The sequence below is a fragment of the Octodon degus genome, unplaced genomic scaffold (genome assembly GCF_000260255.1).
Source record: "Octodon degus isolate 3935 unplaced genomic scaffold, OctDeg1.0 scaffold00028, whole genome shotgun sequence".
NCBI lineage: Eukaryota > Metazoa > Chordata > Mammalia > Rodentia > Octodontidae > Octodon > Octodon degus.
The window spans coordinates 564,061-620,590 of record NW_004524604.1 but is presented as its reverse complement, the minus strand read 5'-3'; the positions used below and the strand labels follow the sequence as shown (position 1 = coordinate 620,590).

General features: G+C 38.9%; 1 protein-coding gene and 1 pseudogene across 1 annotated transcript; both read right to left on the bottom strand.

The window, feature by feature from the left end:
• Positions 1 to 6,948: 6,948 nt before the first annotated feature.
• LOC101576189 lies at positions 6,949 to 8,460 on the bottom strand (annotated as a pseudogene).
• A 13,548-nt stretch (positions 8,461 to 22,008) lies between these two features.
• Positions 22,009 to 24,961, bottom strand: Cxcl8 (C-X-C motif chemokine ligand 8). Its single transcript, XM_004629241.2, has 4 exons — positions 24,822 to 24,961; positions 23,788 to 23,923; positions 23,441 to 23,524; positions 22,009 to 23,028 (listed from the first exon to the last, which is right to left on the bottom strand). The coding sequence occupies exons 1-4, from the start codon at positions 24,883 to 24,885 to the stop codon at positions 23,007 to 23,009; spliced, it is 306 nt and encodes a 101-aa protein (XP_004629298.1). The 5' UTR covers positions 24,886 to 24,961; the 3' UTR covers positions 22,009 to 23,006.
• Positions 24,962 to 56,530: the final 31,569 nt, after the last annotated feature.

Genomic DNA, 56,530 nt, shown 5'->3' with positions numbered 1-56,530 from the left:
TAGCCTCTTTGTAGGGAGTTCTGCTGAAGGGTTCTGTGCTGGGCCTGCGCTCTGGGTCTATTCAGGATCCCGCGGCCTGGGTTGTCTCACTCACTGGCCGGGCCTGCGCTCTGGGTCTGTTCAGGATCCCGCGGCCTGGGTCATCTCACTCACTCTTGAATATATTGTTGCTTAATAGTTCTGGACACCTCACACTCCTGCCAGCTCCCAGGGACTGTTCTCCCTCAGTGGCTCCAAGGTAACCTTTCTTTCATTTGATTTTGAATTACTTGTTCACTTGAGGTGTTGTTTCTCTTTTCATTTTTTTAGTAAGTTCATTTATTAAACTTTTAGCAAGTCCAATATTTCTATGATATTAGCAATTGTCATCAAAATTAAGGAATATATGCTGAACTCATAAAATTCTAAAATTAATATTTCACCCTCTTTCTAAACAAAGTGAGGACTGTAGATTCCATTGACCCACTTTCTGATTTGTAAACTTACTCTTATTTTGTAGACCCAGACACATTGTTATAATGTCCCCACATGGATGGCTTACCACCACCTGAATATTTGTCCTTATACCCCAAATTCATGTTTCTCCATCAAAAATTCATTTTCTCTGTTGAGTGATATTTTAGGAAGAATTTCTTTGAAATACCACTATCAAGTAAGATGAGTTAGATTTCATTTTCCCATGTGCAAAGTTATATACATTGTTTAAAAATAAAGTTGCTGTGATAAACACTGATGAACTTTTACTTAACACCAGTAAAGGTGTGAACCATCATTCAGAACACAGGATTCACTACCTTTATGTATGGAGAAAAGCCTTTGCTTCTCTACCCAAAAGTGGTACATTTATATCTTAAAGAAAATATTTACTTTATGAAATATAAATTTATTATGTAGGCAAATGACTTAACATGCATAAACTAGAGGTTGCATGTGGCTCTCTTCCTTTGGCTTATAAAAAGAAACAAGCTAGGCACTAGGAGGGAAGATTCTGAATGCTTTCCCCACATTAAGTATTACTATGAGTTCAAGGACAACAACATGACTGTCCTCAGAATAGATCTAGTCTGTTCTATCGCTCCTGCCCTGAGGAGTAGGTGGGTGGGGGCCCATTCTGAGCACACATTGCAGGTGTGATGCTGGATCACAGAGTCGAGGAGCGCTCCTGTATTTCACCAGAAGTTGTGTCAACATCAGATTGTTTTGACTTTTCCCCTCAGCTCTGCCAGAAGAAACAATAACTTCCTTCTAGAATTTCTAGGTCAGAATCTAGGTTAATGCTGAACTTTAAGTAAGCCAGCCAAAAATTTCTTTTGCAGAATGAAACCACAAAAGTAAATATGGTTTGGAGTTACTAACATCCACAACAAGGAAGAAGGAAGCTTGACGAATAAAATGTCAAAGGAATTTTTGATGGAGAAAATAGTCAAATTCCCTTCTCTTCCCCCACTGCAAGAATTTTTTTTATTTAATCCTTTTAACATTCAATTATAAAACTTTTTAAGCTGAACATATATAATATATATACATATATATATATATATATATCAACTATGTATTTACCTTTGAGACTAAAATATACTTATATTTCATTACATTTGCTTCAAGCAATTTTTAATTTTGAAAAACTGTAAGATTACTAAAGTCTGATTCACCAATCCTGTTCCGATTTTTCTTTTTTAAATAATTTTCTTTTATTTTGAAGAGTAAAAATAAGACCAAGAAAAACAAAAGCAAAGACAGAAACAGGGTAACATCAATAATACATACGTTACAGATTTTCAAAACAAGAATATCTGATGAACAGTGATTGATACATTATCTATTTTTATCATCAAATCTCTTACTCAGATTAACAGATACAGTTATGCAAGATGGGACATATGATTGAATATTACCACATGCTTTCAAGAAATCTGAAATTTTTGTTCTTGTTTCTCATTTTCTTTTACCATCTTTGTTTAAAACATTTACTCTAAAGAGAGGGTAGTAATAATTGATATGACATTAGAAACAGCACACATTTAGAAGACCAAGATGACAGGTATTTCAAGCATGGTGTTAGTATTACTCAATGTAGTTGCTTAGTTCACAGATATCAACAAATAGAGTTAGTCAGGGGGAGAATTCTACCCATAAACCGCTATTTCCAAAAACCTGATAGAAATTTTAGGACTATCGCCTTATTCATCTTGTATATATACATGTATTGTTTTGCCCTTACCTTATTTCCTAACTTTTCTTCTTTCTCTCTCTTTATTGTTAAATCTTTAAGTTCTATTTCTTTCTATTTAACTGTTCATTCTCACTTTTTTGTTCAAAGCACTGAAAGATAGAGCCATCCTTGTTAGTCCTTGAATCTTTATTTTACATGCATGTTCCTATAGTAGCATTTGGTGCTTTACCACCCACATAAATGGAACTGTACTGAAGGTAGCCTTTTGTGTCTGTTTTCACTGGAAAGAATGCTTTAAAGACTTACTCATGTTAATGCCACTAGACCCGATTGCGCCGTTTTAACTCAGCATTATTATAGGTCACTCAGCATAGGAACCAGACAGGCCAGATTGGAATTTGAATATAGAGCCTTTTATTTACTGAGCTCAGGTCCACCAGCCAGTTCCCATGCAGGAGACTGAACAGCTGCAAACTCAGGTAGCAAGGGGTATTTGTAACAAAAATCACACCCTGTTTGGTAAGCAAATTTGTTATCTAGCACAGAACAACAAAAAACTACATTCATTTGACATGCTGCAAACTGTTTGTAATTAAGGGGTCTTTTATACTTTAGCAATAAGTGCATATTTTTATAAGACACATCTTAAGCTGACTATGTTTACAGGAGATGGTTAGGTAGGGAGTTTGTTTCAGCTAGCTGCCTTAACAAGAAGCAGTTATTCACTGCTAAACAGCCTTGAGCAGAGATCAAGAACACATTCCTTAGGGCAGATAACAGGAAGCACAAGGTTTCTCCTAGTAATTTCCCACAGTTATAGCACAGAATTCAGTTAACCCATTACAAGTATCATTGCATTAGTCATTGGTTGGACTCCTGAGAGACAATCATTGTTTTTACATCTCTGCTCTTATCAGTAGAGCTTCAGGACCATCATTCCAAGGGACTTCCTGTGTACTTAGCTGAGAATTTCTCTAGGTGGATACTTAGAAGCCACAATGCTGGCACAAGATGTGCCCATCTCCAACTTCAAGTACATATTGCCACAGTTTTCTAAGGTGATTATTCACCCTTTTATTTTCTCTGGCTGAGTCCAAGTTATCCCCCCACCAGCAATGTTCACCAAACATGGCTAGCTCATAACATGATAGACAGAAACTGAGGGAGCCAGCAGAGTCATGCCAATTTAATGAAATATGGTGTCCTGGATTGGACCCTAGAAAGAAAAGGGGCCAAAGTGGAGAAAAGGACTGTGGTTTGGTTCATAGTACCAATGGTAATTTCTCAGTTCTGATCAATGGGGCACGGTACAGAAGATGTTACCATCAGAGGAAGCGGAGTGAGACATGGAGAGGAATACTCCATGCCATCTTTTGTGTTCTTCTGTAAGATAGCTCTGAACTAAAAAATAAAATTGAAGCTCATAATAAATGAGCTATTGTTTTGATGAACCAAGACAATTTATAATTAGAAAAAATATGTACGTCACATATGCCTGGGGAGGCCATGGATCTTTGTTGGCAGTGTTTTAAGAACTTATCATGAGGAAACAGGGCAGTCACTAGAGGACTGTGGTGATGCAACTCTACAGAGACCTGCATCTCAAGTGAACGCCACGGGGAGCACAACGTCTCAGAAAATTCACAAAGAATGATTGTCCTTCCTATTAATTCTGCCACTCCATCAGAGGAACAGCCCCTCTTTGGTAGCTCTCAGACAGCCAATTATCTTCTTTTTCTTTTCTTTTCTTTTCTTTTCTTTTCTTTTCTTTTCTTTGCTTTCTTTCTTTCTTTCTTTCTTTCTTTCTTTCTTTTTGAAAACATGAGAATGTGCAATACTTTCTGCTTTGGAAATTATTTAAAGCTCTTGCTCTTATGAAATTTATTTGTTTATTGCATTTTAAAAGAGATCTTTTTTGTGTATCTAGTACAGGGTCTACAGGGTCTCACTGCACAGATCCTCCTGTCTTCAGCCTCCCAAGCGCTGGGATTATAGGTGCACGCCACCATTCCCAGTCTCATTTGCAGTCTCAGAATGCCCAAGGACAGAGCCAGCACTGCATGAAGTTGCTTTTGTTTCTTTATTGTTTTTCTTTTCTAATTTTTTAATTTAATTTTATTTTGAAAATTAAAAACAAAGCAAGAACTAAAATCACAAAGAAAGAAAGAAAGAAAGAAAGAAAGAAAGAAAGAAAGAAAGAAGAAAGAAAGAAAGAAAGAAAGAAAGAAAGAAAGAAAGAAAGAGGATAACATACAACAGTATATGTGTTACAGATTTTCAAACCAAGAATAGTTTCAAACCAAGAACAGCGGTTGATATATTATGTGTTTTATTGTCACATCTGTTGCTCAGTTTAGAGGATATCATTATGTAAGAGTGGACATATGGTTGGATATTACCACTTGCTTTCAAGAAACCTTAATTTTTTGATCTTGTCACTTTTTTATCTTTTTAAAAGTTTGTTTTAAAGAGAGTATAGTAATAATTGATATGACATTAGAAACAGTACACATTTAAGAAACCAAGATGTCAGGTATTCAAGCCTGGTTTTGTATTACACATCACTGTCCTTGGTGCAGTTGCTTATATTGCAGCTATGAGCATACAGTTAGGTGAAAATTTTACACATTAACTGTTATTTTCAGAAGACTGATGGAGATTTTCAGTGCAATCACCTCAGTCATCCTGCATATATATATATGTGCTTTTCCCTTACCTTTTTTCTTATCTTTTCTCTTTTGTCTCCTATGATGTTGCTTTTGTACAGTGAATACACTGACTCATCCAGCCAATCCTGGCTTATGAGAGCAGGTTAGCAGATAGCAGAAATTTTACCAACAGTTGTAAAACCATTGATACTTGAAAAAGAGCATGGTGAAAGCATTTGAATCTTAGAAACTGAAAATTCTATCAGCCAACAGAGCTTCTTACCAGCAGTCCACCATCACAACTTTGTTTCCCCAAGGTGGTACGTATGGAAAGGTACATCTTGATCAAGTTTGAGAAGCATAAATGACTGACAGCCCCATATGTTATGTTGTGATATCCATCAGTGCTTTTGTCTCAAGTCCAAGCATCCTGAGCAGTGCTCCTAGCTGGCAAACTAGAATGGCAGGAAGCTTAAGCTGCTGTTCACCTGGGACATATACGCTTCCCCTACAAGCGGCTTTGGGATGTACAATCCCCCACGCTGAGCTCGCCCTTGAACTGCACTGAGCAGGATGCTTCTGTGCTTTACTCTTCCTTAAGGGAAGCCAGATCTGCAGCTTGTATGATGCTCAGACCCCCCCCCTCCCTATATTCTATCCTGCACATTTTATTTTAACATAATTCTTGTGTAGATAACACTATCTTAATGTTTGCCTTTCGGAGATTTTAGAATAACTCATGCAAATCCAAGTCCACCCAGAGTGACATCCTAGTTAAGTATCTTTGATATACAGCACTGCCCTGAATTTCATCCTCCCCATCTGTTCTTGTCTACCACTTGTCCTCAGTCTCCTCTACGTCCATATTGCATGAAGAACAAACTCTCTTCCCCAGTCTACACATTCTGTCCTTCTCTTCTTCAGAGCACGATTACTCATTATTCTTCAAAGGTTTTTTAATTGAATATCACATACATACAGGGCCGGGGAGATGGGTCAGTGGAATAAGTGCTTCCCTGGCAAGCACAAGGGCCTGAGTTCAATCCCCGATTCAAAAAAAAAAAAAAAAAAAAAAAAAAAAAAAAAAATCACATACGTACAAAAAGCACACATATTTCAAATTCAGTAAATTTTTACAAACTGACCTAGCTCCCAGCTCAAACACACCAGTAATCCAGAATCCTTTCATGGTCCTTTTCAATCAAACTCTGTGCCCCAGAGTTTACTAGAATTCTTTTTTTTTTTTTTTCAAAACTGGGGATTTAACTCAGGCCCTTGTGCTTGCTGGGCAAACACTTACTCTACGAGTCATCTGTCCAGCACCTAGAATTCTTTTAGAATTTAGTATTGTTTGCTTTTATTTTTTTTTAAAAGAAATTTGTGCCTTTATTAGAATGGTATTAGGCTTTACATACCAATTTTGATAATCAAATCTTTTTTTTTTATAATAAGAAATGATACTACACAACTGCAATACTGGTCCAACAGTCTTGTCTTTGCTTTCCATTTAAAGCAAGAAACATAAGTGAGCACTAGCAGTCATCACTTGATCCAAGACGCTAGCTTCTTAGTTCCAAAAGCACTTGCAAAGAAAGCCAGTGGTGGGGATAAGGAGGAGACGGAAATGGAAGTGATTCAGACCACAATAACTGGAATCCTGTAAGTGTGGACGCCAGGTCTCACGAGGCTGTTGTTTAAATTTGTCCTTTACTTGGTCACTTTTGTTTCATCAAATACTTTTCTTGACCTTTTATCCTCAAAGTATAAAAAGTATGAAATATAAACAAACTCTTGCACTGCACACTTAGAAGTGTACAATTCAAGCATTATAGAGCTATCTACAGACTGATATATCCTATGATGCCTTGGATAATTCAATAATATACAACATATCAGGGCACAGAAAGTACTAAAACACACTTCTTTTTGTAACACATAAGATTCAAATATTCAATCCAAAAAAAGATCATTTTGGCTCTCTTTTACATCTCCATCTTGATACGCTTATTAAAATACTCCTATATGATCATGTCTGCTCTTACTATTTCATGTCAGGTTTAAAACCTCAAAAGGCCACCCATCCACACAAAACAGGATATCAAAAAGAGTATCTTTTCTCTACCTCCCTAACCCCAACAGCCTGATTTTACGACATGACTCCAAACACTGGATTGTGACGACAAATGTTAGGTCCAGTTTCTTCACAGTCCTTTTTGGTGTGGCATACTTGGCAGAACTCAGGCATGGGAGCCAGCATTGACCCCCCAAATCAAACTGCATATTGCTGCATATGGTGTGTGATAACTTGTACCTCAACTGGTTTTGGCTTCAGTCTAGCGCCACTCAATTTCTTCCTTAATTTCAGCCTGGCATCTACACTTCTTTTCAGATCTCTTTGCAAGCAGCATCCAAAGTCCCTGAACATGGTTGAACCTCCAGAGAGGACAATATTCTTGTAGAGAGGACGTCTGACATCAATAGGACAATTCTGAATTACTTCATCTACAACTTCTGAAACAGGTTGTATAAAGTCTGGATTAGCGAACTCTGGATGAAAAAAAAATTTCAGGTCCCAAGAATCTCTCATAATCAACATCAATGGAAAATTCTTTCTTTGAGATGGCATTGATTCCAGTATACTGTTAAATACACTTTGATCCATCTGTGTCATACTTGTTAAACTCTTTTACTAAATCTGGACATACGTAACTATAGTGCTCCTTTACTTCCTTAGCAGTTTCCAGAGATTGTTCTGGAGGGATTCCTACTTCTTGGTCTCTCAACAGCTGCTGAATAAAATATGTTATATCTCGTCCCACAATTGGAATTTGCTAAATACAGCTTCCAGTCACATACCCTTCAGCCACAGGAATAACACGAGTAACACCATCTCCGTTGTGTATTACCACACCAGTTAATGTCCGTTCTCCTACTTGTCTTGAAGTCCAGGATGCAGCTAAGGCAAAAGCAGCCTGCACAGCAATGTACAAGCCTGAACACTGAAGGACTCAAACATTATTTCAGTAGTATATTCCCTGTTTTCTGGAGTATTCAGTCGAGGTTCAGTCAAAAGGAAATAATGGTCTTCAGGTTCTGCTCTTACATATTTAAAGATCACTTGCTCCATAAACCTTTCCACTAAATCCCAATCTTCAACTATACCATGGCGAATTGGCCACTTTGTTGCATATGTAGGTTTTTCTATTGCTTCATCACCAATGAAGAAGTCTAGATCATCAACACCTTCCATCACCCTCCTCTGAGCTTGGTCACCTACTTTTTTTTTTTGATTCTTCATGTACTTTTTAATTTGAATAATTGCTCACTTAATCAAAGCTTAGTGGAGGTTGGTTGGATTGCCATTATGTAGCTTATAGTCATGAAAACCACAAGTTCTCTGCTTTTCCACTGATTTTTCTATAAAGAAGAAATTAGATTAACAAGTGTGTAAGAGGAGAAAGAGATTGATTCATATTGTTCAATTTCGTATTTCTTTCTTTTTTTTTTTTTTTGGCCACCTACTTTTGCTGACTCCTTAATCGCAACACAAGAAGGAATGATAAACTGTGGTTCTGTATTTCCAGCATATCCTAGTTTTGTGTATCCCGTTCCACAGGCCACCGCACAGGCCGGCAGCCATCCCGCCTTTTTCGCCTTCACCCGGCGCTGCCGCTGCCTCCGCCATCTGCTCTGTGCTGCTTGGGGTCAGGAACCGGCGGCGGGAGATAGGAGCTATCTGACCATCCACAGCTGGGCTGTGCTCTGTCCTGGGGAGGATGGGGGGTGGGGGGGAGGGTTGGGAAGCCAAAGTGGTAGGCAGAAAGCAGCAGGCTGGGTCAGCGGCTACCAATTCCGCAACCGGGCGGGCAGGCAGTCCCCGCCCTGCCCCGCGACGACCTCCTTCCCCTCTCTCTGCTTTTATTTTTTGTTAGTAGAATCTCATGAGTTTACTGTCTGGATCTATAAACTGGAAAATATGTTTGCAACACTCATCCATAATTTCTGTGTACAATTGCCATTTTTCTCAATGTGGCTGCAATGCATACAGCACTCCACTATGTGAATCTGTCATAACCAATGCGTTGATGACAGATTTTTGAGATAATTAAGAATTCATGGTGATCACAAATAGTATGTTACAAGCATTTGACTACATGGCACTTTAAGAATATATGCACATATTTCTATTGGGTTTACCCAAAAAGGCACTTCATCGATCATAAATAATATGTATGTATGGCAGTATATACTGCCATGCATACATATAAAATATGTATGAATGATGTATGCATGGCTATATATATATATTTTTCCCCCTTTCCTTCTTTTCTCAATTCCTCTAGCCTATTTTCTCTCTCCTTTGGAAGTTTCTTCCCATTCACAATATCTATTGTACACTTTTAATCTTATTTACTCTTTCAGTTTCTTAAACTAGGGCCACCATATGATATTAACACAGGTACCTCTGTTTTATTTCACTTATGAGTATGGTCTCAAGTTGCACCCATTTACCTATAAAAACACATTTTTATTCATCTTTATGAATGAATAGTACTCCATTGCATAAAATTACCACATCTTTCTTAACCATTGCTCAGTTGATAGGCATTTGCATTGTTTTCAACATCTAGCTATTGTGAATTCTGCTGCTGCAGACATGAGTGTGCATATATTGCTGTGGTTTGATGCTTGTTTTCTGAGTTCTTGTCACATGAGTATTGTTTTCCATCCCTTGACTTTCAGACCTGAATTTTTTTAAGTAAATGTGATTCTTACATGCAGCATAGTTTTGGCTCTTTCTTCGTAATACATTCTTCTAGTTTTGTCTCTTGATTGGTGAATTTATACCATTAACTTTGATGGTTATAACTAATAGGTAGGTCTGGGGATATAGCTCAGCAGCATAGGTGCTGCCTGGCAAGTACAAGGTCCTGAGTTTCATCTCCAGTACCAAAAAATATATAACTGATATGAATTAACTTACTTTTGTCAAGTTGTTTTCCTCTTGTTGGTATTACCTCTTTTTTCCTCTCTTTGTTTGTTCACCATGCCTAGTGACTTCTTTCTGTTGGGGCTCATGGAATTGCAGTACTTATTATCTTTTTATAAAATGCACTTCAATGTACTTTGGAGTGCTGATCTGGTGGTCATAAATTTCCTCACATGTTCTTTATCATGGAAATATCTTACATTGCCGTAAGTTTTGAAAGACAGTTTTTAAGGGTATATCAATCTTGGTTGAAGCTTGTTTTCCTTTAGAACTTGAAATACTTCACTCCAAGCTCTCCTTAACTTGAGGGTTTGTTCTGAGAAGTTACCTGTGATTCTGATGGGTTTTCCCATAAAGTCTGATTTGTTTGTTTTGCCTAACAGCTTTTAAGATTCTATTCTTGTGTTGAATTTCTGAAATATTGACTATGGTATGTCTGGCTGTAGATTATTTTTTTTTGATCAAAGGTAACTGGAGTTCTATATGCCTAATTTTTCTGTATGTAAAATTATTTTCTCTACCAGAGAAGTTTTCTTCTATGACATCAGTGAACAGTTTTTAAAATTTATCATTTGTGCTATCTCTTGCTTTTTCATTGACTCCAATCAATCTTATGTAATTCTTCTTTGCCTCATCTCGCAGCTACTATATTGGTTTCTCATGGCCTCGTGCTTGTGGGGTTTTTTTTTTCTTTTTCTTCTTTTCTTTTTTGTGCATAACCAGGGACTAAACTCAGGCACTTGCACTTGCCAGGGAAGCTTTTATTCCACTGAGCCATCTCCCTGACTGTCCTCTTGCTATTTTTAAGAAATCCTTCTTTTCATGATCACTGACTGAAAGCCTGTCTTCTATATCTGAGAATCTGAAATCCTGTCTTGGCATTGGCTTAATCTGCTGAAAATACTTCTGATGGAATTTTTATTCTCCTGAATATTGTCTTGAATCTGCCTTAGGATTCCATTTTTTTCTATGTTGAGCACTCATGGCTTCCATAATTTTCTTAAGTTCCTCTTTTTTCATCTATATGTGTCCTCACATCACTAAGCATGATTTTCACTAGGGACATCAACTGTACAGTTATCTGAGAATTTATTTCTCATTTTATTTTTTCTAGAACCTGATTCAATTTACAAGCACAAATAAACAACTTTGTTCTTACCACTTCAAGAGACCACATGGGTGGCTTTGGGATGATTCCTACATCACAGCTCCCTAGGTTTGCCTTTGGTGAACTGTGTATCTGGGTTTGCACTTTGTTTAAGAATCTTCTCATTTTCTTTTCTTTTTTTCGTTCAATTCTTGGAGTAATGTTTGTAAATTGCCTATGATGTGTTGCTTTATTGCTAATATTTGAAAGCCTTATCAAATGACTATTTCTCTGCATCATCTTCCAGATACAGCTGGTTTTTGGGATTTGAGACTATTTCAAGTGCCAACCTCTTCAGTTTGTTGGTGATGAGAAGTTGCTGCCTATTTAGCACAGCCTCTAGTTTTTTTTTTTTACCTTTTGCCACAATATTTTTCTGTGATCCTTAGTCAAAATTAAGCCTTGGCATACAAGGAAGAACTGTTTAGAACAGTTAAGTCATTTTTGGATATAATGGTGCCGATCACTGTAGTATCAAACACAGCCTAGAAAAAGACAAACTGAGCTAACTGTTAATTTGCAGCTTTAACCATATGAACTAAATTTGTGGTTATATAAAAAGTCTAAAACAAACCAGAAAATTCTATGCAATATATAAGTCTTAATATGTGAATTTTTCCCTCATGGTTTAAAATTTAAAATTGGTTTGGGAGCAAATAGAGAAGTAGAAAAAGAGGAAAATGTTAGGAGTAAGGTTAGAGGATAAAGGGGGACCACACTAACTTTGGTAAATGAGTGCAGAGGACTGAAGGGAAAAAGAGAAGGAAGAGATAAAAAAAGAAGCACAGAATAGAACGAAAACCACAAGAGGCAAGAAAACATGATCAAATTCATATAAAATAAAGATCAAACACCGAAGGAGAAAAAAATAAAAAAACAAAAACAAATCCACAGCAACAACAACAAGAGAGAGAAAAAAGTCCACTTCCAAGTTTGTCTTTGTTGTCACTGATAGACATTGTGTAGAGACAGAGCCTTAATCCATGATAATTTGCCCCAGTAATCTAGAAGTAGCTTTCTGTCAGGGAAGTGGACAATCTTAACACACCTTTACCCTCTGGCTGAGACCAGTTTCATTTAGCCTGCACCGTTGGCATACCTTCTGTGGGCCTGTGTCCAGATGGGAGCAAGATGGGTGACAGCCACTTGTGCTGAGTTCTGAACTCAACTGTCCCCTCTCAAAAGGGTTCCTGATCAATCACTGTCTTGTTTGAGATGATTAAGCCCTCCACATTCATTGCTAGCTAATGAAGTCCTTCACACCCAATGCTGCCCTCTATTGCTGAATCTCTCTGTGGAGTCCTCTTTGGTTACCAGCATTCATGTGTGTCCACAAATCTGAATCACTCCTCTCATGCAGTGAGTACCATTTCAGGGAGAAGTGCTACCAGCTACCTGCTTCTCCCTCCTTGAAGTTCCTCTCTTCACTCTCTCTGTGGGACTCAACTTGTACCTCAGATCTTTCCTGGATGCAGGGTACCCAATTCTCTCCTTCTTCTCTTCCCCACATTGTTTATTCCAGCATCTGGACAGTGATTCTCACAGAGGCCCTTCTTCTGCTGCTCACTACTTGGCCATCATGGGCCTCTCCTTTTCCTCTAACTTCTGTATCAACTATGAGTATGGAAACCACATACTAAGGTAACACTTCAGATCTGAATGAATGATGCAAATTTTAGGAAGTACAGTAATCTGGTGTATTCTCTGGAAATGATCTGCTACACAAAGTCCTTATGTCTATAACCACAATTACAGAGTACATAGTGGGTGGCAGCTATGTTAATTTTTCCTCTTCTTTTGCCCTAGGGCTGCCAGAGATAAAAGGCTAGTCCTTCCCTGTGCCTTTGACTAGATAGATAAGCAGTTTTCCTTTCCCCTCCTTCCTACTCAGGTCACACGCTGTCAGACAGTACAGAAATTTGTAACCTATATGGCAAATACGCCCATCTTCATTCCAAATGACCCATATTCATTTCCATTTTTCAAAGAACTTAGAAAGCAGTAGAACCTGGGTAGTGTTTGTCCTTTGCATTGAAATATTATTCCCTGAAGCAAAATATTCAGAAATAAGCCTCTAAAATCTAGTTAAGAGACGAGGCGTGGTAGTGCATGCATGTAGCCCCAGTTCTGGGAAAGCTGGAAACAGGAGGATCACTACTAGTCTGTTCTAGTAGTGAGACCCTGTAGACTCTGTACTAAATACATAAAAAATTAATAAAACTATAGTAAAATAAAATCTAGTTAAGTGTCCCAATTCTGCATTTCTCAGCATTCCATTGATCCTTAATTGTCTATCACTTGATTTCAGAATGACATATATGAAATATGCATTCAGTCAGGGCTAGCAAAAAAGAATAAAAATTTAAACTGGGGACGTCTTCCTCACAGTAATGCAACTTGCCATCAGGACACAAAGAGATCACACATTCCAGCAGACACATTATCAAGGACAAAGTTCTGCCCAAGTCCCAGGAGGCTTTTACCCATAGTAACCACACTTACTGGGGTAGACATAAGCTACATGCTTGGAGGGTTTTGGGCAATGCTAGAGGAAGAATTACTTCAGCAGGCTGACACAAGCCAAGCTTTGTGAGGCACAGATGACTTGTACGCTTCAGGAATTTAATTTCTTCATATTACTTTCCCAAGAACAAGCAATGTGTGGTTACTAATTACCCTTCCAACTCTAAACTTTCACAATTTAGTGCTGGAAAAAATGTAAAACAGGGGCTGGGGAGATAGCCTAGAGGCATAAGCACCTACCTGGCAAGTGTAAGGTCCTGAGTTTTATCTCTGGCCCAACATGCCATGCTGCCTATAATCCCAGCACGCGGGAGGTTGAGAGAGGAGGATTGCTGTGTGTTCAAGACCAGCCTGGGGGCTACAAAAGTGAGCACAAAGCCAGCTCACCCTGTATAGTGAGACCCTGTTTCAAAATAAATAAATAAATAAATAAGGATAAAAACATATGACTTATCTATTTTATATTTTATGAGCTTCATAACACTTCGTGTATATACTAGCTTTTTAATACATTCAGTTTTAGTGCTTAAAAAGAAAAAAACTGTTAACACAATAATTGAAAAAATAAAGACTGAAAATTCCCTTCAAAATAATGTTTAAAGTTATTTAAAATTTAAATCTGTATAAATCAATGAAGAGCCTAGTGAGAATATTGATAGACAATAGTGACTGTCACCACCAGGGAGCCAGGAACAGCAAAATGTGCCCTGAACTGGCCAGCACCCTGGCATTTCCAGTAGTCAGTGACAACAATTCCTATAAAAAATTCATTAACATCAATTCAGATACTTTCCCATAAATACCAGTTATGTTTTGCTGAGGATAATTATGCCGTAGGCAAACTAAAAATGCATGAACCTTTTCCACGTACATAGTGCAACATTCTCCACAAATGGAAAGAAACAGAGACGGACAGATACACAAGGAGAATAAAAGTTTTCATTTATGAAAACAAAGTAATAAAACTGTTACTTTTGACAAAATGCATTAATGTGCAAATAAAGGATGTGTTTCATAGGAACGCTAAATACAAGGAGAATCATTTTATGTGAGCAAGTATAACTTGGGATGAGGGAAGAAGCCACAGAGAGCAGAGAAGAATCAGCGAGATACACAGAAGGACCTATGGTTTGCGAGGATCCCTTTCCTGTGCTCCCCCCTCCCCAGCAAAGTCAGGGCTATAAACATACAGGCTGCTTGTAGTTAGTGGAGTTTGGGGTGCAATCTGGAGAACACTTGAGGTTTGCACCATGGTGGCCCCAGAAAAATGAGCAAATTACAGAATCTCTCGAGGCTTGTGGGGGCAGATTCTGGCCTCCTACAAAGACCTGGATGCAGTGCTGCGGCCCTGTGTCAGTAGTTTCCGAAGGATAGGAGGATCCAGCCACCTCTAGTTACAAACTCTTACTCAGAAATACAACTTGTCTATGAGGACTCAGGGCAGCGCAGCATTCACCAGTGTCTGTGGGATGCAGCACATTTGTACCTGTGTCAAATAAATAGTGCTGATGAGTATTTTTCCAAATATCATAGTTTATGCATATGTGTTGTGTGACGTTTTCAGCTCAGACATCATAAAGCTGATTTGAATGAGCCTGGCTAAACACTGGGAAGCAATGGAGAGAGGCTTGGTTTTAGGACTAGAAGACCTACTTTCAAGATTTCCTTCAGCCTGTCATAAAGAAACCTGTTGAACTTTCTCAGTTCTAGTCTTAATTGTGCAACATTTCCTTTCTCAAGTGTTTTAGTAAATAAAAGAATATGAGTGGGATTTTCCAGCAAGCACAGAAATGCCGTGTGTGTGTGTGTGTGTGTGTGTGTGTGTGTGTGTGATATACATGTTATTTTTATGTCTTTTACATTAAAATTTAATAAAGGGATACTTCCTTGAAGAAGAACAGTTTTTTGCTTGAACTTGTGCGGCTAAGTATCCTCTATGAAGAAGATTCTGTAAGGATTTTATTTGAGCTTTTAATTATACTTTTCATGTGTATATACAACTTTCAGTGGCAACGTTTCATTTCATTTCAGAATGGTAGAATAACTATGTAAAGTAGAATATAAACATTACTGTGTTTTGGAAGAACAGTTATTTATACTGAAAGCAAAGAAAATTTATATGAAAATTGTTCCTGTCATTAACTGTTAGCAGTAAACCATGTTGACATAAAATATCCAGTGTTTCACTGCTGTTACAGAAATGCAATCATAACTAATTTTAGTCTACTCTGAGCAATGATCACTCTAGTGCCTCCTTAGACTAGAACTATAGCATGACTGGAAACTATTGGCCTTGTGCAATGTTGCCCTGACACACACCTATTGATACAGTTCACAGATCTCTTTGACTAATTCTAAAACTTATTCATTCTCTCCAGGGTGACCTTAGGGTATGAATTTTTAATGTCAGAAACATATGTTAATAGAATCAGTGATAAATTGTACTTGAGAAAGTTTAGAAACAGAAATGAGCTATTCACATAGCATGACTTGCAGGTACTACATGAAAAGCACAGGTGTGGAAAGTTGGCGGTGAGGGCAACACACACACACCAATCTAAGGCTGCTGGAGATCCTTGGAGACCACAGCAGACCAGAATTGTTGCCACTGCCTAAACACATTCTAAATGGGATACTCATAAAAGCCAGGATGGATAATGTCAGAAGCATAAATAATACTTAGATTTAGACAGAGGTCTGCAACTGTAGGGTATTTTTCCATAAATCCATCAACTGTGAGAAATTAAAGGCAGAGTGTAACAGAATGTGTGGCAGAAGATTAACTCAGAGTGCAGACAATGGAACCACATATGATAAAATTAAAACCTGAGCCAAATCCACACTCCATAAAATAGAATTGATATATATGTTCAAAAGTTTATCCTAATCCACTTACCATGGTATTTTGGAAAGCAACCCATTTTTCTTGGTATATGTGAAGCACACTGTGTAGAAGCATTTGTGCATATTTTCTCATCTCACTATTCCATCAAATATGTACTTTTGTCCATCTATCACCTCACAACTAATTTTATAAACTCTTATAACTATTTTTTATTCAGCAGGATATTTGTTTAAGGAAATACAAATAGGACAAAAATCTCCCTTTCTCCACACATAAGAAGGGTTGGATTATATTTATGAAATCTTTTGGAGAAGTCTTAGTTGTGCTTTCTGTTAATCTCAAAGAGTAGAATTAATTTCATGTCTATCCCAGTATCTGGAAAACTTTTTTGTTTTCTCTAACTGCTACAAGTTCAGCCAAACTTGAGGCAATTGCTGCCTGATTGACTTTTAAAGCATGATGGAGAATTTACTGGTTTCTTGAGCTTTCTCTTGTTATTGCAAAATTAGTATCTCTTAAGTAATTTTTATCACCGTATGCAAAAAGTGAATTTTTTTTCATTCTTTCTTCTGAAGTTTTCAACCTAGTGTGGATGGAACAATAGATGTACAGTGGTGCTTCAGTTCAGAAACTTATCCTTACTATGATTGTGGCTGTGGAATTAGTTCCACAATTTTGTTCGCAACAAATTATAAGCAATTTTGTTTGCAACAAATTATAAGCATCGTAGATAGGCACATATTACAACCATTGCTCAGTAATTTAGGGTTAGTGTTAGGGTCAGGGTTAAAGTTAGGGTTAAGGCATGTGTTTGCAATTTGGTTACAACCGGATTGTAGAATGAATTCTGCAACCACAATCATGGGAAGAATTAAGTTCATGAAGGTACCACTGTTTTGTACTAAAACATTTACTTACCAAAATCTTGAGACTATTTTGTTTGGGTAGTGAAAACTAATTGATCTCTTTCTGAATGTATATCTATCTAAAACATAGCAATTTTCACAATTACTTGATTTTCTATGTTGTATGTGCAATACATGTATTATGGTATTTTATATTTAATGAAAATTTAAGATAAACACTTCATTATTATCTCTTCAGATCTTTCAGTCTATGTGTTTATACATTTATGTTAATGCTTCTGCTTAGGAAGATTAGATTTGTAATTTGAAGGTCATACAAGTGGATCAAAGGTCTGTGGTAATAGCATTCATGTTTACATTTGTGTTTAAGTCTGTGTCTACATAAATATAATCCATTTACACTCAACTTTAGTAGTACCATTGAAGCCAAGTTTTTCAATTCAACAAATTGCCTTTTCTCTGTCTCATGGTCTACTAATCTCTTTTCCTTTTTCATTTTTCCTTCTTGGATTATTTACAATTATATAATGATGAAATTCTACTTTCATCTGTGTACTTGTCTTTTTGATGAAATATTTTGTTATTTACAGTCAGTGAAAATATAGACATGTGAATGAAGAAAATCACTTGGCATTTTTAAAGGTGATAAAAGGAAATTGGGAAGTGAATTTTTAAAACTATTCTTTACTAAAATTCAAATTGGAGTCTTTTATGTCTGTTTGTCTAAGACAAAGTCAAACAATATAGTTCATGTTGGCCTTGAGCTCACTATGTAACCCAGGTTGGCCTCAGACTCACAGTAATTATCTTGCCTCAGCCTCCCAAGTTCTGAGGCTACTGCTGTGCACTACCATGCCTGGCTGTGGTGATTTAAAAAACAACAACAAAAAAAAGGCCAGGGAGATGGTGCAGTGCAATAAGTGCTTCCCTGGCAAGCTCAAGGGCCTGAGTTCAATCCCTGGTTCCACCAAAAAAATAAAATAAAAAATAAAAAACAAAAAAAAAAAAAAAAACCAACTTACTTTCAGGATGTGATATTGATTAGATTGAAGAGGCAATAGTTTGTTTTTGGTTTGCTTGTTTGTTTGCTTTGGTATTCTGAGACAGGATCTCACTATATAATTTAGGCTGGTCTTGAATTCACTATGTAGCACTTCCTGACCCTGAGTTTAGTGTTTTTCCCACCTCAGCCTCCAAGTGTTGGATTATAGATGTGCAACGCTATGCCTGAACATAAGGTTGTGAATTAATTCATTGATTCAATTTTCAGTTGACACTAACATTTTTCTAAGATTAGACATTTAGGTTGTTTTTGTGGCTTTCCACTTCCTTTTGGAAAGAGTTTCAGAACAAAAGTAACATAAAGTGCTCATAATTTGAAATGAAACTGGTTGGAATACACTAAAAGTTTTCAGTTCTAATTCTAAACCCTTAAAAAAAGGTTCTGTTTCATACCAAATTCCAGACATATTGCTGAAATTCTCTCACTTCTCCAATCACATCATCGTCTTATCTATAGATGATGTCCCTCTTACTGTCTAGACTACTCCTCCCTACACACTTGCATATGCCTCTTCCCTTTGTGTGGTTGACTCCAACTTATCATTTCCAATCTAGCTTTGATTGTCTTATAGGACTCTATGCTGGTTATGTTAGATAACCCTTAGTGATATGCTTTCAAATAGCCCTGAAGCTTTTCTATTATTTTATTGATACTATTCATTTGTCATCACCTTTACCCATTTGTCTGTGAGATTCACAGGATGAGAAACTGCAGAGGAGGCTGGAACAAGATCTCTTAAATTGAAAGAGGAAAATAATAAAATGAAATTTAGACAAAACTCTGAAGAAAAATAAGAGCTCCATAACTGGGTCCAAGATCATGAAGTGATTAACATGTTTCTGAATAATCAATACAAGAGTTGAGTTCCAGTTGATTCCTGCTAGTGCACCATTTGTAGATCTTTTGTTAATTCTGTTGCAGTGAACACTGATGAGTTAATATGCATTTGAAATTGGAAAAGAAAGTGGGCTTTGCTCCATATCATAGGTGGTAGCAACCTACAAGGAGAGTAGCAACTACAATACCCAGATGACTATGAAGAGCTAAATGTATAGGAACAGTAGGTTGCAATTGGGACCAACTGGTTAGAAAACAAGAGAGGGCTCTCTTCTCAATCAAAAGGTCTTACAGCATGTTCTCTAAGATGAAAGGAATGGGTAACCCTTTGGGACTTTAGGTCAACAGACTACATAAAGCTGATTAATGAAATACCTGATCCTATGTCTTCCTGCAAGTCTTTCAAAACCCTACCAGTACAAGATCAATTGATTAGGTATCAGTACAATGAGCCACTTCATCCAATTCTTTGTATCCAGTACAATAACTGCTACTATCGCAAACACAACTGAGGCTCCAGGGCCTTAATGGCCTCAGTATCTACTAGAGTATTTTGTACTTTTTTCAAATATGTCTCAGATATCCTTGGGTCTCTTACTTTAAAACATTTTAAAAATCATCTTGACAACTTGTACATATAAATGTTAGGGATTTATTAAAAATTACATTAGAATCATAGATTAATTGGGGAAGAAGTAGCACCTCTTTTACAATATTATCTCTTGATGTATTTCAATAAAGCATAAGTTTTTTCATAAAGTCTTTACATGGAATTGTTAAATTTCTTCCATACTGATTTAGATGGTGATGCAAATTTATACAGGATATTTTTAACTGCTTGCTCCTAGTATACAGATAATTATGCTCAGTTTGATTATTTAAATCCAAGCACTTATCTTTAAGTTTTATCTTGACAATCATACTAGTAATAAATGACTTATCCTGTGTCTTTCTACTCATTAGAATTTAATTAAAATCTTCACTCTCTTCTCCCCTTATTGTGCAGAACTTTAATAAATGTCAAGTAGAAGTAGTGAGAATACAGTCCTTAGCTTGTCCTAATCTTAAATCTTATGATTTTTAACATTTACCATTAAATATTAATCTGCCATCAGTTTTTAATTTAATCAGTTATATGGTTTAAATTTTTCCTCAGTACTAAAGTTTTTCTTTTTAAAATATTAATGGATATTAATTCATATCTCAAGTTATATTAGAATCTGCAATGATCATTAAGTGCTTTCTCCCTGTCTCTTATTGTCATAATTTTGTTAATTTATCTTCAACTATTAAAACAGCATTGCATTTCTCAACTGTGAAAGGTTATGATTTTTAAACATTTTCATCTAATATTGTTTTAAAAATAATTTTCATGTGCTATTGTGAATGACATATGGCAAATTGCCTGGCCTTATCTTCTCTCAATAGAGAATTAATTGATATCTCTTAAATGGTCACAACATTTTACAGCTTATTTAAAAATTTTAAGTTAGATTTGGAAAGATAATAGTGTAAGTATTTGTTCCACTGAGTTAAGTTTCAAAATGTAATATTCATCAGAATTTCTCCTTGAATTTTCAATTTTTATATATTTATAAATTTTGCTAATTTTGAAAGCCACATATTTAAACCCTCTCTATGAATTGCTCCCTGCTTCTCTATTGCTTTTCTTATTATTTAAGAAAGATAGTGAGATTATGAGTATAAAGTATTTATTAGCAGTTTGAATTGACAGCTGTCAATCGTGTTAGCCTCCTAATGCTGCTAGAGCACCACCACATCATTCTCCCTGTGTTTAGGAATCCAGAAGGACTATCTCACAATCCTGTAGGGCAGAAGCCCTAACTTGAAGGGTTAAGTGTGCTTTTTGAGTCCTTCCTGAGGGAATTAGGACAGAGACCCTTGCTTTACCTTGAGGCCTCTGGGATAACCTATCCAGCCTGACTCAGGCTTTCTTTGCAGCACTTCAGCCCTCCCTTCCATCATTCCATCCAGTCTGTTTCTGAGCCTCCAAAAAACACAATTACACTGGGTCAGCAGAGACAACCCAGGATCATCTTCCAATTGCAAAGTCTTTTTACCATGATCACACATGTGAAGTCTAGAAGGAAGGCCTCGTTCATTATGAAATTCATTTGCTGCATTATTTAATTATTATACTTTTAAATTCCAAATTTTTGTTTCAAATATGTTTGGTCTTTGATCATATTTTAAGCCCTTTTCTTCATCTGCTTCACTTTTATTCTCTATGACTGATGAGCACCTTATAAAGTGTACTATCTTCCTTCTTTAACTGAGTGACCAGCTATGCTTAAACATTCAGACATATAAACCAGTTGATTGAAAATCTTAGGTCGTCTTTATTTGTGAAATGAAATACAGTGGAACACTGAGATAATTTCAGCATGCTATGGAAGTAACTACTGTTTTTAAGCCATTGTTGTAAAGAAGATCCGTTTTTCTACAATTTTTTTAGGGTTTTTTTTTGTGTGTGTGCATGTGTGTGTGTGCATGTGTGTGTGTGTGTGTGTGTGTGTGTGTGTGTGTGTGAGTGAGTACAGGGTCTCATTATCAGCTCAAACTTGTAGTGATCCTCCTGTTTTCAGCCTCCCCAGCCCGAGGATTACAAGCATGTGCAACCACGCCCTGACTTGGTCACTGGCTGAGCACACCCAGGGAAAGGGCCCGCAGGGCTTGTGGTGCCAAGGTACAATTAAGTTTTATAATGTCCAACACCACATGTAAAATTTTAAGGGATAAGTATTTATTATTTCTAAAATCAAATTGTGGTTTTAATATAAAATATTCTTAACAGATTTAATCTATAAAAGAAAGACAAAGACCTGATGACTTCGACAGTATATTATATTTTAAACATTTTATATTTACATTATCATTTCCATGGTATCAAAAGCAGTAGAGAATATCTTTATGAAAACATAAAAGTATTTTTAAGTTAAAAAGACAAGTGTGAGGATATCAAAACTGATGGTTGGCACAACTAAAAATTCAGATAAACAATGTACTCACACGACAATATTATTTTTAAATTAAAATAAAAATTTAACTAGTTGTCCTTTTATTTGTATTTTTTAAAAAATTTGGATAGCCTGATCAAAAATCCTTGAGTATATCATTCAATATCTAAAATAAATAATAACTTACTATGACATCACATTACCCTATCAACTATGTTTCTTTTTTTCTCCACTTTTTCAAATTCATGCAGAGATGTTACAGTATTGGATGATTAAATAAATACATAAATAATAAATAGATGAATAGTTACACTTCAGGATAATTTACTTGATCACGAAAAAATTTAAAGTGCTCCCATATGTCCCCATCTCACCCAGTGAGGAAGGACAGTGGAGGACACTTCTTCCTCGGATGAGGAGTGAAGAGAACTCCCTGCAGATGGGCAGGTCACCAGGGTCCTGGCCAGCAGAACTAGGGTGGCAGATTTAACTCATAATAGTCAGGATTTTCTAGCTAAATTTAAATTTACAGAAAACATTGCTGTTCTATCATTTAATGCTTCATGCATCACTTTTCTAATGACCAATTCCTGTAGTGGAAGGCCACCTATTCTCCTAGCCCTTGATCTCAATTTCACCCTTTTTGCAATGTCCCATGCAATATCTAAAAGACCCTTATAGTTAAAATAAGATATACAATTTTTCATAGATTAAAATGCATAACTTCAAATATATGCGTGCCCTAGATATTGCATGGTACAGTGAAAAAACTATTCACTGTCTTCTGAAATTTGAACTCAGTTGGGCATCCAGTGTTTTAGCTGGCAACCTCACAGCAGATCCATGCAATATAGGAAGAAATGAAGTAGATTTGTTTGTTTGTCCATGGTGTCTTCACTGAGAGTTTCTTGATGGTCATGGAGAGTGCATTTTCTTTCAAGAATCTTTGTTCTCAGCCCTGAAAATAGATAAAATAGAATTTAAAATTTGAATATTAACACTGTTCAAATAAGGAGGAAGGCTGAGTTCCTGAAAATCTATTTCTTTTATGAATGAATGTGGTCTTAGACATTCATATGTCAGAAATGCTCTGTCATGCCCATTGTAAATGAGGAGACCAGGTAAGTTGCCATCTAATGCAGGATGTTTTCGGGAATCAAAGGGAATTTAACAATGATACAGGACTCAGGCACAAGCTGAGCTCCGCTAGGCAGAGCACAAGTACAGCGAATTCAGACAAATTCACTATCACTGCCAGTTTTCCTTTGTAATTAAGAGAGATTCCTAGCAGCATCAGAAAATGCATAAGGCGAATTTTAGACTACACATCATAATAAACAAAGGTGTTCAGTTTAAAAGCAACAACTTACCTCTTCAAGAATATGTTCACAATCTGTTGCACCCACTTTTTCTTGGGATCCAGGCAGAGCTGTCTTTTGTCACTGAGTGTCACACTGAAATGAGAGGCACAGTTCCCATCAATATCAGGGATTACTTTTCTTATCACAGTTCCTTAAGTGTGGTGAAAACCTAAGTCCAAAGCACCCGTTAGCTACTAGGTATGGGCGACACCGCACTGAGAGTCACCTAGGCAAGCATAGCTGCCCTGCCCTGCTTGCTGCTCTCCTCTCGTGCTTACAGCTGCCCTGGATGCCTGCAATTTGATCCATCCTAAATTTCCTACAGCAAATATTCTAAGCATTTTGGGAGCACTTACATGATTTCTGTCCTGTCACAGAGTGGCCCACTCTCAATCACTTTCAATTCTCTGATAAATTTGGGGGAGAACGGTGTGGGATGAGTCTTGATGCACTGACATCGAAGCTCCGTAGTAAGCTTTGTCACAACCATAACTGTGGGAAGAAAAGACAAAGTCAAGATTAAGGATTGACTCCACCAACAGGTATAGCTCTGCTAAGGACTCCTTCTTGCATCCCTGATTGTAAGCCCTCTTCTCTGGAGACGGGAGAAAGGCTCACATTTCCAGTGAGCCCATTGCTAACGCTGAAGGGCAGATATTTTCCTATAGTAGTTCAAGTCACTTTTTCTCTTTACTCTAAAAGAAGTATCACTGAGAACATAGAATGGCATTCTATATGGAGTTTGAGTTTTTTTGTGCTATTTAATTTAGATATTCTCATTGTCCTCTGTCTTTCATTCAATATCACATAATCCTCTACAATACCAGAATGTTAATTTTTGTAGGCAAGCAAATATTCACAATATGCAAATTACTTCAAGAAAGAATTAATGGAAAATATAAATTAGATGCACAGAGATGTCATGTGTCTGTAAAACTCTCAGTGCTTAAAGGCAAAAATACAAAAACCACATGCTGTAAGCATAAATCCAATAGTCATTATAACAGGAAAAGAAATCTTATAATCAAAGTATCCTTCAGTGAAACAGGAATTGATAGTTACCTGAAATTTCTCAATAAAGTACTCAGTAAATTGAGTTAAATTCTGAGTTATCTTGCTCAATACAAATAAATAATTTGGGTAATTGTGGCCCTCACTGAGATATCATGCAAATTACACACACACACACACACACACACACAATTATAAGAACTGAATGTTTACATTGATCAAATTTTTTCCTTTTGTAAGAAAATAAAACTTAACACTAAATAGCTGCAGAGATAATTTTCTCCTCCTGATGCTCATTGTCCATGCAAGAAGGACAGCCTTGCTGGGTGAGGGCTGCACTTAGACACAAGAGAGCGCTGTGGCTAGAAGAGCTGCTTACCCTCGCACAGAGCTGTGGAGAGAAGGAAGGCTGCCAGGAAGGCCACTGCAAGCTTAGAAGGCATGTTGGCTCGGAGGAGGAGAGCTTTCTTCTGGCTTCCTGCTGATTCTTGTGTTCGAAGCTCAAAGCTCCTGTTCTCTGCTGCCTCTTAGGATCTGTGCTGGACGGAGAGCCCTTCTGGCTTTTTATAGCATCTCAACACTAGAAAATACATGCACCCTCATCCTCACATTATGTCAGAGGAAATTCCACAACGTGCAACCCCGGCCTGCCCCTGAAGCCAAACCTGAGTCATCTCACTTCCTCGATTGGTTCCTTATCACGTTTTCAGGGTTACTGAAGTGTCTTTTAATCTTTACAGTAGTTCTAATAAATGTGTATTTAAATATTTGAGTTTCTCAATTTGATAAATTATTGTCAGCGGTATCCCTTTTTATCTATGGCTATTGATCATCTGTAGTACCTCATGAGAAGAAAGTAGAGGTATCAGATCAAGAACATTACTGGTTAACCTTTCTTCTTCCTTTTTTTTTTTTTTTTTTTTTGAGGCAGTCTCACTACATTGCCTAAAATGGCCTTTAACTCTCTCTCTTTGGGAATATAGGAGTACACTATCTTGTCTGGTTCCATAATTTCTCTTTTTATAGCATGATATTCTTTTTAAACTTTTTTAGTCAAACTAAATGTATTGTGAAGACAGGAAAGGTAGTTCTGTCAACTACATTTCTGGGTATGCAGTGCATGTGGGCTTTTCTAAGCATTTTATTTTTTTCAAAGTTTTATTGATAAACAGATAGCAATGAGACAGTTTCAAATCAAATCGGAAGTACAGTTTCAACAAATAATACACTGCATATATTCTTCTTAGTGGTTAATTGCTGTACAAGATGCGGACTTGTGATCCTATTTACAAACACCATTAGAGAGCTTCCAGAAATGGTTACTGTTCTCATGGAACATATCACCACTTTTCAAAAATGTTACTTCTTGGGGGACGTTAATAGCACTGATGAGCACATCTGCTACCCGGAGAAATAATTCAGTTCCTCGAGTGTTTGTTGAGTAATATTCTGAGTAATGTGAGTATCTAAAAGTGGAAAACCTAAATAATTTTTCTTATCATTTTGTCTATGAGGAGGAAGCCACAATAGAACTCAGTGTGTTATAGAGGTGTGATGTGGTATTAATTCCAGGTAGGGACAGAAAGGGATACCCTTCAAAAATTGGCTCAAACAGGGTGTTCAGGATGGGAAAACCTTCACAGGAGGAGAAGTAAGCAGGCAGCATAGCCAGGGCAGGTGCTGGGCATGAGGTGTGAGTGGCAACACAGAGATACGTTTATGCCCTGGGCAGTGAGGTCCTGGGCTTCTAGGCGTAATGCCACAGCAGTGTGAACAATGCACTAAGCACACTGAGCATGGAGAGAACCCCTGTGTCCAAACTCAGGTGCAGCCCCGCTTCCTTCATGCCCCTCACCCCAGGAAACCAACACTGACTGATGAAGATCTACGACCTCTAGTCAGAACAAGAGCGAGAATTTTGCTTGAGTCATGAAAAGATGGATTCACTTGGGTTTCACACCATCCGGCTTGGCTCAATATTTCTCTTCCTAGGCTGTGCTCTGAAGATGTTATCTCACTCACAGAAGAATGTGTAGAGAAGGACATTGGCTTCAAATGCTTTTCACACAGGTTAGTTTGTGAACAGTCCTACTTCTTCATTTGCAACCAACTCAAGGCTGAGGACAAGCAGTTCCCGAATTCCATACTCTTCTACAGCAAAGTAAGTATTCTAGCAAAGTAAGTATTCCCATTGTTCTTAACTCTAGTGTTTCAGAAACTTAATAACCCAGTTACTCACTTAAAGCATGTTGATGGTATTTGTAGGAGGCATGAATACAATAAATAAAATACAGTACACGACTGCAAGAAGTTTTCAGCCTAGTCTTGCTTCCAGATGATGAGCAACACAAGCATAACCATCTGGGGATGGGTGTGTTCTGAAAACTAACAAAGGGAACTTTTGGTACAATTTTGATAAATGAAGTTTTCTGAAGGAAAAAATAACTTTAAAACTATGACTTATATTGGTGAGCAAGGAGAGGAACAAATGCCAGGAGGACTGTTTTTGCCACTGAGGACAAAGCAAGAAGGAAGCAAGTGAGATTTCAGAGGACATGGTCTGTCAGGATTTCTTAAAAAGCTTACCAGATGGAATATGTGTGTGTAGTAATGAGAAAAGAATGCTGGGACCCAATGTGCATGCGTGCGTGCACACACACACACACACACACACACACACACACACACTTTTAGAACACTTTTTCATCATTGATATTGACGTGCTTTTAATGACACAGCATGGCATAGCTCATTCAGTTCATCAGAAACTGACTACATCACTGGCACTGTTGATATGCTTAGTGTTTAGAACATGCGCAAATACTGCTCTAGTGTTCCCTGAGAATTACTTTTGCAATTTTGCCGCTTCCCACATACACAGGCACCTTATTTCACTCCTTATTTCCATCTCCCTATCTCCCTGTCTTAGCCTCATTCAGCCCACCTTCATCCTTAGAGGTTAAGCAAGTGGGTTCCATTTGAGTTTTAATACCTACACTTACTAAAATAGAGTATTTACAAGGCAGAAACTCCTCTGCTCATTTCTCACAATGTAACCTTCAAAGCATTGTCTTAGGACATTCACCTCCCACATAAGAGGTGAGGATAGACAAAGATTAAGTGACTGAAGGGGCCAGTGAGGTTATCCAAGTCTGCTTCTGTGAAGATAACACTTTTAGTCACTGCATCAAGCAGCAGCAGTATAGTTTAAGCATATCCTGCCTTAACGTAGAGCAGGTAAAGACTTAGGTTAACTAAAGCTGCACATAACTGCAAGTGCAACTAATGTTTTGTCACCCTCTGAGGTGATTGCATGACTCATGGAACTTGCAATTAAGTTGCTTATTTGGTTCCAACAACCAACTCCTGAGCCATAAGCATCACTTAGGTGCTGATCCAGTCTTATCATCCAAGAGGTAGAAGCTGTAGAAAGACTGAAGACAAAGATAGTGTTTGCCTTTTCCCACATCTGTGCATAGCTCTTTTGCATCCAATTCCTCACAAAAAGTCTGAATGTTTTCCTTCTGTGTCAGATCACCTGAGACTCCATTTCTCACTGCAAACAGACACTTCACAGTGTGGGCTTTTGTGTAAGCCTCAGCAAAGCTTCATCCACTTAGCAAAGCAGAAAGAGACGGGAAAAATATGAGGTTCACATGTAGACAGACTTGAGTTTGAATCTTGTCCCATAATCATTAACCAAGAGACCCTGAGTGAGCTGGTTCTGTATCTAGGCTTCAATTGATGCTGCTAAAATCAGAGATTCCTTTACATTTGTTTACTGAATTCAAAATTAAAGTCTTAATTCACATCCTCCATTGAGGATTTTAGTCTCAGTTTACCAAACCTATAGGTTAACCAAATTGTTCAACATATATGAATGCAACTTATAATGCTGGACATGCTAAAAGTCATAAACATACCATAAACATATCTACTTAAATTTTGGTCAATTAGTCTCAAGGGATAGACTAAAAACATATTCTCAGCTCTATGATCTGGTCCAGTACCCCAAGGACATTTCAGATTCGCCTTCAAATCCAAATGCCTCCAACTGAGAGTTTGTAAAGTTACTAAGTACAGTTGGTCCACGTGCTAGAAGTATCTCTTCATTTAAATCAGAGCTCTATTTTTCCAAAATCTTTCCAGACAGAGAGGCAGATACTGAACACACTGGTTGGGAGCAGCATCAAATCAGAATAGCCTGGCTTCAAGGGGACACAGAGGCGTTGAAATACAGTGAACCTGCACTTTCCCACACCTTCACTTAGCATTAGCCAAGTGGCTTTGCAAAGTATTGCTAATCTCACCGAGTTAGTTTTAGCTTCCTCAACTGAATATGAAAGCACTGTCAAGTAAAGCCATATTAATATGCTGAGCTGTAAAAGCCTCAAGCCAACAACTTCTGACATTGCCAGTCCTATGGATGACGCACTACTACTATGGACTACTGGACTATATTGGATTATTTTGCTGAAGTCATGCACCTACAATATTTAAATGGTAATGGAATCCCCATCTCTGAAAAAACTAAACAAAAAAGGGATACAAATGAAGGATCATTTTATATCTGTATATTCAAAATAGTCAGGATAGATATACTTTCTCTTAATTCAATGAGAAGAAAGATTTGTACTAATAGTGTTTGGGCAAGATATCATGTCTGTATCTTATAATATGCATAACCACTACAAAAACAATAATATGCAATGTAATTATTGAAACTGTCCTACTAATCATATTTGAAACTGTCTCACTGTTATTTGTTTCTCAATAAAATTAACAAAAAAAGAAAAGAAAGCACAGTCAGTTCCTTAGGAAGATGCCAAGGATGGAACCTGGCACTCTGGAGCAGGTGGGAAATAAGGCTTTTGCCTCCTATAACTTGGCTGCAACATCACACTTACCTCCCTCCTTCCAGGGTGAAAGAACATTTGTTTTTAAAAGTTTACCAACCAAAAAATACAGTCTCAACACAGTAGATTGTTTAAAGTTTATATCTAACTGTTTTTTTTTTCATTATAGAAGATTTCAAAAAAAAATCTGTTTTATGCCTAATAGTCCAACTCACCTTTATGTGCAAAAAAAGGTATTATAACCACTGATCTGCACAGAGAATTGAATTCCATTTCTAGTACTAACTCAGTAGAGTTTGGAATTTGAAGAACAGGCTTAGAGGAAAAGGCTAGTGTGCAAACAGGAATTTATTAAGGATTTGGGAACTCTAAGGTCAATCTGTTTTTAACATGAAAAAAATCAAATAATGCATTCTTGTACCCATTTGTTCCTTTGTTAAATTTATAGAACAAATATATGTGCACATCTATTTTCTTTATTAGATTTAGTTGAAAAGATTAGGCATTTTTTACTATTGTTATTATGTGTTTATAGTAAAAGATATCTTTGAATTACAGTGATTATATGTTATTTTTAATAAGGGTTTTTCATTCCAAGTGAAGATCACAGAAAATAATATCATTTGGTAGAAAGAGAATTTGTTGCATTATAAATTACAGGACAGGGGCCTGGGAGATGGCTCAGTAGAATAAGCGCTTGCCTGGCAAATGCAACCCCCAAGTTCAATCCCCACTATTGAATGAAAAATAAATAAATAAAAGACAGAAACCCTGAACAGGTGGTATGATTATATGGTGAAAATTTTCTTTTTTCCTCAGATTTCCTTTATTATTTTGACAAATGGTTTTTGTGGACTTGTGATTCTTTAAAAACCAGGGTGATTTGAATCAAATGGCTTAAATGGCTTATGTTGTAATTCCTATATTCTGATTTTTATAGCATTTCTTTTTATAGCATTGGGTTTTTTTAAAAGTTTTGGCTTCAAAATTATAAGCTTCACCTTAACTATTTCTGCCCACGCTGGCCATAGAGATTGCTGAAGTATTTGTGATACAATTTGGCCTGAGTATGAATTCCATGTAAATGGTTCCCATGAACACGATGAACACACAATGATCTCTCTTGACATGGTCTCAGTCGCTGGACTGGAAATCCCATGAGACAGCATTCAGCCCTATTTACCCTGGTGCAAGCCTGCAGCCTGTGACTGCGCATTGCAGATATTCTGTGAAGATTTCCTGAATGAACACACAAACTCCCCAGTTGTCATAACTGCTCTAAACAGAGGGCAGTATAAACAAAAGGAAGTGGAAGGGCTTATCTTTGTATATTTCTGTTCTCCCTGGAGGACAATTATTTTATTTATATAAGCCCAGGAGAATTTAATAAAAAAAGCACACTTTTAGCTCATGCTACAATTTAGCAATGGTGGGTAGATAGAATAATGACCAGTCGTTCCATTCACCATTAACCTCTTCCAGGCTGCTTTAGGGTAAGGGCAAAAGCTAGCACATGGGATAAGAGAGGGACAGCAGCCTGTGTGAATCACTAGCAACAGGAAAAGATTAGAGCTGAGCTGTTTCCAACTGAAGTCTCTTCCTCGCTAAATCTGCTGAAAGACAGGACCAGCGACATAAGCTGGCTGAAGTGAGAGATGTGTCTGAGTTTTTCCATCATTTCCTGCAGCTCCTCCAGATAAAATGTAAGAAAAACCATGTGATTCTGTCAAGTAAAAGAGAAATAAAACTAGAAAGTAGTTGTGGTTGTGTATAGATTTATATGTGAGTCTTCCAAATTTATGGGAAAAATAAATATAAAACTTCTTAATCTTTACATTCCTTGTGTGTAATTGGTATATTAAAAAAAGCAAAAAAAGAAAGACTTCTTACTCTATTTCCCTATAATCTGGCACCTTTTATTGCCTGAATTACTGATTTTTGTGCCTTTGATTTTTAGATGACTAAATGCCTAACCTAGTATAATTGACTAGTCTCACGTAACTTGTCTTGGCTTTCTCACTTTACTTGGGATATTAAATCTCTCCTGTGGTCCATAAACCAGGAAGGAGGAAATCATTGACCACAGGCTCTAGTGGAATTTTGAAACAATGGGAAATCTGTCTACTCCAAAGCTGATGGATAAACTTTCTATGCACTTCCTTTTCCCAATGAGTGAGAGGCAGACTTGGAAAATACCACTGGCACCAACACCTGCAAAGCTGGGTACGAAAGTAGTGTGGAAGGTGGAGTGGGAGGTGGGTCTCCCTTTCAGGAAACCCAAAGATAATGAATGAGGTATAACAGCCAAGGTTAGTGAAAAGATTGAAAACATCATATTGTATTTCTCAGTTCAACCTCTTACAACTTTGAGAGTTCATGAATTCATTCAAGCATAATTGGGTTAGTAGGATCATAGTACTAAATATAACATATGGTTTTATTTCCTGTAATTGTCACAGCAACCCTGTATTTTGAGATTGCTTATTCTTTGATGTTTATTCCTAAATGAGAAAACAAACTCACAGAGATTAAGTAATACTCAGAAGGTCACCCACCCAGGAGGATGCAAAGGTAAGAGCAGACAAGCAGAGTCCAGAGATTCTGACTGCTATAGCAAGTTCTTCATGGGTCAGTAAGCTACAGAATCTATATGGAGCACATTTCTCTTCTTTTTCCCATCTTCTTCTGCCAGAGAGGATTTGGTAGGCTTGTCGCGAGGATCCAGGGATGAGAGACGTTGCCATGGCCTAGGCGCAGGGCCAGTGCTGTCTTCTAAGGCCTTGGGCTGTTCATGTGGAGAACAAAGGAATCTGCCTACACTGTCTCTGCTGACCATTGGTATTGAGTGGAGTATTGCATATGTGAGACAAATGGAGACCCTCCTCTGGGAGCCTTGGCCACCTGTGGTGGAGAGGACCTGTGTCCAATGCTCAGGTATGGCAAAGTTGTAAGAGAAGCCATACTTGTAATTGAATAGGACTAACTAAAACATACCACGTGCAAAGCTTTCATCCATTCAGGGAAAGGTACCTGGGTTTAACAAAGTAAGAGGCCAGAATGAGAGGCTGTGGATAGGGAGAGCAGTCATCAGATGCCACTGGAAGGAAATGCTTCCTGTGTTCTGCTTGTGCCAGACTTTTTCCTCTTTCTTGGCTTCCTCATGACTCTTAGACAAGTGACTGCTTGACCCTGTTGTTGTGAAACATGTAATGTGGTTGAAGTTGAGGAAACTATTTAAATACAAAAAAAAAGAAAACTCACTTGAGTTGCCCCAAAACAAAAACAGCAAATTCAGTGGTCATCATGTGAAAATACATGTCAAGAAGTCTAGCTTCCCTCACAGGTATCTCCTGGTGAGCATCTCCCAGTAGCTATCCACAGAGTACCTTCTGGATCTTCTGTGCTTTTCTAGGAACCTGGAAGTACTGGTGAATGACAGCAACAAAAGTGCCCACCTTGTGGGGGTGTAAGGTGAGGAACCGAATGAAATTCAAAGGATGGAGCAGGTAGGGGCGAGTTGTCAGGTACAGAATCAGGCAGAGCTTCCTGGAGACGTGAACATCAAGTAAGGCATCAAGTGGCCTAGGAGCTGGCCTGGAGGCTCTGTGGAGACTGCGCCAGTGGTCTATGTATGCCATATGTACTTGAGGAATAGTAAAGAGACCAGAAAGCCTGGAGCAGGGACACCTAGCAGGAAAGGAGGACAGAATAAGGGTGCCATGATCTGCTACACTGCCAGCTGAGGCAGAGTCACGGGGACACAGAAGTGAAGTGGGATGATCTGTTAGGGAGCACTGCAGAAAGGAAGGTGAGAGATGGGGGTCACTGGTGGTCACATTCTGGGTAACAGGCAGACACATTAGAAGATCCTCGGGAACGGAGTGAGAGGCATGAGAAAGAGAACTCATGGATAGCGAGGGCTTTACGTGTGAGCACAAACCGTATTATCTTGATCAGCATAAACTACATCTTTGTCAGCTTGCTTACCCAAGAAAAAGAACATCAGCTAACACTGCTGAGCTTGCAGTCAGCCCCACTGCAGGGCAGAGCAATGTCTATAGCGCGCGGGCACTGCAAACCATGGGTGGAAGGTAAGGCAAGGGTGGGGGAAACACGTAGCTGCTGTGTTCCAGTCAGGACGCTGCAACTCCTTAGTTCCCACCACACATTTAGCTACTGGTGATGTTATCTCCACTTAACAGTGGAGTGACTCAAGCTAGAACCTGGTCTCTTTGATCTCAAAGTCTGGATTTTCACCTCCTCTGCAGCATGAAGACCAGATGGGCACGGAGTGCAACCCATGCCTCAAAAGCTGTAATTCAACAAGAGGGTTGTAAGATTAGAAAATAAGGTCACTAAGGCATCAGAAAAAGCTGAATTTGGCTGCTGGAGAGAGTGAAACATGCCTAGTCACCAGCATCTCTATTGAGTCTGTTTAGTGAAGTCTGTGGTTTGTGAGTAGGTCATTACATGCGCAGGATGTGAGAGCTAATCTGCCAAAGGCCTTGTGCTCACAAAACCCAAAGCTGGTCTTTGGTGTCCTTACTAGTAAGGGCCACACCTCAGGCACAGAGGTGCACTAGTAAGACTAAAAACCCAAGGCCTTTAACATTCAACTTGGAACTCTTATCCCCTTCTGAACAGAGTCCAGAGGTATTGTGGTATGAATGTTTGTATTAGTATACTGCAATGTATACTTTCAAAGAAAAAATGTTACTCTATTAAATTCAGATATTTGTTTTTAAAAATTCTCATAATGCTGTCTTAAAATTTCTCCTCCTCCTCTTCTTCAGCATATTAGTATTTGAACTCTTTACAAAAGAAAGAGACAGAATGAAAGAGGACATCTCAGGTGTAGTGTCTCCTGTGTACTCTGGCCTTCACACTGGCTCACCCTTTACCTCCATAAACATACCAGAGTGATGGGAAAAGAAATCTGGAAAAAGTGTATATCTTCTCTTTCCCATGATAAGTTCAGTATTCCAGGACAGAGGAAGCTACATGTAGGCTCCATGCTGGGTGATTTTGAGCCCCTGCCTCTCACTAAGGAACTGTGCAGCGAGCCTGTTATCATACCTACGTGGGGAGGCAGACAGGCTTCTGCACAGACAGAGCAAGGAACCCTGCTGGCAGCCTGCACATCCGTGTGCATGCCCCACCTGGAGGTCTGAGTCAGCTGCTCAGCATTGTCATGGCCAAAGCAACAGCCAACAGGTAGTACCTGGAGGGTTCCAGGCAGGATGTGCAGCTGGCACTGCAGGCAAGCATGAGCTCCCTATTTCTCAGGTTTTCCCTTCTCCCTGGCCTGTAACCAGCTCCCTGCTCATTTCCTGTATGTGCCTATATATAGGCTATGGATTGAGACACTGGAGCTAATCCTGTGCTGTGTCTACTTTTCTCCAGTTTCTTTGGACTTTCCAAAGCCACTTGAAAACCAGGCCTCTCAGAGTACAACAAAGGCCTTCTCCTTCCATGTCACAGGGTAGTGTTAAATGTCTTAGTTTAGTTCACAAAGGCTTGAAGGCCTGTAGCAGGACCTCAGCTGTGGGCTGGGCAGCAGAGGAACCTGGGACTGTGGATTGCACTGGCCTGTGTGGGCCAGCAGGCAGCACATCTGGCCCCTGAGGGTAAAGAAGGGAGAAATGGGGAAATGGGATGTGGCAGAGGAAAACTTTTTAAAGGGTGGGAGGGATGGGAGACCTATACCTGGAGTGTCTGAGCCAGAGTAGGGTGTGCAGAGTCAGGTGTGCATGAGGAATGAGCACCTTCTTAACCTACTGGAAGGGTCACATCTTCAGAATATGAAGCCTGTAGCACCATCATGCAGGCTTTTTAGCTGTAGAATACACACATCATGAGACTAATGACCTTCACCATTTTTAACTGTTTAGATCAGTAATGAAGCCCCTTCACATGTTTGTGCTCCTCTCAGTGCCATCCATTCCCACAACTTTGAGTGTGAACTTTTGAATAAAAATGGCTTTGTTGGAGCCGGGGAGATGGCTCAGTGGAATAAGCACTTCCCTGGCAAGTGCAAGGGCCTGAGTTTGATTCCCCGGTTCTGCAAAAAAGAAAAAAAAAATGGTTTTGTTTCTAACTGAAGCCCTGACACTCAGCAGAAGAGATCATTCTCCACAGCACCAGCTTTTCTTTGCCTGGTGATTAAGAAAAAAAGACGAGATAGGGTTGTTTTCAAAAGTGACGTTTGTAAAGTGCAAACGGTCACAGTCATCAATGCCATTCTGATGAATTCCTTCCACTCTTACCCCTTGGTTCCTCCCTGTGAACAACAGGATCCCGAATTTTCCTGGGACCTCTTAACGAGCTGCTTCCCTTGCCACAAGATCCTTGGTCAACATGTCCTTTTGCCCCATACATTTCCTACAATATTTTTATTTTTTAGTTTGTGGCATTGTGGGTTGTCTCATGTAGCATGGAGGCAGGCCCAGAAAAAGAGTAGCTCTGATAGTCATCAGATCTGGTCCTGAGCACCACTCTGTGGGCTTCTGGGCTCCCCCGCCTCCCAGCGGAAACCTCACAGGTTCCTCTGACTAACTGAGGCACGAGGCATGGTTTTGGCAGCAGCGTGGCCTCCATGCAAGGGTCAGAGCAAACATTGTCTGTCTGTCCTTCTGCACACACTTCCTCCTCTTTTGATGGCAGTGGCTGCTCCAGTGCTTGGGCAGAGAGGGCGTAAGGGACAGCTAACCTCTCTGAGCTCCGTGTTTTCTTGTACTACCCCCTCCAGCTGCCCCACAGTATATCCCAGCCTCACAGGCTGGGATGGCAGGAAGGAAAGGGAAGGGGAGTGGAGGGAAGGGAAGGAAAGGGAAGGGAAGGAAAAAGAGAGCCAGAGAGAGAGAGAGAGAGAGAGAGAGAGAGAGAGAGAGAGAGAGAGAGAGAGACTCTCCCTAATACTGAGAGTTTCTAATCATGAATATATTTTCTCAATATAAAAATATGGGAAATAAAGCAAATACAAAGAAGGTAATAATTATCTGTGACCTTATCATCCAGAGAAAGATTTCTATCCGTATCTTCCAGAGTCATGTGACTTCACATGAGCCCGTTTCAATGTTAGCCCTATACTGCACACAGTTTTATGTTCTTTGTATTCACATTCCACACTTGTCGAATTGCTGCCAGCCAGCACCTCTGCTTCAACATTGTCAATACCTGTCACTGTAACCTGTGGTGTCATGAGGGGCTCTCCTGACCTTGTCCCATGCAGAGTTCCTCTTTCCTAGCCCCGCAGAGCTGGGCTCAGTCTTGCTTTCTCTGGCCCAAGTTCAGCACAGGAAGCTGGAAGCCCAGCTTTGTCCCTCATGCCTCTGCCCAGCATTTACTCTGTGCTTCGCTAGTCCGATCCTGTCTTGCTTAGACTTTGCCTTGGGTGTCTGCCTGGTCTCTAGGCCACAGTTCACACTCCTCACACATAGAAGTCCATTTCCCTGGACCCTTCTGACCTCTCTGGTTCTCTCTCCCCACCTCCTCACTCTACTTTGAGTTCTTGCCACTGAACTCTGAACACTCAGACTACCCTCTTTCCCACTTTTTTCCCAATAAACCTACAGCTCCAGCTATGGGTCCAGGCAGCACCCCTTTCTCAGCCTTGCCCTGCCCCTCCCCAGGGATCAAGGCCCAGATGGCCTCTGTTCTCTTAGCCCAGGGCATCCTCCTCTTCTCAGTGAAGCCAAGGTCTGGGAAATAGCTGGCTGGGCTCCACCCCTGCAGGCTACATCAGGAGGGCCGGGTTCCTGAGGGACTGCTTTTCTACTCTGCACACAGGTGTCACCAGAGATGTTTGTCCAGGGGCAGAGTTTAAGATCACTGCCTGGTCCAGTGTGCTGTCAGAAGTGATATCCTGTGTTTCTCCTTGGTGGACACATGAATGTTCCTGTCTAGGGGGCTCAGCTGTCCTCCGCCTCCTCCTGTAGGCTCCCTCCATCTCAGATTCTTGGAGTGTGACTCACAAAATCCTGTGCAACAGGGCTTGCTGACAAGCCCCAGGAGACATGGCTGGGGGCCCCTGGACAGCGAGCGGAATTTCCCGAGGTCTGGAGAAATCTCCCTTCACGTCCCCTTTCTTCAATGTATTTCCCATAACAGATGTCTCAAGCATAAGAATAATAAGGCATTGTTTGCTGTGGATCAGTGCCAAATGCCTAAATATGCCTCACAATTACTACCAGAGGCCACAGAAAGGTAGAGGAAGCTATATGAATTTTATTTTAAAACTTCATAAAGTTTTTCACATGAAAATCATTTACGTTTCTGGCAGAGTGTAGGATGCAAAAAGGCAGAAGTCTATGTTAGGGAAAATATGTTGCATCAAGAAAAGTCCCTTTGCACATGACCTACTAGAAGCTTCTTATAGCAAAAATTCTGTCCTATCCACTACCCAAATAACCACATCTGCTTTCATGCACAACATGTCCAATCTAATCTATATCTACTAAATTCAGGAAAGTGACTGTTCAACTTCCCATTAACATAAAACCAGAAAGCAAGACACTGCTTTTCCAAACTGTTCTAGTTCCATTTTTGCATGTTATACCTCCAGATGCTAAAAGAGTCTTTGGAAATATTCTAGTAATTTTGTAGATGATTTCTATAAAAAGTACTAATAATTTTTATGGTAGTCTCAAATAAAAGAACTCATGAATACTATGAAAGAAATTTCAATTGCTTTATGTACTCTTGGACCAGACAGGCTTACATGTGAACTTTTCTTCTCATTGTTCAAAAAAAAAGGATTAAACAAAATCTATGGGAACGAACCACTTCCTTCAGTGCATATTCCCTCCTAATTGCTTTGGAATTATTGCTTAATCTTTATGAAGTCATCAATTCTGATTATTCTTTTATTAAAATCACAATCACCAAAACCCAAATGACTCATAATGTCAAGACATGTACAGGGCAAAAGAAAAAAAAAAAAAAAAATATATATATATATATATATATATGATAGGATACATATACAGCTACTTTCCCTTAGTTCATTGAGAAGAAAGGTTTGTACTACTATTGTTTAGATAAGATATCATGTCTGCATCTTATCTTCTGAATAACTACTATGAAGACAACAATATACAATGTATTAGTAATTATAACCATCCTACTAACCTGTTTTGAAACTGTTTCATTGTTATTTTATCTTTTTTCCCATTAAAATGAATAAAACAAATTTAAAAAATAAAAACAAATTTTAAAAAAGACATGTGCAGGGCTCTAAACTAAAAAGCATCTCAGTTACATGCCCCATGGATGATAGAGCAGTAGGTGACTTGTAGCTGCTAAATCAATGAGAAAGAACACAGCCAAGAACAGACACATTTGCAATAACTTTGACCTATGAACAGCACTGAGAATAGGGAGGAAGAAAGGATTCTCTCCTTCCTGAGAGAGGAGATTGAGATTTACATTGAATAACTCAGACACCTACCTAGCTTCTAATTAACCACATGCAATCATTGAATAACCAATCAACAAAATCGCAGTTTGAGGCTGTCTCTGCAGCACAAAGTGCACAATCTTAGTTCTCATTGAAAACAAAGATTCTTGTCAGTGTTACTCAACTGGCTCTGGAATTCAGAGAGTCAGAAAGCTGTGCATAGATACACACAACTCCCCACATGCACCCACAGATGTTTGTGCTGGCAGTTGAATGAAATTACAAAATTATAAAAATCATTTCTAATAAAATCACAAAGCCATTTATTTGAAGTTCTGATGATTTGATCTTACAATAACAATTTACATATATATATATATGTATAATATAAAATGTTGTGAATTTACTGAGAACAGAACCATGATTCTTGATTTCTGATTAACCTTTTCTTTATTTCATTACCTTCTACCAGCCACTGAATAAAGACATATTAAATACTGAGCATAGTATTAGGTAAAATGAATTTTTCCTAAAATTTACTAATGTTTTCCATTGAAATATCTTAATAAAAAAATCTAAGTATTGGATTTGAATGTGCTTATTAAGACAATTTCCTTTACACATAAAATTTACATTCAGAATGTACAAACATTCGTTCATCTTGGGAAATATCATGTAAATTATTTTCCCTTGTTATACAGCAACTGTTTGAAACAAAACTCTGACGTCCATGTTTAAAATTTATTTATTTATTTATTTATTTATTTATTTATTTAGTACAGGGTCTCGATATGCAGGTCAAACTCAGTGACCCTCCTGTCTCAGCCTAACCATCACTGGGATTACAGACATGCGCCACCACACCCAGTTCCAGTGGCCAGTGCAGCACACCTGGGGTTCCGGGGCCAGTACAGAATGCAGTACCTGGAATTGAACTTGTGTCCTTGCATTTGCCAGCAGGCACTTAGACCACTGAGCTATCTCCTGAGCCCCTGATGTCCATATTACAACATATGAAAGGGAGTGGAGAATGTTGATGCTGTGATTTATTTATTTCCAAAATGATTAAAGACGTGTTCAGCCTTCAGGTTTATGTTGCATAGAACAAAAAGGAAAAGGATCTCAGAGAACAAAGGTACCTGTAATACTGTCACTATGCAATGCCCACTGGGATTTTGCTTTCCACTAATGCTTTCCTCTCCCTGTCTGTTATCAATCTAAATGGTGTTGGGATGTGAACAGCCTATAATTAGCGCTTGGAGGAGAAAGCATTGATGCACTCAGGACCATGAATCACAGCCTTTAAGGGAATGTATAGGCAACTAGAGTGACACATGAAGAAATTGAAATAGGAACGTTTGTAGGCTGCATTTTGCCACGTACCTAACCACCAAATTGGGGAACCCTGACTCTCTGCTTCGCGATGCTCTGCACTGAAGTGTACCAGAAGCCACATGATCAACATGGGCATCTCCCCAGAGCATCAACTTGCAGGCTATGCAGAAAGTAAAATCTTACATTTATGATAAGCAAGGAAAAAATATCCAGTAGAAAACTTTGCTTGAATATTTAATTTAAAGCAGGACTCTTGAGAAGGATTTCACACCTAGGGGCCACCAGCTCTCTGCTGTGCCCATAGAAGCACCACCGTTGCCGGGGGAGATGAGCTGGTCCAGTGTAGACTCCTGCGAATCCTGACCACTCCATCAGCTCTACCATGCTTGGCAAGGCTTCGTCATCTCGGATGTGTTCCTTTTTTCTCCTCTTAAATTACTTATTCTGTGAAGACAGTGGCTGGGCCATTCCAAACTTCCATCTTCTCCATCATGTCCAGCACATGGCTTAGTACATTGCAAATAGAGCAAGTTTCATTCTTTCTTCAGGTTTATGTTGCATAGAACAGAAAAAAAAAACAGAAGTCATTTAGGAACGTTCAAGTCAAGAGTTGGTTCCAAGCATCTTCATGGGGAGGACTGCTACTGAAATTCCTGAACATGATTCTATGCTCTACTCTGGGAGTCTCGAACCTTTATTGTCTTTTCCCCTCTTATTCCCCTTTTGCAAAACCTCCCTTTTGATCTGTCTTTTTAAATAACATAAATTAAAGTTATTCTTTTTCTGCAATACAAAAATATGTGTTTCAGGGAACAAGTACAACATCAAAGCCATCATGAGTGGGCAGAAACTATTTGTGTCATGGACATTCCCAGTTCTTCTAAAGACACACCACATAAGACGACTATGTATGCCTATGACTTAGGACACCAACCCCAGAATGACCCTAGATCACATGAGTCAGATTTAGCTCACTTTGTTAGTGCAAAAAAAGTAATTTTCTAAGTCTAAAATGAACTGTACCTGGTGTTATTATACACTGTAAAACTCACTGGGGCTTACCATGTGGATTTAAATTTATGACAAATAAAGCTCTATTCAAGGGAAAAATATTAATACTGATGTGCTTTGCTATAATAAGTAATGGCTGAGGGTTTTTAACAGTGTTTTTCTGTGTACTTGTAACTATCCTTAGCACTGTTCAAGTATTCAGTTATTTAATTGTCGCAACCACTCTGAATTCAGTACTAAGAACTTACAAGTCTCATTCATCTATTATGCATGTCCAATATGACAGTCATAGTTGATAAAGAAGATGCAAAATATATAACTGCAGCTGGGGATGTAGCTCAGCAGTCAAAGCACCTGCCTGACAAGAGCAAGGACCCAGGCATCGCCAGTACCACTTGCTGTGTGGGCCACTGAAGCTGAGTGTCGTGGCACATGTCTGTAATCCCAGCCCTGGGGAGGCTGAGACAAGAGGATTACTACAAGTTTGAACTGCATAGTGAGACCCTGTAACAAATAAAGAAAAATAGGAAGAATTAAAAACTATAACTGCATAATGAAAAATTATGAAGAAAATGATATGCATGTTGTTCAAGTTGTGGTGTTATAATTAATTTCTAAATTTAACTTGATTAATTTCATTTTTTTCTAAATCTCTATTTGAGTGCTATTTTAAAGTTCTGTGGCACATGGATTCAGAAATACTAAGACAACTAATAAATAATCCCAAATGTTAAATTTTTTCCCTTTGCCAAAGGCAGCAGAATAGATTACTTTATTGATCCCATTACACATAAGAGGTTACAAATACTGGGCTGTGAGTATGATACCTAGGCTAGGAGTGCTTAGAAGTCATCCCCCCCAAATCCTAAAACAGAAATTGTGCTCTTCATTTTTTACTTGAATGATTTGCTGTGTTTTGTAAGCCTAGAATACAAACACGACTAACAACATTACAATCATTTGGCCATGTTTTTTGTTTGTTTTAATTCAACTATGGTTGTTATATCGCCTATTGCCGTCTTCAAATTAATTGTTCAGATTACCAGATAGAAGCATGAAAATCTAGATAAAAATTATAAAAAATTTAAAAGGAGAAAGAAAAATAATGTGAGCATTAACTGCTCCTTTCAATAGACCAGCAGAAATCAGCAATACAGTTATCCAAGCTATCGTGTAGGTACACATAAATATATCTTCCTTCTTTCTTTCTTTTGTCCTTTCCCTCATCTGAGTTGTTCCTTTCCTTTGAACAATTTCTTTCCCTTTCACGGTATCTATTGTACCTTTCAGATTTTATTTACTGCTTCAGGCTCTCAAAGAATTTCTACTACAGCATGAAACAAAAGCTCTTAATGTTAAAAAGTAAAACTTTATTACTGGCCCAATAACTCAGCCATACACCAGAAACTCCATGGAGAATTCTTATCCTGTAATGTGACACAGATTTGAGATCTCAGTATGCATTTAAATTCATCATTAGACTCATTTGTCTTTCACAGAGCAATTTGCATCACTTTGCAATAAAGTAGTTACTGAGACCTGGAGTATACAGCAGATACTGTAAACTGGGAATAAGCTGCTGCACAGAAAAGACAAACTGTGATGGGGTGAGGAGAGAGGGAAATAGAAAAAAAAATATATGTATGCACAAGATGGTTAAGATAGCTATACAGTTAGTTTTTATTAGTTCATTAAAAAGGAAGGTTTGTGCTAACATTGATTGGAAAAGATATTGTAACCGTTCTACTAACTTGCTTTGAAACTTTATTTCATTGTTATTTTATATCTTCTTTTCTCTTTAAAATGATAATTTTAAAAAATATTTACCTAACTGTTAATCATTAAACTGTGTGGCCATGTGCTCACTGGAACAGATGTACCTGGGATAATAGAGTCTGCCCTGACCATTATACACACTAAATTATTTTAATTGTTTTCCTTAGAGTGTTTTTAGGTATTCTAAACAGGCCTCAGGAGAAACACAGGTTCTGAGCACTTGCTCAGCTGCGTAGCTTGCTTTGTGGTTTGGGAAAGCCACGTAATCTCCCTGGATATCAGGCTCTTCATCTACTAAACGAGGGGCTGGTCTTCTCTTACCACTCCAATCCTGGTTGTCCTAGTGATAAACTTACACATGACACTTCAACAGCCTGACTCTCATTGCAAGTAATTGTGGAAGGAAGTGTCATATGCACTACAGTTTCTTAAGCAAATCACCGAAAGAAGCCCTGGGTTCTCAAAGCACAGCTACAACAAGGCTACAATCTGCTTTGTTTTTTATCACCTCATTCTTTGAAAAAAAATGTTAAATTTTGTATGTTTAAGAATTTAAGTTCAAATTTCTGATACGTGTCTGTGCTTGTTTTAAAATTATAACATCTATTATTATATGAGCTTTTATAAAACTAAACTTAAATACATTGTGCATTCAATAACCAGTACTATGTGCAAAATTTTCACTTTTTAACTAGGTTCAATCTAAGATCAATGTTTATTAGAACTATTGCTTCAGGTCATATAGTTCTCAATCTAATGCTGTGACATTCTGACATTTCATTCCTTGGCCCAAGGTAAACCAACCAAACTCAGCAAAATAAATTTTTAAATGAAAGATTTCAATAGATCTAGTTAATGTTCTTTTTCCCTTTACCCTTGGCCTAAGAGATTAAATAATCTGGTTAAAGTCACACAAAGTTAAAGTCACAAAGCAAATCTAGGATTATTATTCTAATGCATCCAACCCCAGAGTCTACGTTATTTTATTTAACATTGCTGCGTGTTACCTAAGTATAGATCTAGTTAAGGTTTCTTTTTCCCTTTTCCCTTGAGCTAATCCACAGAAGAGATATATTTAAAGAGCAAACAACCCTTGTCCGTATCTTGGGTTTTGAACAATTGTTAAGAATGCAATTAATGTGTGCTGAAGGAGAATTTTGCTGTCATTCACTGATGCTCTTGAAATATGTTTTTCAAAATAGATTCACAGCAGCAGGCACTGTGTGGTGTGCGCATCACCCTGAAAATGGAAAATAAGGGCTGGGGAGATGGCTCAGTAGGGGCGCTTGACTGGCAAATGCAAAGATCTGAGTTCAATCCCCGGTTCCACCAAAAAAAAAAAAAAAAAAAAAAAAAAAAAGGGCTTGAAAATGGAAAATGATCAACATTCCTTAAAAAGTTGCTTTAAAGAGCATTTATGAGAAAGGAAGACAATGCCAGCAATATTTCATGGGAGATTTGAGATACTTTGCTTGGTGACATTCTTTCCTCTCTTTCTCAACTCATGCTAATTATTAGGATTTCATGTTTGTCTTTGGCAGCCACTGAGCCCTCCAAACCTATCTTTACCCACATCTTTCTACCTTTGAACTGTGTAACCATAATGACATGGAAATAGTAGGCATTCCAGACCCCTACAAAGTAGCCTGCTCTTTAGGTTTACAAAGTCACATTTTGTGAGACAATTCACAGGTTTTTTTCCCTTGTCGTGTTCACACTGGAGCATAAAACATGGCAGGACTTAAATGATGACCTTTGGGAGAGAACAGTGTTGGTAAAGATAGAACTGGATGTGGTGGCACATGACTGCAGTCCCAACTACTCAGCAGGAAGGCTTGAGCTCAGAGTCACTAGAAGAACACAGTGATGCTCTGTATTTAAAAAAAAAAAAAAAAAAAAAACACCTAAGTAGAAATAAAGATTTCAGATACTTAGGTAACATGCAGCAATGTTAAATTAAAATAACATAGGCTCTGGAGCTGAACACGTTAGAATAAACGTCCTAGATTTGCTTTGTGACTTTCACTATGTGTGACTTTAACCACATTATTTAATCTCTTTCTCCCAAGAGTCTTACATATAAAGTGAGAACCAATAATTATTACCTGATAGGGCTGTTTCAAGAATTAAATGAAGGACTTCCTCTTTTCTGGCTGGAACCAGGGAGGATACAGAAGAAAAGAAAAAGAAAGTTCCTTTCGTGCCTTTAAGGAAAAGCAAAGACATTTTGCAGAGTTGAAGATAAAGCTCCTGAGAAAGAAGTTTGCCCAGAAGATGCTTCGCAAGGTGAGGAAGAAGCTCATCTGTTAAAAAGCCAGGTACTATCATAAGGAGTACAAACAGATGTGCAGAACTGAGATCTGAATGGCTAGGATGGCGAGAAAAGCTGGCAGCTTCTATGTCCCTGCAGAGCCCAAACTGATATATGTCATTAGGATCAGGGGTATCAGTGGTGTGAGCCCCCAAAGATCTGCAAGATGTTGCAGCTTCTTCGTCTTCGCCAAATGGTACCTTCGTTAAGCTCAACAAGACTTCAATTAAGATGCTGAGAATTGTGAAGCCATACATTGCATGAAGTACCCAAACCTAAAGTCAGTGAATGAACTAATATACAAGCATGGCTATGGCAAAATCGGTAAGAAGCATATTGCCTAGACAGATAATTCATTGATTGCTCAATCTCTTGGTGATTATGGTATCACCTGCATGGAGGATCTGATTCATGAGATCTATAATGTTGGAAAATACTCCAAAGAGGCAAATAACTTCCTTTTCTTTCTTTTTTTGCGGCGGGGGGAGGAAGAACCAGGGATTGATAAAAGAGAGTCCTTTTCTTTTTGCAAATAACTTCCTGTGGCTGTTCAAGTTATCATCTCTGTTCAAGTTATCATCTTGGAATGAAGAACAAGACCACCTATTTTGTGGAAGGTGGAGATGCTAGAAATAGGGAAGACCAGATCAACAGGCTTATAACAAGGATGAACTAAGGCATCTACCATGGTGTTTTTATGATTTGGTCAGTTAATAAAGTATCTGCTTCCAAGTTGGAAAAAAAATAATTAAGTGAGACAGCAGAGGGAGAAATATTTATCACAGTGTTAACTCTACTAGATTTGGTCAGAAATACCGTAGCTTCCTGCACTCAATGTGAAAATATCAAATACTTGGAAATTAGGGGGGCTTGTACAGGCAGCTGAAGAACAGCCCCAACTGTGACTGCTTTGCTGAGCTTTAGAAACCCCATTCTGAGATAAAAACTAACCAACCAACCAGCTAGCCTGCCAACAAACAAAAGTACAAGTTAAACCAACCAACCAACCAACTAACCAACAAACAATAGGGTTAAAGCTAGAAAGAGGAGACCAAATTTCTTGTACAAGTTGTATAGAGAAGCAGACAGACTTATAAAATAACTACATGGACATGAGCCTGATTCAGCTCTACAGAGAGTGGTGTGACTCTCTACTCTGAGTGTGACATACTTAGCCTTCTAAAGTGTGACCTTTAGCAGCTTGTTAAACTATGGAATTTCTGCTGTCATGTGTGTGAATTGGTGATAATTATGATTTCCATTAAGGATTAATTGATGAGTATATCTGATCAACATATTGAAGACCTTCAGTAAAGTCTACAATTGTCACTATCATTTATTGAGAAAATTACTCTTGGTTGCTTATGTTAAAGATCTAATTTATTTTATTTATTTATTTTTTAAATTTTATGTATTTGGTACAGGGTCTCACTATGCAGCTTGGACTCATAGTGATCTCTCACCAGCTTTGGGGACCAGCTAGGCATGCCTGAGGTGGGGCTGGCACAGCATGTGCCACCGGGGATCAAACCCAGGTCTTTGCACTTGCCAAGTTAAGCATTTAGACCACTGAGCTAGCTCTGCAGGCCTAAAGATCTAATTTCAATCAAGTCTTAAATTGGCTTCCAGTGGATGCAGAGTAGCAGTGAACCATGCCTAGCAGTTTACTTATTTGGTGGTGTGAATATTGGTAACTTGCCAGGAAGTTGCCAAAGATGACATGCTGACACAGAGAATAACATCCTCTTTTCTCATGTTATAAGGACTGCTGTGAGACAGCAGTTTTGTTTTGACTTGAAAAGCTTGTCCCTCATATGAAAATAAAAACATCCTTTTGAATTATATGTGCCAACCATTCTCTATCTTGGAAAGTGTGAAAGGTCATGACTATCCTCTTTGTCATTGAGTCTAGCCTTACAAATTAATAAGAGGCATCATTATTTTAGTTCCCTTTTTCACTTTCCTTTCTTTCTTTTTTTTTAAATTTTACATTTGCCTTGAGCAAGAGCAAGTGCTCTTCCTAGCATCCTGGCCATCACCATGCGTCATATCTTCTTTTATCCTAGAAACTCTGTGAGGTTATCCTTGCTGCTGAAGTCAGCTACCCACTGGCTGGGTGTTACCTGTGAAAAGGCACATTTGCCTGATCACTCCATATGAAGGCTTTACACCTGGCACAAAGTCAGCATCACCTGCCAGTGCTCCTAGCTGGTAAGGGTTGAGAGTGCCAGCTAGGGAGAGGGAACAGGGATGGGTATCAGTAGCATCTAATATATATCTAATATATCAGTAGCAGGGAGGTGGGGGCAGAATATGGACTAGGACATTTAAGTGACATCTCTGTGTTCTCTGGTAATGGGAATTCAGATGCTAAGTCAGACTGTCTGATTATAAGTCAAGTGCTCTTCCTATCATACTGCTTGTTTACTGAAATACCAGAGGGGCAGCTGTGCATTTATATAAGCCTCATAAGAAGCAGGAGGTTAACTCAATAAAGTGCCTGAATCAGTGTAAAGTACGGCAGTTTGTTCAGTTCCACAGTTAACCCTTCTCAACATCAGCAGATGCCCAGCCTTCTCTGCTTTCTGCAAAGGAGGAAACAAACTCATGAGCTTCTATCCAGACCCCCCACAGTAGCCCACACAATGGTCTCGAATCTTCCTGTGAACTGCAATCCTGCAGTCAGAGTCTGACTTCATCCAGCACTTTTTAATCTCCTTGGCATGATGTCCAAGTTGAGGGCTTGGCCAGGTAACACGTGATGTCAGGTAGGCCTGCTCTCATGAGCTGCATGCCCTGTAGCTCCAAGCTGAAGGAGTCGGGATGTGCCCAGTACACATTTTGGTTTGGAGTTAATTCATTTTCAGTTACCTGAACTTCTTAATTACAAGCACTAAGGAAAGAAGAGAGGAAAAGGACAGGAGGAAGAGAACATTCTGCGTGTCAGTTGTCACAGAGCCACCCTTTCAGGATGCTGAATAGTCAAGATGCCTTCACATAAAGTAACAAGAGCAGCCCTGGTTGGGTGCCATGCCAGCACACTGCTGCACTGTGTAACAATTACTTCACTGAATTTATTTTACAATACTGGCAGCAATGACCTCTTTACAGTATTTCACTCAGCAGCTCACTTTCACAGCTTTCTCCACTTACTCCTTCCTTTGGCCCCCAGGATATTACATTTTCTCTGCCTACCTAGCTTTCTGTGGCTTGTTCCTCCTATACTTCTAAAAGTTAGCACACTCCACATATTAAAATTCATGTTTTCACTTCTCTACCTATATCCATTTCTTGAGACTTTAAACATCTTCAGTGGTGGCGAGTCTCACCTTCACATATGCATCCTTGTCCTCTCTACTGGCTTCAGATTGTTCTCCCGACTGGCTGCTTCGCCTGTCCTTTGAACGGCACAAGAAACTTAGACTTACCCAGTGCAAATCGTATCTACTACTCATCAAGATTTTCCCATTTCAATAAATAGCATCTCCATCTTTCCAGTCTGAAAATTACAATGACATCTTCAGATCCCCTGGGATCCTTGTACCCTACTAATTTCCATTTTGTCTGTTCCAGCCCTGCTATGCTTTTCTTTGTTCCTACCAGGGAGATTCTTGCCTCAAAATCTTTGCAAGAGCTCTGCCCTCTGCTGATAGTCTCTCTCAGACCCATACATGGCCAGAATCCTTGCTTCTCATAATGCCTGGGATTTGAACCCTAGTTCCAAATAGTATGTGCCGGGGCAAGTTATTTAAGCCCTCTGTCTTCTGTTGCTAGTCCACAAAACTGAGACAAAAAGCACCTGTGTGTCAGATGGGTGAGTATCGTTAGCGACCTGAATCCCAGACAATTATTATTCACATGTGAGCGCAGGTGAGGGGCTACCAGAATGCTGCTGCAACTATTATCGGTCTCCACAGTTACCAATGAGCCTAGAAAGGAGGTTCAATTTAATCATGAAGGAGCTGCTGAAACTCACAAAGCACACAATGCAAGGTCACCTATCACGATGCTGATGACTCAGTTCTAAACTTGATCATCAATTTGGACTCATGCAACATCTCTTCCTTTCTGTATCTTTCTCAATTCAAAAACTGACCAGTAGTGTCTGACTCACAATATGGCACGAGTTAACTTTGTGAAGAATCAAGTTGGAACTTGCAAAACTGTCATATGAAGCCTGTGCACAACCAGCACTAATAATTAAGGGCTCTCATTTTTACTACAAGTAAATTATTACCTGATATATGCAGCTTTGTATGTTGTCCTCATTCAAAGGAAAAGGAAAAGGAAAAGTAGGAGAAGGATAAAGAGGAGTAGGAGAAAGGGAAGGGGAGGAAAAGGGGCAGAGAAAAAGAAGGATGAGGAGAAGGAGAAGATTTTTTAAATATTATTTTACTAAAAACTTATGAACTTTCCCCTTTCACAACTCTGCCTTGCCAACCCAGGCCTGGATGAGGCCAGTAGCACAGACCACCTATCACAGCTGGAATTCAAGGATTCCTCAATTCCCCTAGCAGGCTTGTTCCTCAAACCAAGTCAGACTTACTTCCCTTTTTACAGTGACATAAATACAATTCACATCCTGGCAAGAAAACAAAATGTTCTTTTATTTGCCATTGGTGTCATAGTTCTTCACCTAAGCATGAAGAGGCAACTCCTGGAAACCTTAAGCAACAGCAGAATTCAGGAAGCTCAGGCCTTCATAGGTGTGGACCTCATTCTTAGAAATCTTGCCTCATCTCTCTGTTCATCATACCCCTTCATGACTGTTTGGAGTCAGGGAAAGGGCAGCTAGCAAGCCTCTGCAGTTGAGGCTGCCCTCTGGGCCTGAAGGCCTATGTCTGTGTGTCTGTTTCCTTTGCTGCATCTGTAAAATGGGGAAGTAGTGGCATTTCACATTTCATCCAGGAGCTGGAAAGACTGAGATCATTGTCAAGCTCTTAGCCAATATCAAGCACAAAATAAATGCCAATATGTGGTAGGCAAGATTATCAACATTTTGAGATATCTGATTTATGTTCTTCTCTTTTTTCTCTCCCTCTCCTCCCCTTCTTCACCCAGAGTCTTGCTATGTAGTCCCTGCTGGCCTTGAACTTGTAATCCTCTTGCCTCAACCTCGCCAGTGCTGAGCTCACAGGCATGTGCCACCATTCCTAGCTAATCTTCATTAAATAAAATAAATAAAAATTTACCTGCTAATTTTTGGTAAAGTATGATCTAAATAAATATAACATTTTATACAAAATTCTTAATTAAATTCCACCTAGAACTGTGTATGATAGTTTTACATTTTTCAAAAAGGATTGCAAAACAAAATTAAATATTTAAAATAGAGCAAATGAAGCTTGTATATTTTTTAGTTTCAAAATGTCTCCCTTGACCAAAAATTTGCTTTTCTTGTTGCTGTTGTTCAGAGAAATTGCATTTCAATGACCACTTACTTAGGAGATTCTCTCATGGTGTTATTCATTATGAATGGGCAGCTACCTGGTTCAAATGAAAGAGACCAGATAAACTCAGATAGTTAGATTTATAATCCCAGCCCAGCCCTTCTGCTTGCTGCTTGTGTTGCTCTAAATTACCTTCTGAGTGTCATTTATCTTGTCTATAAAAATCACTAATAATCTGTGTTTATAAAAGTGGTGTGTTAACCAAATAGAGCCACATGAAAATCTAACATGCTGCTTGCCTCAGGCAAGCTTTCATTGGGTATTGGAAAGTTTACCCAGTGGGTAACCTTTGCTCTGTCATCCCAAACATACAATCTCAACATCAGCATGCGTATTTGTAATCACTTGCATTGATCTAGTGCTTAAGAGTTTACAAATGCTTTGCCTTTACATCATTGGGAGCTGAGGCTCTGAGAATGTGTCATCTGTGCTTAGTGTTCTGGTCCGTCCACTCTTCCATCTGGTTCTGGTGACGCATGCCTACTTCTGCAAGCCTCTTATCTTAAGTGCTGTAGATCATCATGAGATATGAGCCCCATGGGGGTCTGTCAGAGTAATTTGCTAAAGTGCTTGTTCTCAGAGCTTCAAGAGATTTAGTCTGTTTTATTTAAAAGAGTGCGCCAGTGGTCTAGATTAGTACCTGGCATGTAGTAGATGCTCAATATGGAGAAAATTCTACTTAGCATGAGTAGGATCCTGATTGTGACTTTATAGAAAAATCCAAGCAAGCCACACTCTAGCCCTCAGTGTGAATTGCTGTTGAGAGTAACTGGGCCAGGAGTTGCCTATTTCCTCTTATCTCTTCAATGGGCTGTAAGCTGCTCCAGGACAAGGACTAAGTGTAGTCTAGAACAGAGTACTCAGCATGGCTTCAAGCCCAGTCTCTTCCTCATGCCCTCATCTCCTCCTTTATTTTGTATTTAATGAGTGAATTTGTTTTTATAAAAAAAAATTTAGAACAAAATGTGACTTAATACAAAATATTTGGCATAGCTATAGAGCTACTTTCTTAGTTAATGAGAAGAAAGCTTTGAACTAATAGTGTAGAGGCAAGATATCATGTCTGCATCTTGTACTAGGAATAACTACTGCAAAGATAACAATATGCAATGTATTAATATTATAACTGTCCTAGTAACCGGTTTTGAAATTGTCTCATTGCTATTTCTTTCTTAATAAAATTAATATAAGATGTGACTTAATTTAAATTCTTAATTAGAAAAAATGTAATTAAAAATATCATAAATGTTTCCAGTTGCTTCTGGGTGGCTATCTGCTTTGGCTTCCTGTGCTAGTTTCTTCAATGATCATCTTGGAATGAGTCTTCTAACTGCCCCACCCACACCTTCCATGATTGCTATGGTCAGAACTTGAGAGGCAGAAAACAAGAGAACTGACCCTCAGTATGAATTCTTAGAGCTGGAGGATTTTTCAATAGGGATGACACAGGACATAGAAGGTAACCTTCCCCATTTGTAGAATGGTTTTAAGATAGCCACTTCTAGTACAAATCACCTCACTGTGCAGTGAGACAACTAAAGGTCACAGCCATAATATGCCCAATGCTTGTCTTCAAACCTATTCTTCAGTGAAATGCTACCTTCAGGAGAATGAGGACGTTGGGAAGCCCCGCAGCACCCAAGTCTGTTTCTGTACCTGGTAAGATGCAATTGTCAGTACCATGGATCCAGTAACTCTTTGTTGAACTGAGTACATTTTATTCATGGCCCTTGTGATAATGTTAGTGTGTTTGAAATCATGGTATAATTAACAAACACAGTGATAGAGGCCTTAGCTACCAATGTACTCTGAATGAACAACATCTCTGCACTGTACTTTGCTCATAAGAAAATGAAGAGACATAGGAGTAGATGATCATTTTAGGTCCCTTCCACTTATACAGTGCTATTTCTATCTTCACCAAGGGTCAATTTAATACACTTTACTCAAGGACATGCCAGCTTTAGCCATTGGCCAATATTCAGTATTTTCAGGGAAAATAAGGTGGATTTATAAGCAGGACCCAGTAATAGTCACCAAGAATCCTAACTTTCATGCAGACATTTGGGAATGATGTCTGCATGAAAGTTAGCTCCACAGGAGTAAGTCCTGATCGCTGTCACTGCATTTCTAGAGCCACAGCTTGGTGTCAATCAGCCACCCAGCCCCTACACACACACACACACACACACACACACACACACACACAAAACTCTTAAGACAAACATTCTCTGCAACTACAGCTTTCTGGATGGGGAACAAAAGGATGTGACTGAAAGCTCGAGGGAGCAAATGGTGCCACCCAGTCAAGGACAGTGCAGATGGTGGGCAGTATGTTCACAGGGTATACGGAGGTGACTCACCTGTGACATCAGGAAACATATCCTCAACAGCAGGGAGCTCCTAGGTCAGGGCTGTGATCCTCCTGCAGCCAAACACTTGTTTTTTAAATGGGTTTTTATTTTGTTATCTTAATAAAGTTTATTTCTGAATCATAAATGGTCACTCATTCTTACTTTAAGGAGTTGATGTTCATATCATGCCAGCTGAGAGAAGAGTTTCTGAGTGAGAGTTTGGGTAAAGTGAAATGACACAAGACTAGAGACAGGGATGCAGCCTCCCTGGGGCCTCATAGACAGCTATTGCCTGTACCTCAGACCTCAACATTTCTATGAAAAGAGTGTGGCCCTTGGCCCCAGCCTATAAGAAAAACTGGAAGCTGAAGTCTAAAATAAATTGATATCAACTATCAGCCAGGCCACAAGAAGATGAGGAAACAGCCCAAAGACATGGCATCTGTTTGTCATGAGCCTGATCACAGCAGGTGGAAAGGAGCAGAGAAATTGAGGCCAGGCCTTTTCGCCCATGCTTCAGCTCTGCTCCTCCCAGGGACCGAGGACTACCATGACTTACTCAAAATCCTGTGCGCTGTGAGTGAGCAGCCTGGATTGTGCAATACAAGCACATCGGGCCAAGATTCAGTTTGCTGAGTCATCAGCCTGATGAGGCACTGTAGCCCATGAAACAGTCCCCTGAGTCAGTGCAGCTGTGCAGGGAAGGGTAGCTGGGAGCTCAGTGCTCCGGGACCCCAGCACCAGCACCTGACCCCATGGCCTTGTGCCAGGAAACGGATTCCCCCAGACGCAGCTCAGTGGCTTCAGAGGAAATCTTGACCTTCAGGAATGAACCCAACACACACGTGAACAGCAGCTGGTATTCAGACTGCTCATGCCCTAGCTATGGCCAAGACCCACCAGGAAATGACAGTGGCTGTCAGTGTAATGCATGAGGCATTTGATGCCTCTTAAACGGTAAGTACAAGTTGAGAAATGGGTTTCCTGTCTTCAAATTCAAATGCCCTAGAATTTCTTCAGTGAAGAAATACAAGTTTATTCTTTGCATTAGTAATGGAAAAATATTATCATAACACCAATGGATTTAACTGTCTTGACAAATGTCTGCATCCTAACCCACCCAAGTGGTGACTCTTTCTCGTGATGCAGTTTTGCCTCCACTAACAAATGAAAATAAGCAAGACCATTTTCCTTCTTATGTCCCATGTTATCATAAAAACATTTTTAATTAAAATTTTGTTCCATTAATTTCCAAGAAACCATGCTTAAATGAAATATGTTTACAGCTTGCAAGTGACACCCGATCTGGAACTCTTAAACATTGAACTTGTGCCTATTCCCTTCTATTATATCCTTTCCCAATTAACTATGTACTCCCTGAATCTGAAGTAGAACAGATAAATACAAATAGAAAGAGGACTTTTATGAAAAGAGACTACTAAGTGGTATTGATAGGTACTTGTTTTCAAAATCCAGCTCTTCAACATTGTCTTCTATGATTGCCTTATAAAATCTGGCCTCCTCCTCTAACTCACCCCATCTCATCTCCATGAAAATTAGTACATGATATATAATATTTTCCTAATCGATTGTTAATAACTTTAACTTCTATGTGTTTTCACTAAAATTGAGGGTTGTGTTTATACTCCTTCCTTTTCTCTGCAACCGACTGTATAAGAAGTTTATTTAGTTAGCTTATGTGTAAAGTAGTTAGACATAGAGTTGGGTGACCAGTCAAACTGATAACAATTGAGAATAGACAGTAAACTCAGACTTTTACTAGAAATAAACATTCCTCAGGAAACATGGGATTCAACTCTTTCCTCTTAAAGAGAGCCCTCTACTGCATTCTTGATTTTTTTTTTTAATTTTATTTTAGGGAAGGATCTACAGGGTGTTCAGGGGTCTCACTACTAGATTGGACTCATAGTGATTCTCCTGTATACAGCCTCCCAAGTGCTGGGATTATAGGCACATACCACCATGCCCAGTCTCAATTGCCATCTCAGCATGCCCCAGGGGGGCGAGGTGAGCACAGCAGGCCCAGGGATTGAAACCCGGGCCTCTCTACCTACTTGCAAGTGCTTTAATCCACTGAGCTATTTGACCATCCCTGTACTCTTCAATTTTGAGGAACTTCCTCTAATATAAAATGCAGACTATCTGCCTTAGGATATTTGAGGTTATTATCATGTATGATAGCTAGCTCTTTCTAAGATCACAGTTTACTACAAACATTATGTGAGAGACCCAGGCTAGACAGCCCAAGTGCTAACTGGTCCCATGAAATTCACAGAGACACCTGTGATAGGCAACCGCTAAGTCATTAAGCAATTCCTATACCCTACTTGATAAGAGTAATTCTGAATTGAGGGGGCAGGTGATCATCCCATTTGAGATCTCTCCTGGAAATCCAGGAGCTATTCTTCTACTTATTTACAATAAGCTCTTCTAACCTCCTTCTTTAGTTTGTTACTTCATTCTTCAGCATTTGTAGAACCACGAGCCCAGTGTGCACCATATCCTCACAGCCTGAGTAAGGTTGGGGTTCTTGTCACTCAACCTGCCACCTTCTCAGCCAGAACCTGCTTCTTGACAGAACAAAATGTCATGGGCCTGAGTCTGTGGAGGTACATGAAGCTGATGTGAGAAATTCAACACACCCTGAATATAGTGTTTAGAGGTTCACTAACTCCTGTCGCAGAGAAAGAATCTGCAGGTTGCATGAGCAAGGGGCATGGAAAGGACATTTTAGCCAGAAATTTAGGCATAAGAATGGAGTGCAGGTCCTCAAGAGGGAGGTGTGCTACAGTTTGGAACTGGAAATACTATTGTGTTTTTGGCTGTGGAAATCTTTAGAACTTGACAGTCTGGAAGTGATGCTAACCTATTAAAGACTAAATGCCAAACTGGAACCCAAAACCCGTTAATTTATTGCGTAGTACCAACATTTCAATTGAACATGAATACTCTACTAATGTTTTAGTTTAGAGAAAACAACTCTATTAAAATCATTTATCTTTAAAAAAAAATACATGGCATAGGATGATGCCAGTATTTGTCATAGAAACATAGAAGAAAGAGCAGTAAGAGCTTTTTGTCTCTGTAGTGGAGCCCATCAACTCCTCAAAGAGGTTCTGAGCAATGTGATGGCCCACCCTTGTCCTTACAAGCTCCTGTGAGGTCAGAGTGGAGTGTGTCCCCACTAGGACTCCTTCAGCCACATGGAGCCAATTGACAACTCTACTTAAATACAGTGGAGCCACTTGAGAAACAATATATCTTGGATTTACTCCCATGGCAAAATTCTTAGGTATTTTGTCAAAGGAAATAGAGATCAAAACCTCTTTTTTTAAATGCATTTAGTACAAGGTCTACAGAGGCTACAGGGTCTCACTACACAGATCGGATTGGTGGTGATCCTCCCATTTACTGCTTCCGAAACTCTGGGATTACAGGCATGTGCCACCACACCCAGTCTCACTGCTGTCTCAGCTTGCCCCAGGGGCTGGGCCGGCACCCCAGGGCTCCTGTGTCTGCCTAAACAGGCACTTTAATTCACTGAGCTTTTTTTTTTTTTTTTTTTTTTTTTTTTTTT

Coding starts and splice junctions, on each gene's coding strand:
- Cxcl8 (XM_004629241.2), bottom strand. CDS start 24,885: ATGCCTTCTAAGCTTGCAGTGGCCTTCCTGGCAGCCTTCCTTCTCTCC. Junction 23,525..23,787: donor TGTGACAGGACAGAAATCAT/GTAAGTGCTCCC, acceptor CTCTCATTTCAG/TGTGACACTCAGTGACAAAA. Junction 23,029..23,440: donor GTGAACATATTCTTGAAGAG/GTAAGTTGTTGC, acceptor ATCTATTTTCAG/GGCTGAGAACAAAGATTCTT.